The 72,089-nt window shown below is 31.2% G+C and overlaps 1 protein-coding gene across 1 annotated transcript; it reads right to left on the bottom strand.

Moving 5' to 3' along the window:
* Positions 1-15,356: 15,356 nt before the first annotated feature.
* Positions 15,357-46,931, bottom strand: LOC143258094 (uncharacterized). Its single transcript, XM_076517113.1, has 4 exons — positions 46,766-46,931; positions 36,486-36,553; positions 16,928-17,020; positions 15,357-15,688 (listed from the first exon to the last, which is right to left on the bottom strand). The coding sequence occupies exons 1-4, from the start codon at positions 46,851-46,853 to the stop codon at positions 15,626-15,628; spliced, it is 312 nt and encodes a 103-aa protein (XP_076373228.1). The 5' UTR covers positions 46,854-46,931; the 3' UTR covers positions 15,357-15,625.
* Positions 46,932-72,089: the final 25,158 nt, after the last annotated feature.

Raw genomic sequence — 72,089 nt, 5'->3', positions numbered from 1 at the left:
CAACGTTTCGACCTTCTTAGGTCATCTTCAGGTTAAGGAAATGCAGTTTTTTCTGTACGATTGTGATACATTGTCCCCTTTCCCAAATGTCCAGTGTTACTCTGTACATTTCTTCCAAGTTGTTTGGTCACCTTCGAACAGTGACAACTTTTATACAAGACTATACAGGCTAAACAACCTTTGTATCAGGACTTGGTGCAGGGCTAAGCCGTCGTTATGAGTGTTCCATCTGCTTTATATTGTCTGAATATTGTACCACCACATTTGTTTTATGATTAAAGGATGTGCCTCTCCTTAATGTATCGTGTTTCTGAGAGAATGGCCCATTATTTATTGTGCCATCAGTTTGATGTAATCCCCCAAACCATTAGCTTAACTGTACCCCCCTTACTTGTGTTGTCCTCACCCCACTGTGATTCATTGTAGATGCTGATATTGTCTTTGGTACCATTTTACTTGTTATTGTGGAACAAACTATATAACTATCATTAATTCTTACTGATCTTGGTTTGATCTATTAAAAGAAAAACTGGTTTTATTACTGCTCATCGGCAGCAGTTTTAAACAGTTACGTGCCATTCTTAGATCACTTCTTGTGTCTTCCGAATTTAAACAACACCCACACCTGTAGCTATAGTTTACGATCACCATCATGTTTGGAGAGTTTAGGTTATTTACTTCTACTACTTACATAGTCACTAGTGACAGTTTCAGGTAAGTTCTGCAAAATATTTTATTCATCTTCTCAGACATATGGAGTATTGATAAAATGTTTTCCGTGAAGTATCCTTGACTTACCCAAACGCCCCCTGCTACTATAGCGGTATGTCTACGAATTTACAACGCTAAAATCAGGGGTTCGATTTCCCTCGGTGGGCTCAGCAGATAGCCCGATGTGACTTTGCTATAAGAAAACACACATTTACCCAAACCTAGGCTTTTAAACGTTTGTCCTGCGATATCCCAGTCGTGGAAATTATGACTGATTTCACTACTACTACTACTGGGCATAGTACGACTGCTTGCATTTTATTTGCTTTAGACAAGTGTGAAATTTTGTGTTTGTTCGGGTGATAACCAATCACAGTTTAAAGTATCATCACGTGTCTGTATTCTGGTGCAGTTCATGTCTACACAGTACAGTAAAACAGTGGTATTTTTCAAAATATTTACCTTTTTAAAAAAAAAAAACAAACTTATACCATAAATATTTTCAACACTATTTATAAAGTTTATTGAACGCCGGATTTTAGTGTTAGAAGTTCGAAGACTTGCTGTCGTCCCATCAGGAGATTACGGAGAGAGGATGGGAGAACGGTTTGGTATTGTCAGCCAGACTTACTTTTGTCTCTTGCAACGAATTCATCATATTTGTTCAGTGAAGCAGCTCAGGAACATTCGTACTTATTACAAGGAGTTTTTGTTTTGGTTTAATTGGAACTCGTTCGATTTGTTGACTGTATTTCAGTACAGTTTTTACCTTTCTATTACAGATTACGAAAAGTCGATTTTACGTTTTTTTTGTTTGTTCTTGATGTCAAAGGTTCGAACTTAGATTGATACGCTACACAATGTTCTAATCAGTATAAGATCACGGATCTATTTTTACGATCTGTTTCTTTTTCAGTGAGTGAAGTTGTTGTTTGTTTGTTTGCTTTCTGAATTTTGTGCAAAGCTACACGAGGACTATCTGCATTATCTGTCTATAGTTTAGCAGTGTAAGACTAGAGGGAAGACAGCTAGTCATCACCACCCAGGTGCCAACTCTTGGGCTACTCTTTTACCAACGAATAGTGGAATTGACCGTCACATTATAACGTCCCCATGGCTGATAGGGCGAACATGTTTGGTGTGACGGGGATTCGAACCCGCGACTGTCAGATTACGAGTTGAGTGCCATGACCAACTGGCCATACCGGACCTTTCTTTTTTTGAAATTCATACCATGTTATATCTCTTTCATTCCATTTGTCCTTTCAAATACTAATTGGTTTGGCTTGAATTTCGCGCAGAGCTACACTAGAGCTATCTGCGCTAATTATCTCTAATTTAACAGTAACAGACTAAAGTGACGTTAACACCAACTCTTGGGTTACTTGTCTACCAACGAATATTGAGATTGATAGCGACATTGTAACGCTTCTACGACTGAAAACAGAGCATGTTCATTAATGGAGATTCGAACCAGTGATCTTCATATTGCGAATCAGGCGTCTTAATCATCTTTGTGGTAAATGTCTGCTGTCCATAATAATTCTTGAACATCACTACACGCATACAATATTTGATGTCTATTATGCTCTCAGCATTTGTTTTTATACCAATTTATTTATTTTTCTCTTAGATATGAAATTATTCCACTAGATTCCCGTTTTTTTCCCAGTCTGTAAACTTAGATAACCTAACCACAGAATAATATGAATAATCACAACTGAGTAATCACATCACCTGAGTTACATATAACATTCTTTTCTCTTGTGCTACGTTTTTTAAAAAGGGTGTTTACTTTGGATGCTACCCCAGTGACACAGCGGCATGTCTGCGGACTCACGATGCTAAAAATCGGGTTTCGATACCCGTGGTGGGCAGAGCACGGTTAGCCCCTTTTGTAGCTTTGTACCCGTGGTGGGCAGAGCACGGATAGCCCCTTGTGTAGCTTTGTACCCGTGGTGGGCAGAGCACGGATAGCCCCTTGTGTAGCTTTGTGCTTAATTTAACAACAGCAACATATTTTGGATAGATAGTTAACGTGAATAAATACGTTTGACATGGGACACCAGAAGTTTAAGAAAATTACACTGTATCCTTTTTATAATATAACTTTCTCCCTGTAAATAACCGACACAAAAATGAAAGCATTCAAATATTATGATTACATAACTCTACTTTTATGTGATACGTTGCTTTCAGAAATCTGCCTATCAGATAGCAAACGAAATCACGGGTCGGATAGTTTTCCAGAAGAGTTTCCAAAACTGGCAAATAAAGAAGAGGAAGTTAATTCTTAAATAGATTGTTTAGGCAAAATATTCATGAAGAAACTTTGTAGAATGGTAAACAGGCAGTTACCGTCCATTCTACAAAGTTTCATCATGAAGTTAATCGTTTGTTATGAGAATGGTTGTCAAATTAAACCTTAACTCCAGTTTCCATCGTTTACAAATAAACTTCTTGCTTTTTCTGTTTGTTTACAATTTTGTTTATGTATCACTGAATTGTTTTCTATACTTATAGAAAATATAAATGTTCGTCGCACTATTAATTATCAAAATTATATCCATGGCCTTAAATAATTCTCTTTTTCTTTATCAAAGTCCACACAATTAGGTTCAATTACCTTAGAAAACAGTTGACAAGACCAAATCTTCTTTTTATACTCTGTTATTACAATACAGTCTGTGATAATTTCACTTTAAAATCGGCACTATACACCATTTATGACTAAACTGAAAATCGTACAATATGGAACTGTTTGTCTCTCAGCCTAAATCTTCAACGCAAGTTTATACTCCTATACAGGTCTAGAATGTTCGACACGCTACTGGATATTGTGATATTCAATTGAAACAATGAGAATAACTCGGAAGGTTCTAATTATATGATGAAATAATATAACAATCACCAGTTTAAAGCTGTTGAACTTCACAATGCATAATTCGTAAAAGAAGTACGGAAACAAATCTGTGATAAACTGTTTCATCTAAAATTAACCAAATTTAGCCATGCTGATATGTAACTATTAAATGATAACTGTCACATTGAACTTAAAAGGAAAGGATTTTTTTTATGTAACAGTGTATTTGTTTTGTATTTAATGAAATATATACTTTACATCTTAAAATATTGTTTAATTTACAATAAGAGCTTCAAAAGAAAACAGTAAAGAATAGTTTTTATTCGAAAATTGTAATCTAAAACTTAAGATATACGTTTTAAAACACATTTCTGGAGAGTGTGAAAAACCGAACCGGAAATCGTCCAGTTCATCACTTATAAATCAGAATATGTAATTGTACATGAAACTTACAATTTTGCATTAATAACATTTTGAATATAACTGATATACTTGCTGGTACTTTAGTGCCATCAAGTGGGTGATGCCACGATTTTAGTTTAGGTACATACATACAAAATTCCATTAATTCAGGAACATGTGAGTAATCTCAGTAAGTTAGTTAAGTCTTAATGAAAGCTATATTACGAAACTAACAAGTGTTTCAAACTCGTCTAAATTCAACATGAAAGCTGAAGTGCACTGGTTGGTGATACGTTATATACGAATAACATGTAAACTTGAGGATATGGAGTTTAGTATTGTTAACAATTCCATAGTTTGGTATCACTTAGTAACAGTGTTCAGTATTTTTGTTATATTCTCAGGTGCTCTTACGTAGTTTAGAGTTAGTTAACAATACCATTATTTGGCATCACTAAGAAACAGTGTTCAGTATTTTTGTTATATTCTCAGGTGCTCTTACGTAGTTTAGAGTTAGTTAACGATATCATTATTTGCCATCACTAAGAAACAGTGTTCAGTATTTTTGTGATAATTTCAGGTGCTCTTACGTAGTTTAGAGTTAGTTAACAATACCATTATTTGGCATCACTAAGAAACAGTGTTCAGTATTTTTGTTATATTCTCAGGTGCGCTTACGTAGCTTAGTGTTCATTAACAATACCATTGTTTGGCATCACTAAGTAACAGTGTTCAGTATTTTTGTGATAATTTCAGGTGCTCTTACGTAGTTTAGAGTTAGTTAACAATACCATTATTTGGCATCACTAAGAAACAGTGTTCAGTATTTTTGTTATATTCTCAGGTGCTCTTCCGTAGTTTAGAGTTAGTTAACAATACCATTATTTGGCATCACTAAGAAACAGTGTTCAGTATTTTTGTTATATTCTCAGGTGCTCTTACGTAGTTTAGAGTTAGTTAACGATTCATTATTTGCCATCACTAAGAAACAGTGTTCAGTATTTTTGTTATATTCTCAGGTGCGCTTACGTAGCTTAGTGTTCATTAACAATACCATTATTTAGAATCACTAAGAAACAGTGTTCAGTATTTTTGTGATAATCTCAGGTGCTCTTACATAGTTTAGTGTTAGTTAACAATACCATTGTTTGGCATCACTTAGTAACAGTGTTCAGTATTTTTGTGATAATTTCAGGTGCTCTTACGTAGTTTAGAGTTAGTTAACAATACCATTATTTGGCATCACTAAGAAACAGTGTTCAGTATTTTTGTGATAATTTCAGGTGCTCTTACGTAGTTTAGAGTTAGTTAACAATACCATTATTTGGCATCACTAAGAAACAGTGTTCAGTATTTTTGTTATATTCTCAGGTGCTCTTACGTAGTTTAGAGTTAGTTAACAATACCATTATTTGGCATCACTAAGAAACAGTGTTCAGTATTTTTGTTATATTCTCAGGTGCTCTTCCGTAGTTTAGAGTTAGTTAACAATACCATTATTTGGCATCACTAAGAAACAGTGTTCAGTATTTTTGTTATATTCTCAGGTGCTCTTACGTAGTTTAGAGTTAGTTAACGATTCATTATTTGCCATCACTAAGAAACAGTGTTCAGTATTTTTGTTATATTCTCAGGTGCGCTTACGTAGCTTAGTGTTCATTAACAATACCATTATTTAGAATCACTAAGAAACAGTGTTCAGTATTTTTGTGATAATCTCAGGTGCTCTTACATAGTTTAGTGTTAGTTAACAATACCATTGTTTGGCATCACTTAGTAACAGTGTTCAGTATTTTTCTGATAATCTCAGGTGTTTTTACGTAGTTTAGTGTTAGTTAACAATACCATTGTTTGGTATCACTTAGTAACTGTGATCAGTATTTTTGTGATAATCTCAGGTGTTCTTACGTAGTTTTGTGTTAGTTAACAATACCATTGTTTGGTATCACTTAGTAACTGTGATCAGTATTTTTGTGATAATCTCAGGTGTTCTTACGTAGTTTTGTGTTAGTTAACAATACTATTGTTTGGTATCACTTAGTAACTGTGATCAGTATTTTTGTGATAATCTCAGGTGTTCTTACGTAGTTTTGTGTTAGTTAACAATACCATTGTTTAGTATCACTTAGTAACTGTGATCAGTATTTTTGTGATAATCTTAGGTGTTCTTATGTAGTTTTGTGTTAGTTAACAATACCATTGTTTGGTATCACTTAGTAACTGTGATCAGTATTTTTGTTATATTCTCAGGTACAATTACGTAGTTTTGTGTTAGTTAACAATACCATTGTTTGGTATCACTTAGTAACTGTGATCAGTATTTTTGTTATATTCTCAGGTACAATTACGTAGTTTTGTATTAGTTAACAATAGGTAACTAAAACACTAACAAGTTATCCAGTACTTAAACCAGTATCCTATTGTAACACTAGGTGTGTTTGTGTGGAATATTTCATCTGTCTTAATTTGAAAATTATATTTATAACAAAACAAACACCACGTGCTTGTTGTGATACTACAATAACATGCTTTTGCCCCTTTGACACAAACACCAAGATAGATAATCACCAACCTCTAAAAAAACAAAACAAAAACCTTTAACAGGTACGTGGATATATCAACACATAGAATTAAATTCTTGACTAGTTGTAAGATAAACATATTTAATTTTATATAGTCATTGCATACTTAGGTAAACGAAAGTACAATGACTTTTAATTTTACTTAAGAAAATTTTTAGAATAAATTATATGTGTGTAATCTATGTAAAACATGTATTTTATAGACTTATAAACATACAATATTTATAAAAACATCTTGTATATAAACACTTATGGTGTAATATAAAACGTACGTTGAAAATAAATGAATAGGAAGAAAAGACGTGCTTTTGTAATTTACGATTAAAACTACAGGACGGAAAATAACTGTAACAAGATATGGTATTCATATGGTAAGACCATTGGAAATCGCTATCTTTATGTTGCATTACAAGTTATGATGTCCATATGATAAGTGTCTGTGTGTTTTTCTTATACCAAAGCCACATCGGGGTATTTGCTGTGTCCACTGAGAGGAATCGAACCCCTGATTGAGGTGTTGTAAATCCCTACACTTACTACTGTCCCAACGGAGAGAACTCAGGTGATAAGACTAAAGGAAATTGATGTTTTTATGGTATATTACAAATTATGATGCTCATATGATATGACTACTTAAGTATATTACGAGTTGTAGTGTTCAGGTGATATGTAGTAGTAATAAATGTCACGAACCAGTTCAATGTAGTAATAATAAACGTCATGAACCAATTAAATGTAGTAATAATAACCATCATGAACAACGTGCTTTGTTTGTTAGCTTGGAATTAAGCAGAAAGATACACAATGATCTATCTTTACTCCGCTACCACAGGTATCGAAACTCGTTTTATAACGGTGTGAGTCCGCTGTGCCACTGAATGGCGGATCACGAGCTAGGGTGTTCTAGATGCATGTCTTGGTTCTAAATGTTGTTCTGTCTCATCTTGGTGTAGTATAAATATCTATGTATGGAACTGATTAGGTAAAGTGAAATGTGGTGATTTTATTAGGACATGAATTTACTTTAGATGCCTCGGAAATTTAAATGTTTTAATCTTGGGTAAAACATAATAATTATTATTTGAAATTTGAATTTACTTCAAATACATAATAATTCTAAATTAAGCACAGTTATTTGGCCAAGAATATTTCACAACAATATTTAAATTATTGGCTAAGTGGAAGAAACTGAATGCCAGAACCTTGAATTTATCTGTTGTGCTTCAGTTAGTACCAATAGATGGCGACAGCAGTATACTTTCAAACAGTTATTATTCATAGTAAACATATCCTTGATGACAAGACACCCACTTGAAATAAAAGTATGTCTCAGAACGGCTGGTATGGGTAATAACACTCTTATGATAAGGAGAGAACAACATTTCGACTTTCTTAGGTTATCTTAAGGGCAAGAAAGAGAGAGTTTGAAAGTGACCGTTGTCGGGCACATGTTTTAGCGACGAGAGTATAATTTACTTATGATAAAAAGTCTAATTCTAAATACACTAGAAACTGATATCTAGATTGTATCGACAGTTGGTGTGTATCTAGGTTGTATCGACAGTTGGTGTGTATCTAGATTGTATTGAAAGTGAGTGTGTATCTAGATTGTATTGAAAGTGGGTGTGTATCTAGATTGTATTGAAAGTGAGTGTGTATCTAGATTGTATTGAAAGTGGGTGTGTATCTAGATTGTATCGACAGCTGGTGTGTATCTAGATTGTATTGAAAGTGGGTGTGTATCTAGATTGTATCGACAGTTGGTGTGTATCTAGATTGCATCGACAGTTGGTGTGTATCTAGATTGTATCGACAGTTGGTGTGTATCTAGATTGTATTGAAAGTGGGTGTGTATCTAGATTGTATCGACAGTTGGTGTGTATCTAGATTGTATCGACAGTTGGTGTGTATCTAGATTGTATCGACAGTTGGTGTGTATCTAGATTGTATTGAAAGTGGGTGTGTATCTAGATTGTATTGAAAGTGGATGTGTATCTAGATTGTATCGACAGTTGGTGTGTATCTAGATTGTATCGACAGTTGGTGTGTATCTAGATTGTATCGACAGTTGTGTGTATCTAGATTGTACTGAAAGTGGGTGTGTATCTAGATTGTATTGAAAGTGGGTGTATCTAGATTGTATCGACAGTTGGTGTGTATCTAGATTGTATCGACAGTTGGTGTGTATCTAGATTGTATCGACAGTTGGTGTGTATCTAGATTGTATTGAAAGTGGGTGTGTATCTAGATTGTATTGAAAGTGGGTGTGTATCTAGATTGTATCGACAGTTGGTGTGTATCTAGATTGTATCGACAGTTGGTGTGTATCTAGATTGTATCGACAGTTGGTGTGTATCTAGATTGTATCGACAGTTGGTGTGTATCTAGATTGTATTGAAAGTGAGTGTGTATCTAGATTGTATTGAAAGTGGGTGTGTATCTAGATTGTATCGACAGTTGGTGTGTATCTAGATTGTATCGACAGTTGGTGTGTATCTAGATTGTATCGACAGTTGGTGTGTATCTAGATTGTATCGACAGTTGGTGTGTATCTAGATTGTATCGACAGTTGGTGTGTATCTAGATTGTATCGACAGTTGGTGTGTATCTAGATTGTATTGAAAGTGGGTGTGTATCTAGATTGTATTGAAAGTGGGTGTGTATCTAGATTGTATCGACAGTTGGTGTGTATTTAGATTGTATCGACAGTTGGTGTGTATCTAGATTGTATTGAAAGTGGGTGTGTATCTAGATTGTATTGAAAGTGGGTGTGTATCTAGATTGTATCGACAGTTGGTGTGTATCTAGATTGTATCGACAGTTGGTGTGTATCTAGATTGTATCGACAGTTGGTGTGTATCTAGATTGTATCGACAGTTGGTGTGTATCTAGATTGTATTGAAAGTGAGTGTGTATCTAGATTGTATTGAAAGTGGGTGTGTATCTAGATTGTATCGACAGTTGGTGTGTATCTAGATTGTATCGACAGTTGGTGTGTATCTAGATTGTATCGACAGTTGGTGTGTATCTAGATTGTATCGACAGTTGGTGTGTATCTAGATTGTATCGACAGTTGGTGTGTATCTAGATTGTATTGAAAGTGAGTGTGTATCTAGATTGTATTGAAAGTGGGTGTGTATCTAGATTGTATCGACAGTTGGTGTGTATCTAGATTGTATCGACAGTTGGTGTGTATCTAGATTGTATCGACAGTTGGTGTGTATCTAGATTGTATCGACAGTTGGTGTGTATCTAGATTGTATTGAAAGTGGGTGTGTATCTAGATTGTATTGAAAGTGGGTGTGTATCTAGATTGTATCGACAGTTGGTGTGTATCTAGATTGTATCGACAGTTGGTGTGTATCTAGATTGTATTGAAAGTGGGTGTGTATCTAGATTGTATTGAAAGTGGGTGTGTATCTAGATTGTATTGACAGTTGGTGTGTATCTAGATTGTATTGAAAGTGGGTGTGTATCTAGATTGTATTGAAAGTGGGTGTGTATCTAGATTGTATCGACAGTTGGTGTGTATCTAGATTGTATTGAAAGTGGGTGTGCATCTAGATTGTATCGACAGTTGGTGTGTATCTAGATTGTATCGACAGTTGGTGTGTATCTAGATTGTATCGACAGTTGGTGTGTATCTAGATTGTATTGAAAGTGGGTGTGTATCTAGATTGTATCGACAGTTGGTGTGTATCTAGATTGTATTGAAAGTGGGTGTGTATCTAGATTGTATTGAAAGTGGGTGTGTATCTAGATTGTATCGACAGTTGGTGTGTATCTATCGGAAGCGTTTTTATGTGTGTGTCATAATTAGAGGCGACAAGTATAAGAAACTTGGGAAAGCTAAACATCCTCACGTAAATCGTTTCTCCTGTCGTAATATTTTCACGGTTTCGAATATATTATACAGTATGTAAATATATTATACAGTATCTAAAAGTTTGGAGACGGATTAGCTGGATAATGAAAAATCTTATTGTAACAATATTGTCCTTTCGTCAATATGGAACAAAGAGGTCACACTACCACAGATTGCCTCACGGTCTAGTGTTGGTATCCTGGTGTTCCGGGTGTTGGTTTAGGGAGAAAATGTTTTGTTCTATTAAGATAGGTTCATTTATTGTGTGTTTGTTGCTTTTTACAATGTTTCGTATAGATATGCTGTTTGTTGTTTTTTGAACTGCTTGTACGTGAAGACAACATCATTATGTGTGCTAGCCGTCCCTAATTTAGCAGTGTAAGACCAGAGGGAAGGCAGCTAGTCATCACCAACCACCGTTAACTCTTGGGCTACTCTTTTACCAACGAATAGCGGGATTGACCGTGACATTATAACGCCCACACGGTTGAAAGGGCAAGCATATTTGGTGCGAACGGGATTCGAACCCGCGACCCTCAGATTACGAGTCGAACGCCTTAACCCCACTTTGCCATGCCGGGCCTTGATTATATTGTAACATCGTACATTTGCAATAATTGTTTTTATTAACCAGTCAAACCGTCTCCAAAGTTTTACTTGTAAAAAGTTAGTTCCTTTTCATTGAATTATATAGTATCTTTGACAAGAAAGAGGAAGATACATGAAAATCAGGTATACATGAGTCACAGAAGAGCTTTAACGGATAATTTCAAGTTGTACAACTCTTGACACACGACAGAATAATGTACATAAACAGAAAATTCATTCTCAAGATGGATGGTATGTGTATTAGCACTTTAATTAAAATAAAGTACAGAACAACGTTTCAACTTTCTCAGGTCATCTTCAGGTTAGCAAAGAGTTTTAATATCCATACCAGCCCTCTTGAGAATACGTTTTACATCATATGGATGTTTTCGTCATCACGAGAAAGCTCATTCGCTCCATATGTGAAACTATATTTTGAGGACATGGTATTATGTATTTTTAATACATGTATGTGTGAGTGTATTAATGTAAACTTCGGATAAATGTTAATATTTCTCTAGATGTAATACAAACCTAAAAAAATTAATAAAGGGACAAAAAACTAGGTTGTTTTGATCTTCCTTATAAAATATCAAAAGATGGTAATGAAATTATAGAACTGTTCGACTCCACAGTACCAACTATCGTTTATAAACAAAGTCAAATGGACCATTCCGTCCCTCTAGCGGAATTTATAACAAAGAGTGAAATTACAGGATCAATAAGTCTTATTTCTCACGAAGAAATAGAGTTAACTTGATAGATTGTAGTCTAAAATCCTTTTGGTGTTGTTGGTTGAGAATTGTAAAGCCTTATCTACGGTGATCATTTGTCTGTTTCAACTGTAATGCCTTATCTACGGTGATCATTTGTTTGTTTCAACTGTAATGCCTTATCTACGGTGATCATTTGTCTATTTCAACTGTAATACCTTATCTACGGTGATCATTTGTCTGTTTCAACTGTAATGCCTTATCTACGGTGAACATTTGTCTATTTCAACTGTAATGTCTTATCTACGGTGATCATTTGTCTGTTTTAACTCTTTAAAACGCACCAATATGTGTGAATTCTCTGAACGCTCATATAATTCTAAATCTTCAATTTTACGCACAGAACACATCAACTTTTGTTTCTACACAGACGTTGCAGAATATTTTTGATATTTCAAATTATCATGTGTTGCTAACAGTTTTCTGCACATACAATGTGCAATATTGTTGGCTTTTAAATTGAATTAGTGTTACTAACGTTTCTTCTACACGGACAATGTCGACTATTGTTGAATTTTTGTTGTTTTTAAGCCACTAATGTTTTTTATAAACAATGTAAAATATTGTTGACATTTTAATTTATTGTATGTTATTGTTAATTTTTTAACTTATTGTATTTTTTATATCATTTATGTGCTGTGGGTTGATTTTCATGTCACTCCATTTGTTCTTGGGTTTTTAGAAATGCTACGTCTGTGAACATGGTAACTATGAAAGCTTGAAACGCTAGAAATAGGGTTTAGATACCTGCCTTGGCCAGAGTTAAGATACACATTGTGTATCGTTGTGGTTAACAAAGGTTAATCTAGGTTAAACTATTTTCCAACAACCTTTTTGAGATCTTCATTTTTCTTGCCGCCATGTTTGGTTATTACTCGAGGATTAACTACGATGGCCGTATCTAAGTTAGAAATGATAAAGTAGAAGAAAGACACCTGGTCAACACCGACCAGTCTCAATTTTTGAGCTGCTTTTTTAACAACGAAGAATGGGATTAACAGTAAGATTATAATGGTCACACAGCTGAAAGGCGAGCGTGCCCTTACCACCAGGCCATGCGAAGTCCCTCAAACTTGAAACTGGGACCTCAAGAAATCTTTTTTTTTTTTTTCTACTTGACAGTACTTTGTAAGTACAATATTTATATTACAGGCTTTTGTCTGGTTGTATGTGAGCGACACCTTGTTGTTGCTATTCTTATTAACTTAAGTTACACATACATTAAATTTGTGGTGTCCAAAGTTCACCTTGTTAAAAATTATACTTGTATTACCTTTCTGCCATATTATATTCTCTACAAACATATAGTCATGTGACTATTCTTGTACAAACATTTTAGACTTTTCTATATGAGCACCTACATTTATATTAGTAATCCGAAGGTCGCGGGTTCGCATCCCCGTCGTACCAAACATGCTCGCCCTTTCAGTTGTGGGGGCGTTATAACGTTGCGATGAATCTCACTATTCGTTGGTTAAAGAGTATCCCAAGAGTTGGCGGTGGGTGGTGATGACTAGTTGCCTTTCCTTTAGCCTTACATTGCTAAATTAGGGACGGATAGCGCAGATAGCCCTCGTGTAACTTTGCACCATATTCAAAAACCAAACCATTTATTTTATTTTTATCTTTTATGGAACTTGACGATTCGATATTTTTCCTGGAAGAATTAGGTTTATATTCATTATTATTAATATTAAGTTTTACGAATTATCGTAAAAATTACAGTAAAATTATGGGAATGTCTTTGTTCTTTTTGTGTAACTGGATAACAGTTTTATTATTTTATTAAGAAAACAAGACACTTATAGAGAATAATAAGTCTTCGTGTAAAAAATATCAAACGTCTACAGTTGGTTGAGTAAGTTATATTACTTAAAACAATTTTGGAATATGTAGTTCAGCAAGTCAGCCAATAGAAAATCGTGATACAACGGAACGTACAAGAAGTGAATTTTTGAAATTGTTTGGCGCTGTGTAGATGGCGTGACGTCATCGAACTTTACTACTTATGGGAAGAGCATGTAACAGTCCTTTTCGACCCATAATATTCATGTATACAGATCGTAAAAATATTTTCAGATTTAATGTTTAGAATATCCGACACTGGAGCATCGCTTGTGCATAATGGCTTTGGAAAACGAAGGAAAATGGATCAACTTGGGATACCAGTACCATGCAGAAAGAGATTTAAAACAAGTCTCACTCCATCTATGATAAGCAAAGTGTAGCATCTTTCTACAGGCGAAAATCCCAGATCACAAAGATCAGTGGCAAAAACTATTTATGTTTCCCAGACAATGGTACGCAACATCATGATGGAAACAAAGTTTTTGTAACAGAGACCATGAAGATGCAAAACTATTGTTAAACGAATAATCTTTAGATAGAGCATGATGGAATAGACTATGACGACGGGTTGTGATTCCAGAATCATTTCAACATAAGGTGTTTAACTTCTTAAAAGGAGTCTCATCAGTAGAACAAATTAAATGGCTTTATAATTATGTTTTGTGTTTTACCATAATCCTTTATAGCGAGAGAGTTACTTTAGTTTTGGAATATGAATTTATAACAGGATATAGAATATTCAACTTAAATGTCACTTTAAACAGAGACTTTACGATAACATTTTGAGACAACATGGAACCTGTTAACCCGTCTTGGATCTTCTAAACTACATTAAAATGATTTAAAAACTCATATACTTATCAAGCTCTTTCTTAAACTTACTTAAATTTACATCCTCCACAACACCCGAAAGCCACCCATTCCAAAGGCCAACCACCCTGTTAGAAAAATAAAACTGTCGTAGCTGAAGATGACATCTACCCTGCCAGAATTTGTATTTGTGTCTTTAGCCCTACTATTTTCAATGTTAAATATGAAAAGTGTTGATACATCAACACTATAAGTTCAGAATTTTTAACACCTCAACCATATCCCCCTGACGTTTTTTTTTTTCCAAGAGGAAACAAACTAACTTCCTTTGAAACAAACTAACTTCCTTCGACTCAAGTACAACCGATCTTATTTTTGAGACCAGAGGGATAATAATTAGCTGCAGTAACCACAGCAACAAGAACGTTGTCTGTCTTTTTAAACTTATAACAGGATTTTCGATTACTTTTCTCATGATTTGAAAGGTGGATTGTGTTTGGCAGAACCACGGCTCGAACCCTATGCTCTACGACTTTAGTACAGTTCACTAACTATTGGGCCAGAGTTGGATTTGACTACCCAAATTATTTTCATAAACTTGGAAATGATTTTAAATCATTTTTATTTACAATTGCTCCCCCAGTGGCACAGCGGTGTGCCTGCGAACTTACAACGCTAGGATCCGGGTTTTGATACTCGTGGTGGACAGAGCACAGATAGCTCACTGTGTTGCTTTGTGCTTAACTTCAAACAGTCCATAAATCTTTATTATTACTTTAATATTGTCATTTGTATATTAAAGTAGCAATTTATGCGTTGTGACATGTTAGCAAGTATAAATTAAATTCCCCGCAATTCGAAGAAGCCTAAAATTGAACTTAAAAAGAAAAACAACCACAAAATGATTACCACTCTGTGCAGAACAATAGTTTATTAAAGATATTTAATTTAATTACAAATAATAATCTTTCAGTTACATGGATAGATGAATCTGTTTACTTCTGTAGTTGTTTACCTCACAGATTACGCATGACTTTCCAACGTTTAATATTGTTTTCAGGGTAACAGTATCGTTTTCATGAAACAAAACAATAAATACAGTTTTATATACGACCTACAGACTTCATTTGGTGGAGTTTGTTACGGATAAACTCGTATTCGATTCCTGGTGATTTACTCTCGTCTAACGCACCATGGAGTTTTGATGGAAGGTAGATGGAGAACGTAGTCCTGATAAATGTGGCACCTGCGGAAATAGGTGATAAAAGAATTTATGGTAATAAACAATGGAAGATTGAAACACCTAATGAGATGTAGGAAGTAAAAACATACACTAGGAGGTCTAATCCAATCAAAACCGATTAAATGTTTACAGAGCACAGTATATTAACATGATTTGGAACATGGAAATCAACAAGTCACGTGACAAATGTAGCCAATATGAAGTGGTGAAAATAATTTTATGATAAATGCATTTTGATATTAGTTTGGTTTTACGTAGGTAGTATTATCCCACTGAAAATGAATCGCGAAATATTGATTGTATATTGTACGTGGATCGTTACAATGTATCCAGATTAGACATTTAAGGCTTAAAAGACGAAAGAGAAAATCTTGCTTAAGGATTTTGTAACTGTAAATCAATTATAATTATTTTCAATTTACTTTGACACATCAAAGTTAAGAATGGTAACCATTTCGTGTCTCATTTTCACAGTAATGTGTATTATGCACTAACTAGTATCACGCTGTGATTACTCAGGCAGATATTTCAAGTAAAAGTCAAAGCTTCGTTAGTTTATACTATTTCGCTAGTCATTCTTTGTTTCTAATCTAAGAAACAATAGTTCATTAATTTTTTATTCTATATTTTTAGTTTTATCGTTTTTTTTTGTTTGGTTTGGTTGTTCGGAATTTCCCGCAAAGCTACATGAGAGCTATCTGCGCTAACAGTCTCTAATTCAGCAGTGAAAGACTAGAGGGAAAACAGCTAATTATTATCACCCACTGCCAACTACTTAGCTAATTTTTTTTTACCAACGAATGGTAGGATTGATCGTAACATTATAACGTATCCATGGTTGAAAGGGCGGACATATTTGGTAGAAAGGGGATTCGAACCCGCAATCCGCAATTGCCATTCTATTTTTGTTTAGTACAAAGTAAATATCAAAACTTGGCCACCATTCAGGTTTGGGGTCAAAAATGCTTTATCGCTTCGTATTAAATGAAACAGTAAAATTTATTTAAATAGGTTTCTCAGATTACTTTCATGTGCAAACGTTTCAAATTGCTAGTTCTAATGAAGAATATATAGGTTTAGTTGAAACTTGAAAATGTATGTGGTATGAAACATCTAAGATCCGAAACTACATACGGATAATAAAGAGAAGATAAAATTATTACTTGAATTAGTCTAAGAGCAGAAAGTTTTTTTTAAAACAATCGCTACAATTATTGGCTATAAAAACGTAAAAATTCTAACCTTTGAGGATCGCAGTGTGATAAGATAATTGTGGAATTTTCTCAACACAGACTTTTTGGTTCGAGCTTCTTCTGATGTCTTGGTCACAAAATTCTAGAATTCAGAAGAAACGACTGTTTTTGTGTGTGTACACACGTTATACATATAAATATATAATAGAATGTGTGCTAAGGGAATTTTACTAAAACAGTTCAGAGTTGTATAGCCAGTATTATTATTTAATATTTTACGGATCCAACGCGAATTTTCAAAGATGTCGAAAATTGTATTTAAGTTGATGCTACTAATGAATATCCCCACACCTCCACACACTCATTCAAATAATAAAATTTAGAAAAATAAATACGTAAAGTTTCGCATATTTAGACACATTCCCTGAGGTAATTTTACGGGTTTGTGACGTCATTCTTTGTGATTGGATTTTCCGTGGTATTTAGTTCGTTAAAATAAACGAGCCTGTCGAGATCAGAGTTGTAGGTTAAGATAAGGGTGTGTAAGTAACTAGTTAATATTCTAGTTAGATAAAGAACAAAAATCAATTTGATATTTTAACAACGTCAAGGAGATAGTCTGATCCATCATGGCCAGGAGGTAGTCTGATCCATCATGGCCAGGAGGTAGTCTGATCCATCATGGCCAGGAGGTAGTTTGACCCATCATGGCCAGGAGATAGTCTGACCCATCATGGCCAGGAAATAGTCTGACCCATTATGGCCAGGCGGTTAGGGCACTCGACCTGTAATCTGAGGGTTGCGGGTTCGAATTCTACCAAACATGCTCGTCCTTTCAGCCTTCAAGGTATTATAATGTGACGCTCAATCCTATTATTTGTTGGTGAAAGAGTGACCCAAGAGTTGGCGGTGGGTGGTGATGACTAGCTACCTTTCCTCTAGTCTTACACTGTTAAATCATGGACGGCTAGCGCAGATAGCCCTAGTGTAGCTTTGCGCGAAATTCAAAACAAACAAACAAAGAACTAGTCTCAAAGCTCATACTTGAAATAGCCTAAAATGTAATTAATATTTGCACTGGTGTGACATAATTGAGACTGTATTATAGGAGGAAACAGTCAAGCTTAACCGTAAGCAAAAAAATAATTTAAAAATATTACGAAGTTACTCGTTTTTATCGGCTTTACTTAACACAGAGTCATAACCGAATTATAATTTTTATCATTAATATAAAGTATCTCATTATTTTTAAATGTTCGTAAGACACTTCGCGGCAGGAATTTATAATTGAGCTAATAATGAATACTCTCTGATTTCAGAAGGAACACGATATGTTGTACGTGTTAACTGTAGATGGAGACATGAATTACATATTAGAAAGAATTACGTTCTTTTTCTTGTACAGAGTAAAGTTTCACTAGGATACGCTCAACTGTAATTTGTTTATTTTTAATTTTCGCGCAAAGCTACACGAGGGCTATCCGCGCTAAGCGTCCCTAATTTAACAGTGTGAGACTGGAGGGAAAGCAGCTAGTCATCAACACCCACTGTCAACTCTCGGACTACTCTTTTACCAAAGAATAGTGGGATTGACCGTCACATTATAACGTCCCCACGGCTATGGGGACGTTTGATATGATGGAGATTCGAACCCGAGCCTAAGATTAGGAATCGAGCACTCTAGCCACAAGGCCAGGCCGGGCCTCTCAAATTTTATGTAGCTTTAAACCAGCTTTTGATAGGCATAAACATTTGTATTTATTTCGCAAATGACTGACTTTTTAACACGTTATTTCATTAGGATATATTAAATTTGTTTATAATACAATGTTTATAAGAAACACTTACCTCGATGCAATTCTGAAAGGATGATAGAAAAGGAAAATAAAAGAAACTTTAGTGATGTTGTTCATATTTTATAAGTCAATGAAACAGAAACAGTTAGAAAAATATATAAAACTAGAAGTAGAGAACTAACAAATATAAATCACTGACTCTGTTATAATATAAAAACATGTTGATTTGTTGTTTATAATAGTAGGTGGAAATGGCCCGATAAACCCTGCATTCCTTGCCAGAGAGCAGATGTGGTCAGACTAGATTAAGAATATTGTAATTACAGATAAACAAGACAGTGGATATTTTAATAAACACTACTAAAATGGTATAATTACCTGATGGTGTTAAACAAAAGTGAGAAAAGCAGATACAATATCGATTAGACCAACTGACTCTTAACATAATGATATATAATTTGACAACGAATGGAAGCATTTATAAATCTTATACACTCCACTGTATTGATTTCAAGATCAGTATAGATAGCTCCATAAAAACTTATTACTACATAACCTGGAAACTATAAAAACTTATTACTACGTAACATATAAAAACTTATTACTACATAACCTGGAAACTATAAAAACGTATTACTACATAACATATAAAAACTTATTACTACATAACCTGGAAACTATAAAAACGTATTACTACGTAACATATAAAAACTTATTACTACAAAACCTGGAAACTATAAAAACTTATTACTACATAACCTGGAAACTATAAAAACTTATTACAACATAACATATAAAAACTTATTACTACATAACATATAAAAACTTATTACTACATAACCTGGAAACTATAAAAACTTATTACTACATAAACTGGGAACTATAAAAATTCATTACTATATAACCTAGGAAAAAATTATAATTTTGAGATTTAACCATTACTTCAATGCATTGTATTTTTAGTATCATTTAGACTGAGGAGTACAATATCAGTTTAATATAAGTACAACATCAGTTTAACTGAGGAGAGATATTAGTACAATAATAATTTAACTGAGGAGAGATATTAGTACAATATTAGTTTAACTAATGAGACATAGTAGTACAATATCAGTTTAACTGAGGAGAGATATTAGTACAATAATAATTTAACTGAGGAGAGATATTAGTACAATATCAGCTCAACTGAAGAGAGATATTAGTACAATATTAGTTTAACTGAGGAGAGATATCAGTACAATATTAGTTTAACTGAAGAGAGATATTAGTAAAATATTAGTTTAACTGAGGAGAGATATTAGTACAAAATAAGTTTAACTGAGGAGAGATATTAGTACAATATAAGTTTAACTGATGAGATATATTAGTACAATATCAGTTTAACTGAAGAGAGATATAAGTACAATATTAATTTAACTGAAGAGAGATATAAGTACAATATTAATTTAACTGAAGAGAGATATAAGTATAATATTAATTTAACTAAAGAGAGAGATATAAGTACAATATCAGTTTAACTGAAGAGAGATAGTACAATATTAATTTAACAGAATAGAGATATAAGTACAATATTAGTTTAACTGAGGAAATATATTAATACAATATTAGTTTAACTGAAGAGAGATATAAATACAATATCAGTTTAACTGGGGAGAGATATTAGTACAATATCAGTATAACTGAAGAGAGATATAAGTACAATATTAGTTTAACTGAAGAGATATATTAGTACAATATTAGTTTAACTGAGGAGAGATATTTTTACAATATTAGTTTAAGTGAGGAGAGATATTAGTACAATATAAGTTTAACTGAGGAGAGATATAAGTACAATATCAGTTTAACTGAAGAGAGATAGTACAATATTAATTTAACAGAATAGAGATATAAGTACAATATTAGTTTAACTGAAGAGAGATATAAATACAATATTAGTTTAACTGAAGAGAGGTTTTGGTACAATATCAGTTTAACTAAAGAGAGATATAAGTACAATATTAGTTTAACTGAGGAGAGATGTTAGTACAATATTAGTTTAACTGAAGAGAGATAGTAGTACAATATCAGTTTAACTGAGGAGAGATATTAGTACAATAATAATTTAACTAAGGAGAGATATTAGTACAATAATAATTTAACTGAGGAGAGATATTAGTACAATAATAATTTAACTGAGGAGAGATATTAGTACAATATCAGCTCAACTGAATAGAGATATTAGTACAATATTAGTTTAACTGAGGAGAGATATCAGTACAATATTAGTTTAACTGAAGAGAGATATTAGTACAATATTAGTTTAACTGAGGAGAGATATTAGTACAATATTAGTTTAACTGAGGAGAGATATTAGTACAATATCAGTTTAACTGAGGAGATATATTAGTACAATATCAGTTTAACTGAAGAGAGATATAAGTACAATATTAGTTTAACTGAGGAGAGATATTAGTACAATATTATTTTAACTGAAGAGCTATATAAGTACAATATTAGTTTAACTGAAGATAGATATAAGTACAATATTAATTTAACTGAAGAGAGATATAAGTACAATATTAATTTAACTGAAGAGAGATATAAGTACAATATTAGTTTAACTGAAGAGAGGTTTTGGTACAATATCAGTTTAACTAAAGAGAGATATAAGTACAATATTAGTTTAACTGAGGAGAGATGTTAGTACAATATTAGTTTAACTGAAGAGAGATAGTAGTACAATATCAGTTTAACTGAGGAGAGATATTAGTACAATAATAATTTAACTAAGGAGAGATATTAGTACAATAATAATTTAACTGAGGAGAGATATTAGTACAATAATAATTTAACTGAGGAGAGATATTAGTACAATATCAGCTCAACTGAATAGAGATATTAGTACAATATTAGTTTAACTGAGGAGAGATATCAGTACAATATTAATTTAACTGAAGAGAGATATAAGTACAATATTAATTTAACTGAAGAGAGATATAAGTATAATATTAATTTAACTAAAGAGAGAGATATAAATACAATATCAGTTTAACTGGGGAGAGATATTAGTACAATATCAGTATAACTGAAGAGAGATATAAGTACAATATTAGTTTAACTGAGGAGATATATTAATACAATATTAGTTTAACTGAGGAGAGATATTTTTACAATATTAGTTTAAGTGAGGAGAGATATTAGTACAATATAAGTTTAACTGAGGAGAGATATAAGTAGAATATCAGTTTAACTGAAGAGAGATAGTACAATATTAATTTAACAGAATAGAGATATAAGTACAATATTAGTTTAACTGAAGAGAGATATAAGTACAATATTAGTTTAACTGAAGAGAGGTTTTGGTACAATATCAGTTTAACTAAAGAGAGATATAAGTACAATATTAGTTTAACTCAGGAAAGATATAAGTACAATATCAGTTTAACTGAAGAGAGATAGTACAATATTAATTTAACAGAATAGAGATATAAGTACAATATTAGTTTAACTGAAGAGAGATATAAGTACAATATTAGTTTAACTGAAGAGAGGTTTTGGTACAATATCAGTTTAACTAAAGAGAGATGTTAGTACAATATTAGTTTAACTGAAGAGAGATAGTAGTACAATATCAGTTTAACTGAGGAGAGATATTAGTACAATAATAATTTAACTAAGGAGAGATATTAGTACAATAATAATTTAACTGAGGAGAGATATTAGTACAATAATAATTTAACTGAGGAGAGATATTAGTACAATATCAGCTCAACTGAATAGAGATATTAGTACAATATTAGTTTAACTGAGGAGAGATATCAGTACAATATTAATTTAACTGAAGAGAGATATAAGTATAATATTAATTTAACTAAAGAGAGAGATATAAATACAATATCAGTTTAACTGGGGAGATATATTAGTACAATATCAGTTTAACTGAAGAGAGATATAAGTACAATATTAGTTTAACTGAGGAGAGATATTAGTACAATATTATTTTAACTGAAGAGCTATATAAGTACAATATTAGTTTAACTGAAGATAGATATAAGTACAATATTAATTTAACTGAAGAGAGATATAAGTACAATATTAATTTAACTGAAGATAGATATAAGTATAATATTAATTTAACTGAAGAGAGATATAAATACAATATCAGTTTAACTGGGGAGAGATATTAGTACAATATCAGTATAACTGAAGAGAGATATAAGTACAATATTAGTTTAACTGAGGAGATATATTAGTACAATATTAGTTTAACTGAGGTGAGATATTTGTACAATATTAGTTTAAGTGAGGAGAGATATTAGTACAATATAAGTTTAACTGAAGAGAGATATAAGTACAATATCAGTTTAACTGAAGAGAGATATAAGTACAATATCAGTTTAACTGAAGAGAGATAGTACAATATTAATTTAACAGAATAGAGATATAAGTACAATAATAGTTTAACTGAAGAGAGATATAAGTACAATATTAGTTTAACTGAAGAGAGATATTAGTACAATATTGGTTTAACTGAGGAGAGATATCAGTACAATATTAGTTTAACTGAAGAGAGATACTAGTACAATATTAGTTTATCTGAGGAGAGATATTAGTACAATATTAGTTTAACTGAGGAGAGATATTGGTACAATATCAGTTTAACTAAAGAGAGATATAAGTACAATATTAGTTTAACTGAGGAGAGATATCAGTACAATATTAGTTTAACTGAAGAGCTATATAAGTACAATATTAGTTTATCTGAAGAGAGATATAAGTACAATATTAATTTAACTGAAGAGAGATATAAGTACAATATTAATTTAACTGAAGAGAGATATAAGTATAATATTAATTTAACTAAAGAGAGAGATATAAATATAATATCAGTTTAACTGGGGAGAGATATTAGTACAATATCAGTATAACTGAAGAGAGATATAAGTACAATATTAGTTAAACTGAGGAGATATATTAGTACAATATTAGTTTAACTGAGGAGAGATATTTGTACAATATTAGTTTAAGTGAGGAGAGATATTAGTACAATATAAGTTTAACTGAAGAGAGATATAAGTACAATATCAGTTTAACTGAAGAGAGATATAAGTACAATATCAGTTTAACTGAAGAGAGATAGTACAATATTAATTTAACAGAATAGAGATGTAAGTACAATATTAGTTTAACTGAAGAGAGATATTAGTACAATATTAGTTTAACTGAGGAGAGATGTTAGTACAATATTAGCTTAACTGAAGAGAGATAGTACAATATTAGTTTAACTGAAGAGAGATATTAGTACAATATTAGTTTAACTGAGGAGAGATATTAGTACAATATTAGTTTAAGTGAGGAGAGATATTAGTACAATATTAGTTTAACTGAAGAGAGATATTAGTACAATATTAGTTTAACTGAGGAGAGATATTAGTACAATATTAGTTTAAGTGAGGAGAGATATTAGTACAATATCAGTTTAACTGAGGAGAGATATTAGTACAATATTATTTTAACTAAAGAGCTATATAAGTACAATATTAGTTTAAATGAAGAGAGATATCAGTACAATATTAATTTAACTGAAGAGAGATATAAATACAATATCAGTTTAACTAAGGAGAGATATTAGTACAATATCAGTTTAACTGAGGAGATATATTAGAAACAATATTAGTTTAACTGAGGAGAGATAGTAGTACAACATTAATTTAACTGAGGAGAGATATTAGTACAATATTAGTTTAAGTGAGGAGAGATATTAGTACAATATCAGTTTAACTGAGGAGATATATTAGTATAATATTAGTTTAACTGAACAGAGATATTGGTACAATATCAGTTTAACTGAGGAGAGATATTAGTACAACATCACCTTAACTAAGGAGAGATATTAGTACAATAATAATTTAACTGAGGAGAGATATTAGTGCAATATTAGATTAACTGAAGAGAGATATTAGTACAATATCAGTTTAAGTGAAGAGAGATATATTAGTACAATATTAGTTTAACTGAACAGAGATATTGGTACAATATCAGTTTAACTGAGGAGAAATATTAGTACAATATTAGTTTAACTGAAGAGAGATATTAGTACAATATTAGATTAACTGAAGAGAGATATTAGTACAATATCAGTTTAAGTGAAGAGAGATATAAGTACAATATTAGTTTAACTGAGGAGAGATATTAGTACAATATTACTTTAACTGAGTAGAGATATTAGTACAATATTAGTTTAACTGTGGAGGGATATTAGTACAATATCAGTTTAACTGAGGAGTGATATTAGTACAATATCAGTTTAATTGAGAAGAGATATTAGTACAATATCAGTTTAACTGAGGAGGTATAAATACACTATCAGTTTAACTGAAGAGTGATATTAGTACAATATTAATTTAATTGAAAAGAGACATAAGTACAATATTAGTTTAACTGAAGAGATGTTAGTACAATATTAGTTTAACTGAAGAGATGTTAGTACAATATTAGTTTAACTGAAGAGAGATATTAGTTCAATATCAGTTTAACTGAAGAGAGATATTAGTACAATATTAATTTAACTGAATTTATATAAGTACAATATAAGTTTAATTGAAAAGAGACATAAGTACAATATTTGTTTAACTGAAGAGAGATATAAGTACAATATTAGTTTAAGTGAAGAGAGATATATGTAGAATATTAATTTTACTGAAGAGAGATATAAGTACAGTATTAGTTTAACTGAAGAGAGATATAAGTACAATATTAGTTTAACTGAGGAGACATATTAGTACAATAATAATTTAACTGAGGAGAGATATTTGTACAATATTAGTTTAACTGAAGAGATGTTAAAACAATTTTAGTTTAACTGAAGATAGATAAGTACAATATTAATTTACGTGAAGAGAGATATAAGTACAATATTAATTTATGTTAAGAGAGATATATGTACAATATCAATTTTACTGAAGAGATATATAAGTACAATATTAGTTTAACTGAAGAGAGATATAAGTACAATATTAGTTTAACTGAAGAGAGATATAAGTACAATATTAGTTTAACTGAAGAGAGATATAAGTATAATATTAGATTAACTAAAGAGAGATATAAGTACAATTTTAGTTTAACTGAAGAGAGATATAAGTACAATATTAATTTACGTTAAGAGAGATATATTTACAATATCAATTTTATTGAAGAGATATATAAGTACAATATTAATTTAACTGAAGAGAGATATTAGTACAATATTTGTTTAACTGAAGAGAGATATAAGTACAATATCAGTTTAACTGAAGAGAGATATAAAACAATATTAATTTAATTGAAAAGAGACATAAGTACAAGATTAGTTTTACTGAAGAGATGTTAATACAATATTAGTTTAACTGAAGAGAGATATTAGTACAATATCAGTTTAACTGAAGAGAGATATTAGTACAATATTAATTTAACTGAAGAGAGATATAAGTACAATATTAGTTTAACTGAAGAGAGACATAAGTACAATATTAGTTTAACTGAAGAGAGATATAAGTACAATGTCAGTTTAACTGAGGAGAGATATTAGTACAATATCAGCTTAACTGAGGAGAGATATTGGTTTCATATCAGTTTAACTGAGGAGAGATAGTAGTACAGTATTAGTTTAACTGAGGAGATATATTAGTACAATATTAGTTTAACTGAAGAGAGATATAAGTACAATATTAGTTTAACTGAAGAGAGATATAAGTACAATATCAGTTTAACTGAGGAGAGATATTAGTACAACATCACCTTAACTAAGGAGAGATATTAGTACAATAATAATTTAACTGAGGAGAGATATTAGTAGAATATCAGCTTAACTGAGGAGAGATATAAGTACAGTATTAGTTTAACTGAAGAGATATATAAGTACAATATTAGTTTAATTGAAGAGAGATATAAGTATAATATTAATTTAACTGAAGATTGACATAAGTACAATATTAGTTTAACTGAAGAGAGATATAAGTAGAATGTCAGTTTTACTGAGGAGAGATATTAGTACAATAATAATTTAACTGAGGAGAGATATTAGGACAATATCAGTTTAACTGAAGAGAGATATTAGTACAATATTAATTTAATTGAAGAGAGATATAAGTACAATATTAGTTTAATTGAAAAGAGACATAAGTACAATATTAGTTTAACTGAAGAGAGATATAAGTACAATATTAATTTAACTGAAGAGAGATTTTAGTACAATATTAATTTAACTGAAGAGAGATATTAGTACAATGTTATTTTAACTGAAGAAAGATATAAGTACAATATTAATTTAACTGAAGAGAGATATTAGTACAATATTAGTTTAACTTTCGAGAGATATAAGTACAATATCAGTTTAACTGAAGAGAGATATAAGTACAATATTAGTTTAACTGAAGAGAGATATAAGTACAATATCAGTTTAATATAAAAGAGATAAATACAATATCAGTTTAACTTAAAAGAGATATAAATACAATATGAGTTTACTTACTCTTGGATTCATCTAGAAGGCGGCATAAAGGAAATGACAAAAAATCAAAACAGTAAAAAGCTAGTGAAAAACTAAATACGATTAGAAACATGAACATTATAATTCATGTTCAGATTATAGTCTACATGACAATATTACATTGTGTTCTATATTGCAAACAATGCAACTGTAGCTTTCTGCCGTAACTATATTTACAGTCGATTAATTAATAATTTTAGAATTAAGTTCTCATAATATACTTTTCCTGTACCTAATAAGAATATAATATAATTACTGACAATGTGAAAGAAATAAAAAAAACAACAGCAAATTAAGATGCGAATATTATGCTTCCATGAAAGCTTTCTTAATGAAAGATTAATTTTTGGCCTTAGGTAATGTCCAACAGATGTCGCTAAACGCGATAACTTCCTACTGGATATGAAAATATCCTTAGGAAAAATGAACAACAAATAATAACAGTAAATTAGATTTTAACACTAAGCGTACATTAAAAAGATATGAGAATATAACACAAATCATCTTAAGAGAAGAGAATAACAATGAAACCCCACTGAAATACTGTTAAAAGTGAAGACGTCTTTAAAATCACGCGTTTATTTCTTCCAATCTCAGTGTGTGTTCATGTACTGAGGTGACACATTTCCCGCCAAGAAAGGAAGATAAATGTTCCAGACAATTCTAGTTACATTGGTATGTTTGAGCCTTTCGTTGTTATATGCACATGCATGTACAAAACTTACTATTACACCGAAAAAACTTATTTAACACAAAAGTGTTTACAATACATAACAATAATAAGCTCCGGGCATGAAAATGTGGCCGAATTTCAATAGTTATGTCTTGTCGATTTTTAGATTTGTAATATTGTTTCTTCGTCTTAATCCATACAAGTCTACACGAATGACGCAAGAAATATAAATAGATGTTTAATGGATAATTTAACAATTTCTTTGAATACGATGCTCTTAACCAATACACATCAAGTTTCTGAAACTACTTTATAATACTATATGATACTTTACAATTGCCCCAACATCACCGTGATACGTCTGTGGATTTATACTAATAGAAACCAGGCTAGATACCCTTGGTGGCCAGAACACCGATGGCCCTGTGAGTAGCTTTGTACTTAACAACAACGTCATATGTAACACAAATTTTCTTTCTTCGATAGCATGCGTTATTTGTTAATTGCTTATGTTGTAAAAGTACAGAAAATGGTCATTATTCCCTTCAAACTTTGGTTCTATGACCTGGGTAATGAAATTTAGAAATTAGACTATTTTCTGTATTAAAACGGGTAATGAAAGGTCTCTTTGTTTGTTTTGAATTTAGAAATTAGACTATTTTCTGTGTTAAAACGGGCAAATTTGCACATTTTCATTTGCATAAGGTCTGAATAAAACAACATATGAATCAAGATTTACATGTGTTTATATTAAAGTTATAAAAAAATGAACAAAATTGTTTAGAAGTGAATAGTTTTTCGAGATTTGCGACTGTAATATAAATCACTGTCGCGTATCAGACCCTGAATATAGTCTCCCATCATGTTTTCGTAAAACGTTCCCAGGTCACAAAAGCAAAGTTTGAAGAGAAAAATAGGTCTTTTCCATTTACTTTAGACATAAGCAATTGAGAAATAACACTTTCTGCCCAGGAACAAGAAAAAGTAAAAGTGTTGTTACATAGTGTTATTTTAAAATGACAGGAAGTTGGTTAGATATATTTACATCATTAAAGCACATACAACATCTGTATATGAAGCATGTATCTTGACCTACAATAAACCTTATTTCACTGGACGTCGAGGAAAAATATAAAAAAAGCAAAACGAAATTTCTGGGCTCGATCCCAGCAGTGGGAAAAACGTAGAAAGTGTTTTGGAATATTGCGCAAAGCTACACGAGGGTTATCTGCGCTATCTGTTCCTAATTTAGCAGTGTAAGAGTAGAGGGAAGGAAGCTAGTTATCACCACCCACTGTCAACTCTTGGTCTACTCTTTTACCAACGAATAGAGGGATCGGTCGTCACATTATAAAGCCCCACGGCTGAAAAAAATGCCTTTGTTGTGGGGTGGTGATTCGAAGACGTGACTCTAATACAGTGAGTTCAACTTTTTAGCTACTTTGTCATGTGGTACCCAAACAGAGACACCTCACACAAACAAAACAAAATATAACTACAGAAATAAGTATTTAACAAAAAAACAACAACAAAACATTTCATGACTTGAAACTTAAATGCAATTTGCAATAAAGAGAAGTGTTAGAGGTTAATATTGTCCAAGGCAAGAATAACAATCAAAGTGGATGTTAGTTTTGCTACATCGCAAACAATTAAAATCGACATCAATTATGTATCATTAAGAGATTGTACAAGTAACCATAGCAACTAACTGCAGAGAGTTCTATCATCTTAAGGTGGTCTTCATACAGTTAGATATCGATTGTCAACCGGTGAAGAGAAAATGTTTAAAATTCATTGGGAATGTAAACAATGTGAATAACAATTCGATGGTAAACAGTAAAGGTGTATTTTAGTGTTTTACTTGTAGCACTGTATTCACATATGTTGTGAAAAATGAAACCATATACCAACCGGAAAGAAAAGACAAATTCCCCTATGGGAAACACTTCAATATAACTCGGTAATTATAACTTCAGAAAACATCATCAAATAAAGACGTCACATGATGAAATAACTTTTCTAATGTTCACTTACAACGATTTATAACTTAGCACCGAATTAAAGTGTGTCTTTGGAAAGATAGATAGATTCTTTCTTATCACTGTGCTTATTTTCTAAGGATAAACAGAAACTGTCGTTACGCCTTATCACGGTCACCGAAGAATGAATAAGTTCAGTAACCATAAAATGGTTAATATTTAACAGTTTGTGTCTCTTAATGGAGAAGGGTAGACAGGAAATGTAATAACGAAATGTTTCGGAAAACAATTTGTTTTAAAAATCAAACAAGAAGAAACTAAAGAATTCTACGTTAGGGTTTAATAATGGTGTTTTGTTGTATTTTAAGCACCTATTGAAACTAATCATTTGAGGTGAGTAATTTTAATATTATATAAAAGTACCTCTTGTCAGTGACTGTAAATCAAATCCCTGAGGCAGAATCTTTGTAGAGTTTTTTAAGCCATTCTAACTCAACATTTAATAACTTAAATTAATTTAGGAATACAAATACAAATAATATGTATCAAATTAGGCCTAGCATGGCCAAGTGGTTAAGGCACTTTACTTGTAATCCGAGGTGTAATCTTTATCGCACCAAACACACCGTGGGAAAGTTATAATGTGACGGTCAATCCTACTATTCGTTGGTGAAAGAGTAGCCTAAGCGGTGGGTGGTGAGGAATAACTTTTTTTCCCTCTACTCTTAAACTGATAAATTAGGGGCGACTAGCGCAAATATCCCTCGTGTAGCTTTGCGCAAAATTCAAAAACAGTAAATAAACAAACAATCAAACCAATTCACCAGATGTGTGCGTGTGTTTGTCTTGCAGCAAAGCCACATCGGGCTGTCTGCTGTGTCCATCGAGAGAAATCGAACCCACTATCTTATTGTATTTCTTTGGTTTGCTGATCAAAGATGGTAAAACCTTTTTATATATCACAACAGTAAACCAACTTCAGATTATTAATATCCCTACACTCATCTACAACGTACACAATATATTGATGTACTTAGAGCCGCATAATATATATTGACATTTAAAACAATAAAATATGTACTGGTTATTGTAACCGCACAACATGCACTGCCATTTAAAATCATACAATGTGTACTAGTGCTTGCAACCATAGAATACATATATATATGTCTTGTTTTTATACGTTTAATAGCTGGGAAACATCAGTAATTGAATAAGCGTTCACAATTTATAAGCGTTCACAATTTGCAACTGAGCAAAAGTTAAACAAAAAGGATATTGAAATATAAATATCCCTAAACAGTCTAAAATATATTTCAGAAAAACAAACACCAATTTTAACTAGGCCATAACTGTTGATATTTGTAAACTGCATGCACTGTGTGTTATTTTTATTAATATTTCAAACATTACTACACACATATATCTTAAACTAAATAGCAAAGTTAATATACAACAAAATATATTCATTGAATGTATTCTAAAGGTGCCATATTTTAATGTAAGTAAATGGATAGAAAATTCGATTAATATAACAAAATATTAAACTTACCTGGCACATCTATTTTAAAGCGTTGCAATTCAAATAAAACAATATCAAAAATTACAAACGTTGTTTTCGTTTGTTTAAAACAATGCAGAAATATAAGAATCGTTGTCTATGTTTCTTTACAACAATATTAGAAACATTAAAATCACTGTCTGTGTTTCTTAAAACAATATCAAAAATTACAAACGTTGTTTTCGTTTGTTTAAAACAATGCAGAAATATAAGAATCGTTGTCTATGTTTCTCTACAACAATATTAGAAACATTAAAATCACTGTCTGTGTTTCTTAAAACAATATCAAAAATTACAAACGTTGTTTTTGTTTGTTTAAAACAATACAGAAATATTAGAATCGTTGTCTATGTTTCTTTACAACAATATTAGAAACATTAAAATCACTGTCTGTGTTTCTTAAAACAATATGAAAAAAGATGAAAATCATTGTCTATGTTTGTTTAAACCAATTCCAAAAAGCTTAGAATCGTTGTCTTCGTTTGTTTAAAACAGTATAAAAATATTAGGATCGTTGTCTATGTTTGTTTAAAATGATATATGAAACGTTGAAATTACTGGCTGTGTTTGTTACAAGAATATCAAAGATATTCACATTGTTGTCTTTGTTTACTATTCAATTAAATATGTTGGCATAAAATACATATTACTGAATCTTACGTCATTAAGAAAATCTCATTTTTAAAACAATATTTTAAGATTAATAACTTTTAAACTTCTACATGGACGTTTAAAAACAATAAGAGAAAACAGACCTGAAACACCTTGCAAATGTGGATTATTTAGTTTCAAATTTTATTTGTTTATAAAATGAAAAACCCCCACTGATGAAATATAAAGAACATATAATATTATATTTTAACGTTTGTATTCCTTACAGATACTTCTACTAAGAACCACTAAATATAAATACTATAGGACTTTCATTATTTCATTACTTGTGATTATTGTAAGATTCCACAAGAAAACACGAACACACTAATGTTTCGTAAAATGGAAATATGATTTATTTTGGTAATTTACAACCATAAAATAAACTGAAGCCTGCTTACCCTCTAAGGTTGTTCCATGACACAAGAGAAATGAGTTGAGAAGGAAAATGAAAGAACAAACAATGAAAAATTACAATATTTTAAGAAAACAATTGTGGAATTATTCTCATGGGTTTCAAGTATTTAATTTGTTAACAGTCGTAACAGAAGTAGCTTCTTTTATTATTATAAAATTTAAATACATTTAATTAATTACATTATTTGATAATTAATTATTCAATCATGGATTTACTGCTAATTCAACTTTTTCGAACTATAAAGTAGTTGGGAGTCTTACATTAGTAATTCACAAATTTACGACATTCACACATTGGCGTTATTTTGTTTTACTTTTTTCACGTAATAAGATTAATTTAAAGTTCAAATGTAATGTTCAAAATGAATTTTCTTATAATAATCAAATTGGGAAAAGAAAGTGAAAACATACAAAAAATACCTACCCTTATGCCCTGATGCATGTGAGAAAAGAATATAAATACATGTTTTTCAATTTCAAAGACACATATTCATTGGCAATATGAAATACATACACGTCTAACTCACAATGTATGGACTTTCATATAATGAATTATAAACTGTCAAATAATACATTAAAATGAAATAAAATTTCAGTAAAATATTGAAAACAAGAAGCATACTATAAAGATATAAACAATATACTATAAAGATATATACAATATATTATAAAGGTATATACGATATACTATAAAGATACAAACAATATACTATAAAGATATATACTATATATTATAAAGGTATATACAATATACTATAAAGATATATACTATATACTATAAAGGTATATACAATATATTATAAAGGTGTATACAATATACTATAAAGATACATACAATATACTATAAAGATATATACAATATATTATATATACAATATACTATAAAGATATATACTATATATTATAAAGGTATATACAATATACTATAAAGATATATACTATATATTATAAAGATATATACAATATACTATAAAGATATATACAATATATTATAAAGGTATATACAATACACTATAAAGATACAAACAATATACTATATATTATAAAGGTATAATGCAATGATAACTTATGAATCATTAAGATAAAAATAACTGAAATCGAACAATTAACAAATTATATATATTATAAATTATACTTAGATTAATAAAAACAACACTGCAGTGACTGTAAGATAATTAAACATTAGCTTAAATTTGAAGTTATTTGTGGTGTTGGATATTAAAAATTACGGAGCTTTATCGATTTTAATTACTGTGGTTAAATGTGAAACATCTGTAAGCAAAACTGAAACGTCTCTCTCTTGTAAGTCTATGGATTTACAATGTTTAAACAGGGGTTCGATTCCCCTCTGTGGACCCAACAACGAGCAGGATATGGCTTTACAATGAGGAAGCACACATACACAAAACAGAAGTTTAAAAATAGCAAGATATCGAAATATTAGTTATCAGGATGCATTTTCTCCTCTATTAGAGATTTTATAAAAAACTAACATAAAAAGGCTTACATTAAAATGATTAAGACATGTTACTAAAACTCATGATCAAAACATGTTACTAAAACCATGATCAAAACATGTTAATAAACTCATGATAAAATATGTTACTAAAACTCATGATAAAATATGTTCCTAAAACTCACGAGCTAAACATATTACTTAAAAGTCATGATCAAAACATATTTCCAAACTCATGATAAAATATGTTACTAAAACTCACGAGTTTAAACATATTACTAAAAACCATGACTCATCATAAAATATGTTACTAAAACTCACGGTTTAAACATATTACTGAAACCATGATCAAAACATATTACCAAACTCATGATAAAATATGTTACTAAAACTCACAATCAAAACATTACTAAAAACTATGATCAAAACATATTATCCGTTAATGTGATATAAAAGAATTATAAAAGTTTATTTCTTTGTTTGGAATTAAGCACAAAACTACACAATGGGTTATCTGTGCTCTCCCTCTAGGTGTATCGAAACCCGGTTTTTAGCGTTGTAAGTCAACAGCACACTTTTGTGCCACCGGGGAAGGGGTAATTATAAAAGACAATGATCAATAATCTTTTATTATTAAAGTCTAATGACATCATTAGATACGAATGACATAACCTGCTTCGAAGAGCATAAGAATTGAGTCATCTGACTGATGAACTGCTTGTATCTTTAACTTCAAAACCAAAAGCTATAACAAAAATTAGCGGAAGTGTGATTTATATATTTCAAGGAATTTTTGGCATCCATTCTCCCCACTTATACAACAAAAATTATAAAATATAAATAGTCTTTGTCGGATAGTGTCCAGCTACCACACCATAAGATAAGTGTGATGTATGTTGTGTTTGCATCCTTTATAGCCTTTATAACAATAGGCTTACTTACACTGTTATACACACATACTCATAATGGATCATCTTTATAACAGATGTTAAGTATGATTTGTTTACGTTTTTCTCTTAATAGTAGTTACGTTAATTCTAAAAGTTCATAAAAATGGGACAACCACTAGAATGTGTTGTTATTACAGATTACTTATACACGTAATTATTTTAGCTTCATGTACTTTGGTGAAAGTTTAGTTTTTCCCATAAATATTTTCTCGGAACTAACTAGTTTGGGTAGTTAAATCCCCTTACTTCGTGTGTAAAATAATTGTAAAGGCTACATCGTATTAGATTCGTAGGTATTATATTGGTAGTTGTTCCTTTGTAGCTAAGTAGTAAGCATGCGAGTTTTTAAACGCTAAAAATCAGGTTTGGATACCCTTGGTGGCATAGCGCAGGTTCTGTAACATTGGAATTAAACAACAAAACAACACCTACAAATCAGCTGAAAATAACAAGCTGGACAATAAATATATTATGTATACTGTTAAAAACAACTGATTTCAATAGCAGAGTAAATAACCATCAGTTAAGTTGAACTACTCTTTCTGATTCATTTTAATGTTTATAAACTGTTTATAGTAATAATAATAAACTGTTTTTATTATTATTATAAACAGTTTTTATTTGTATCATTATAAACAGTTATTATTATTATTATAAACAGTTTTATTTGTATTATTACAAACAGTTTTTATTTGTATTATTATAAACAGTTTTTATTATTATTATAAACAGTTTTATTATTATTATAAACTGTTTTTATTATTATTATAAATAGTTTTTATTTGTATTATTATAAATAGTTTTTATTTGTATTATTATAAATAGTTTTTATTTGTATTATTATAAACAGTTTATTATTATACAAAGTAACTTTCTCCTGGATCACCAGAAAATTCACTGATTGCAAGTTAAACTATCCAACTGCATGCTGTCTGAAAAGTCTGGAATTATAGACACTTGAACCAATTTTATAGAATGTGTTCCACCTGCTGGCATTCTAAATTGAAACAAATTTGGATTAATAGCAAGATTAAATCTACCTTCTTGTACTATAACAGCGGCCAAATCAATCATGTATTTCACATTAAGGACAGCTACAGATGACCTCTGGTTTCAGGTTTGTGAGACACTCTTTACATAGACTAATTTATTAAAATATAAAGTACAACTTACCAGGTTCATCTGCTGCACAAACAAGAAAACCAAAACTGTTATTTTTCTTGCCACCGTTTTACTGTCGTGTTTTTTTAATTCTTGAAATTATTTTTTACATTATATGATAAAAGTATATGTGAGTCTGTTTTTAAGTATCGCCAAATATGGCATGTATCTTGAGAGCCCAAGGTGAACGACGTAAGGGGTAAACATAAGGATTTGACCTTCTATATCATGTATTTAGTTTATGTACTTAACGAGTGCAACAACTAGTTCTTTTAAGACAAAACAGCTACAAATAAGGTTTATTTGACTTTGTATCTAATTTATCTAATCAGTTTGTTTATCAGTATCTAATAAACGTGACCAGAAGTTTCAAGTCAGAGCTTCTATAACAGAAATATATTAAAGTGTATTTTTATTTAGTTATTAAATTTCTCTAGATATTTGTTTTACCTACCGGCCTTTTCCATTTTGGTGACCAGGTCAACAAATAATCTTCGATTGTGTCGGAAGTACTGAGATTAGCTAGAGAATTGTCGAAAGAAAACTGACTAAGAAAACAATTTCTCTTTAGATAATAAACCTCATCAAAATCTTTATTAAAACAATAGTCTCACTTAGTTGGAGTTTATTATAACAACAGTCGTACTTAGATGGAGCTTTATTAAAACAATAGTTGTAGTTAATTGGAGCTTTATTAACACAACAGTCTCACTTAGTTGGAGCTTAACTAAAACAATAATCTTAATTAGTAGCAGCTTTATTAAAACAGTAGTCTTCCTTTCTTGCAGCTTAATTAAAACAACAATCTTACTTATTTGGAATTTTATTAAAACAGTAGTCTTCTTTTCTTGGAGGTTAATTAAAACAACAATCTTACTTATTTGGAGTTTTATTAAAACAATAGCCAAATTTATTTGGAACTTTATTAAAACAATAGTTGTACTTAGATGGAGTTTTATTAAAACAACAGTCTTACTTAGAGGAAGCTTTACTAAAACAACAGTCGTACATAATTGGAGCTTTATTAAAACAACAGTCGTACTTAGTTGGAGTTTTGTTGAAACAACAGTCTTAGTTTGTTGGAATTTTATCAAAACAACAGTCTCACTTAGAAGGAGTTTTATTAAAACAACAGTCGTACTGAATTGGAGCTTTATGAAAACATCAGTCTCACTTAGATGGAGTTTTATTAAAACAACAGTATTAAAAAAACAGTCTCACTTAGTTGGAGTTTTATTAAAACAACCGTCTTTGTTAGATGACGTTTTATTAAAACAACAGTCGTACTGAATTGGAGCTTTATCAAAACAACAGTCTCATTTAGATGGAGTTTTATTAAAACAACAGTATTAAAACAACAGGCTCACTTAGTTGGAGCTTTATTAAAACAACAGTCTTTATTTGTTGGAGTTTTATTAAAACAACAGTCGTACTTAGTGGAAGCTTTATTAAAACAACGGTCGTACTTAATTGGAACTTTATTTTAAACAACAGTCTCACTTAGATGGAGTTTTATTAAAAGAACAGTCTTAGTTAGTTATAGTTTTATTAAAACAACAGTTTTTGTTAGTTGGAGTTTTATTAAAACAATAGTCTTAATTAGTTGGAGTTTTATTAAAACAACAGTCTTAATTAGTAGGAGCTTCATTAAAACAGTAGTCTTCCTTACTTGGAGCTTAATTAAAACAACAGTCTTAATTAGTAGGAGCTTTATTAAAATAGTAGTCTTCTTTTCTTGGAGCTTAATTAAAACAACAATCTTACTTATTTGGAGTTTTATTAAAACAATAGTCTTAATTAGTTGGAGTTTTATTAAAACAACAGTCGTACTTTGTTGAAGTTTTATGAAAACAACAGTCTTAATAAATAGGAGTTTTATTAAAACAACAGTCGTACTTAGTTGGGGTTTTATGAAAACAACAGTCTTAATTAGTAGGAGCTTTATTAAAATAGTAGTCTTCCTTACTTGGAGCTTAATTAAAATAACAGTGTTAATTAAGTGGTGGTTTATTAAAAAAAACTTATTTATTTGGAGCTTTAATAAAACAATAGTTGTACTTAGATGGAGATTTTTTATAAACAACAGTCTCACTTAGAGGAAGCTTTATCAAAACAACAGTCGTGCTTAATTCGAGCTTTATTAAAACAACAGTGTCACTTAGTTGGAGTTTTATTAAAACAACAGTCTTAGTTACTTGGAGTGTTGTTAAAACAACATAATTTTTTAGATAGAGTTTATTAAAACAACCGTCGTACTTAGTTGGAGCTTTATTAGAACAATAGTCTTAGTATGTTGGAGCTTTATTAAAACAATAGTCTTAATTAGTTGGAGTTTTATTAAAACAACAGTCTCACTTAGATGGATTTTTATTAAAACAACAGTCGTACTTAGTTGGAACTTTATTAAAACGATAGTCTTACTTAGTTGGAACTTTATTAAAACAATAGTCTTACTTAGTGGAAGCTTTATTAAAACAACAATGTTACTTATTTGAAGTTTTATTAAAACAACAGTCTTAGTTAGTTGGAACTTTATTAAAACAACAGTGTTTGTTTGTTGGAGTTTCATTAAAACAACAGTCGTACTAAGTTGCAGCTTTTTAAAACAACAGTGTCACTTGGATGGAATTTTATTAAAACTACAGTCGATTTAGTTGGAGCTTTATTAAAACAACAGTCTTACTTAGTTGAAGTTTTTTTAAAACAACAGTCTCACTTAATGGAAGATTTATAAATACAACGGTCGTACTTAATTGGAACTTTATAAAAACAACAGTCACACTTAGATGGAGTTTTATCAAATGAACAGTCTTAGTTAGTTTGAGTTTTATTAAAACAAAAGTCTTTGTTTGTTGGGGTTTTATTAAAACAACAGTCGTACTTAGTTGGAGCTTTATGAAAACAACAATCTCACTTCGTGGAAGCTTTATTAAAACAACAGTCTCACTTAGTTGGAGTTTTCTTAAAACAAAAGTTTTTGTTAGTTGGAGTGTTATTAAAACAAAAGTTTTAATTAGTTGAAGTTTTATTAAATCAACAGTCCCACTTAGTTGGAGTTTTATTAAAACAACAGTATTTGTCAGTTGGAGTTTTGTTAAAACAACAGTCTTTGTTAGATGGAGTTTTATTAAAACAACCGTCGTACTTAGTTGGAACTTTATTAAAACAACAGTGTTTGTTTGTTGGAGTTTTATTAAAACAACAGTCGTACTAAGTTGCAGCTTTTCAAAACAACAGTCTCACTTGGATGGAATTTTATTAAACTACAGTCGTACTTAGTTGGAGCTTTATTAAAACAACAGTCTTACTTAGTTGAAGTTTTTTTAAAACAATAGTTTCACTTAATGGAAGCTTTATTAAAACAACGGTCGTAGTTAATTGGAACTTTATTAAAACAACAGTCTCACTTAGATGCAGTTTTATTTAAAGAACAGTCTTAGTTAGTTGGAGTTTTATTAAAACAACTGTCTCACTTACATGGATTTTTATTAAAACAACAGTCTTTTTTAGTTGGAAATTTATTAAAGCAACAGTCGTACTTAGTCGGAGCTTTATTAAAACAACAGTCTCACTTAGTGGAAGCTTTATTAAAGCAACGTTCGTACTTAATTGGAAACTTATTAAAACAATAGTCTCACTTAGTTGGATCTTTATTAAAATTTCAGTTTTTTTTAGTTGGAATTTTATTAAAACAACAGTCGTACTTAGTTGGAGCTTTATTAAAACAATAGTCTTACTTAGTTGGAACTTTATTAAAACAATAGTCTTACTTAGTGGAAGCTTTATTAAATCAGAAATGTTACTTATTTGAAGTTTTATTAAAAGAACAGTCTTAGTTAGATGGAGTTTCATTCAAACAACCGTCGTACTTAGTTGGAGCTTTATTAAAACAACAGTCTCAGTTAGTTGGAGGTTTTTTAAAACAACAGTCTCACTTAGTGGAAGCTTTATTAAAACAACGGTCGTACTTAATTGGAAATTTATTAAAACAATAGTTTTAATTAGTTGAAGTTTTATTAAATCAACAGTCCCACTTAGTTGGAGTTTTATTAAAACAACAGTGTTTGTTTGTTGGAGTTTTATTAAAACAACATTCGTACTAAGTTGCAGCTTTTTAAAATAACAGTCTCACTTGGATGGAATTTTATTAAAGTACAGTCGTACTTAGTTGGAGCTTTATTAAAACAACAGTCTTAGTTAGTTGGAGGTTTTTTAAAACAACAGTCTCACTTAGTGGAAGCTTTATTAAAACAACGGTCGTACTTAATTGGAAATTTATTAAAACAACAGTCTTTGTTAGTTAGAGTGTTATTAAAACAATAGTTTTAATTAGTTGGAGTTTTATTAAATCAACAGTCCCACTTAGTTGGAGTTTTTTTAAACAACAGTCTTTGTTATATGGAGTTTTACTAAAACAACCGTCGTACTTAGTTGGAGCTTTATTTAAACAACAGTCTTAGTTAGTTAGAGCTTTATTAAAACAACAGTCTTAGTTAGTTAGAGCTTTATTAAAACAACAGTCTTAGTTAGTTAGAGCTTTATTAAAACAACAGTCTTTGTTTCTTTGGGTTTTATTAAAACAACAGTCGTACTTAGTTGGAGTTTTATTAAAACAACAGTCGTACTTAGTTGGAGCTTTATCAAAACAACAATCTCACTTCGATGGAGTTTTATCAAAACAACAATCTCACTTAGATGGAGTTTTATTAAAACAACAGTCTCACTTAGTGGAAGCTTTATTAAAACAACGGTCGTACTTAATTGGAATTTTATTAAAACAACAGTCTCACATAGATGGAGTTTTATTAAAAGAACAGTCTTAGTTAGTTATAGTTTTATTAAAACAACAGTTTTTGTTAGTTGGAGTTTTATTAAAACAACAGAGTTACTTAGTGGGAGTTTTAATAAAACAACAGTTTTAATTAGTTGGAGCTTTAATAAAACAGTAGTCTTCCTTAGTTGTAGCTTAATTAAAACAACAATCTTATTTATTTGAAGTTTTATTAAAATAATAGCCTTATTTATTTGGAGCTTTATTAAAACAGTAGTTGTACTTAGATGGAATTTTATTAAAACAACAGTCTCACTTAGTGGAAGCTTTATTAAAACAACAGTTTCACTTAGTGGAAGCTTTATTAAAAGAACGGTCGTACTTAATTGGAACTTTATAAAAACAGTCTCACTTAGATGGAGTTTTATTAAGAGAACAGTCTTAGTTAGTTTGAGTTTTATTAAAACAACAGTCTTTGTTAGTTTGAGTTTTATTAAAACAACAGTCTTTGTTAGTTGGAGTTTTATTAAAACAATAGTATTAATTAGTTGGAGTTTTATTAAAACAACAGTCTCACTTAGATGGATTTTTATTAAGACAACAGTCTTTTTTAGTTGGAATTTTATTAAAACAACATTTTTTGTCAGTTAAAGTTTAACAAAACATCAGTCGTATTTAGTTGGAGTTTTATTAAAACAATTGTCTGACTTAGTTGGAGCTTTATTAAAACAACAGTGGTACTTATTTGGTGTCTTATGAAAACATCAGTCTGAATTAGTAGGAGCTTTATTAAGACAGTAATCTTCCTTCTTTGGAGCTTGATTAAAGCAACAATATTACTTATTTGGAGTGTTATTAAAGCAATAGCCTTTTTTATTTTGAACTTTATTAAAACAACCGTCGTACTTAGTTGGAATTTTATTAGAACAACAGTCTTAATATGTTGGAGCTTTATTAAAACAATAGTCTTAATTAGTTGGATTTTTATTAAAGCAACAGTCGTACTTAGTTGGAGTTTTATTAAAACGATAGTCTTACTTAGTTGGAAATTTATTAAAACAATGGTCTTACTTAGTGGAAGCTTTATTAAAACAACTGTTACTTATTTGAAGTTTTATTAAAACAACAGTGTTTGTTTGTTGGAGTTTTATTAAAACAACAGTCGTACTATGTTGCAGCTTTTTAAAATAACTGTCTCACTTGGATGGAATTTTATTAAAACTACAGTCGAAGTTAGTTGGAGCTTTATTAAAACAACAGTCTTACTTAGTTGAAGTTTTTTTAAAACAACAGTCTCACTTAGATGGAATTTTATTAAAACAATAGTCTTTGTCAGTTGGAGTTTTGTTAAAAAAACAGTCTTTGTTAGATTGAGTATTATTAAAACAACCGTCGTATTTAGTTGGAGCTTTGTTAGAACAACAGTCTCACTTTGTGGAAGCTTTATTAAAACAACGGTCGTACTTAATTGAAAATTTATTAAAACAACAGTGTTTGTTAGTTTGAGTGTTATTAAAACAATAGTTTTAATTTGTTGGAGTTTTATTAAATCAACAGTCCCACTTAGTTGGAGTTTTATTAAAACAACAGTATTTGTCAGTTGGAGTTTTGTTGAAACAACAGTCTTTGTTAGATGGAGTTTTATTAAAACAACCGTCGTACTTAGTTGGAGCTTTATTAAAACAACAGTCTTTGTTAGTTAGAGCTTTATTAAAACAACAGTCTTCGTTTGTTGGGGTTCTATTAAAACAACAGTCGTACTTAGTTGGAGTTTTATTGAAACAACCGTCTTAGTTAGTTGGAATTTTATCAAAACAACAGTCTCACTTAGAAGGAGTTTTATTAAAACAACAGTCGTACTTAGTTGGGGTTTTATTCAAACAACCGTCTTAGTTAGTTGGAATTTTATCAAGACAACAGTCTCACTTAGTGGAAGCTTTATTAAAAGAACGGTCGTACTTAATTGGAACTTTATTAAAACAACAGTCTCACTTAGATGGAATTTTATTTAAAGAACAGTCTTAGTTAGTTGGAGATTTATTAAAACAACAGTCTTAATTAGTTGTAGTTTTATTAAGACAACAGTCTCATTTACATGGATTTTTATTAAAACAACAGTCTTTTTAGTTGGAAGTTTAATAAAACAACATTTTTTGTCAGTTAAAGTTTTATTAACACATCAGTCGTATTTAGTTGAAGTTTTATTTAAAAATGGTCTCACTTAGTTGGAGCTTTATTAAAACAACAGTGGTATTTATTTGGAGTCTTATGAAAACATCAGTCTGAATTAGTAGGAGCTTTATTAAAACAGTAGTCTTCCTTCTTTGGAGCTTGATTAAAGCAACAATATTACTTATTTGTACTTTTATTAAAACAGTAGTATTCCTTCTTTGGAGCTTGATTAAAGCAACAATATTACTTATTTGTACTTTTATTAAAACAATAGCCTTTTTTATTTTGAGCTTTATTAAAACAATAGTTGTTCTTAGATGGAGTTTTATCGAAACAACAGTCTCACTTAGATGAAGCTTTATCAAAACAACAGTCGTACTTAATTAGAGCTTTATTAAAACAACAGTGTCACTTAGTTGGAGTTTTATTAAAACAACAGTCTTAGTTAGTTGGAGTGTTGTTAAAACAACAGATTTTTTAGATAGAGTTTATTAAAACAACCGTCGTACTTAGTTGCAGCTTTATTAGAACAACGATCTTAGTATGTTGGAGCTTTATCAAAACAACAATCTCACTTAGATGGAGTTTTATTAAAACAACAGTCTCACTTGGTGGAATCTTTATTAAAACAACGGTCGTAGTTAATTGGAACTTTATTAAACAACAGTCTCACTTAGATGGAGTTTTATTTAAAGAACAGTCTTAGTTAGTTGGAGTTTTATTAAAACAACAGTTTTTGATAGTTGGAGTTTTATTAAAACAACAGTCTCATTTAGTTTGAGTTTTATTAAAATAACAGTCTGAGTTAGTTGGAGTTTTATTAAAACAACAGTCTTTGTTAGTTGGAGTTTTATTAAAACAATAGTCTTAATTAGTTGGAGTTTTATTAAAACAACATTCGTACTAAGTTGCAGCTTTTTAAAACAAGTCTCACTTGGATGGAATTTTATTAAAATTACAGTCGTACTTAGTTGGAGCTTTATTAAAACAACAGTCTTTGTTAGTTGGAGTTTTATTAAAACAGTAGTCTTAATTAGTTGAAGTTTTATTAAAACAACAGTCTCACTTACATGGATTTTTATTAAAACAACAGTCTTTTTTAGTTGGAATTTTATTAAAGCAACAGTCGTACTTTGTCGGAGCTTTATTAAAATAACAGTCTCACTTAGTGGAAGCTTTATTAAAACAACGTTCCTACTTAATTGGAAATTTATTAAAACAACAGTCTTAGTTAGTTGGAACTTTATTAAAACAACAGTGTTTGTTTGTTGGAGTTTTATTAAAACAACATTCGTACTAAGTTGCAACTTTTTTAAAACAACAGTCTCACTTGGATGGAAATTTATTAAAACTACAGTCGAATTTAGTTGTCGCTTTATTAAAACAACAGGCTTAGTTAGTTGGAGGTTTTTTAAAACAACAGTCTCACTTAGTTGAATCTTTATTAAAACAACGGTCGTACTTAATTGGAAATTTATTAAATCAACAGTCCCACTTAGTTGGAGTTTTATTAAAACAACAGTATTTTTCAGTTGGAGTTTTATTAAAACAACAGTCTCACTTAGATGGAGTTTTTTTAAAACAACAGTCGAACTTAGTTGGAGCTTTATTAAAACAACAGTCTTAGTTAGTTGAAGTTTCACTAAAACAACAGTCTTAGTTAGTTGGAGTTTTATTAAAACGACAGTCTTACTTAGTTGGAGCTTTATTAAAACGACAGTCTTACCTGGTTGGAGCTTTATTTAAACAATAGCCTTATTAATTGAGTTCTGTTATGCCAGGTATAGAATAATAAATTGTTAATTTAATTTGTATGTTTTTTGTGATTATTTCGTACTTGAATCCTTTTTTGATTAAAACAATTACGTTATATTATTAACACAGTTTTATTAGTATAGATGTTTAGTGCCACTTAGATCAGTATTATGAATGATACATAATTGAAAAGTCCGAAGTTCAGGTGTTATAAAGTTCCAGTAGTCGCTAATGAAACGTTTTGTGTAACAAAGTTAAGACGAGGTGTTCGTAAGATGGTTCAAATACGTCTTAAGTTTACGTTTTGTTTACCGAACAATATTTTTTTAGATCTGTTCAGTTTGTAAATAGATTTCTTCTTTAATAAGCTGATACCTAAGACAGCCCGAAACGTTTCTGATCCGTAGGACTACCGAGAAATTAGGTGTAGGTAAAGAAGTATAATAACCGACATTTACCCTGTAGACTTTTTACTAGTTTGAACTGTTTAGGATAGACACAAATAAAATAGACCAGGGCTACCAGTACTAGACATTTCCAAGTTTTTACTGATAAATAAAATTTAAGGCTGATCAACAATACTTTCAGCCAATTCTTGAGATACGATAGTCGAATACTGGGATTTAACTGTTAATCTTATAACGCACCCACACAGATCCAAAATGTGAAGTGCGACTCTTTTGGGTGTCGATCCTCAGATTCACAGTTCGATATGGTAAGTTATATTCTCTACCTCATCATTCTCTTTTGAACGTGTACAGGTGCAAGATACCAGAGGTGAGATTTCCTTTTTCAATCACGTATTATCATTTCGTACAGATTGCTATCAAATTATTTATTTTGTAAATATCATTCAAGCTCGTGATCCTCTGGTTTTCAAGTGAAGTAACATTATACTGGGGACCAGGATCTAAGTATAGCGTTATTAAAGAAACATGTATTGACTTACAAATGGGGTTTTGCTCTCCCATTTCATAGAATCTGGATAAACAGCTTTTGACTGAAAACAGTAATAACAAACACATAAAATCAATGCCCGGGCTTTAGAAAAGGAAATAAACGTGTTAACTGAGTAGAAAAAAAACCGACTTAAATGGTTTTATTGTGTTTTATCACCTGTGTCGTTAAGTAGACATTTTTTTTTCCACTTCAAAGTGAGGGAAGATAGAGAGGCCTTAAGAATTACAACACAAAACCACTAGAATTTTGTTTTCGTTTTCTCTGATGACGTTTAGTTGGAAAACTGCTTCTAATGATTGTTATATATGTCTTGTTATGAAACATAATACGTGTTTTTCTCCACTGCTATTGTTTCATTTATGGACAAAACTACATAAAAAATGTTTATTAAAACAAGCACATTGAACGTTAACGAATTTCGAAAATATTCAACTGTAAGAACAGCTGGTCTAGTGCAGTTGTAAGTCTCTTCTATCAATTTCACAACTAGAATAGTACAAGTACCAGATGTACGCCCCTACCAATAAAACAAATAGAGTATTACAAGTGTCAGGTATAACCTCTATCATTGAAACAACTAGAATAGTACAGGCTTGTAAAGCATAAGTCCCTACTAATCTTAAAACTAGAGTATTACAGACACAAGGTATATGTCTCTACCAATAAAAGAACCAGAGTAGAGCAAGCGTCACATATAAGTCTCTACAAATTTCACAACTAGAGTATTACAGGCGCCGGTTATACATCACTACTAATCTCACATATGCAGTAATATACTTTAAGTACAAGAAATCTTTATTGGATTGCGTAATAGAATATTAGAAACAAATTAGTGACACGTTATTTATGAGAACTTTATATAAACACCAGAATTTTGTTTAAATGTCTAACATATGTCTTAATTTCGTCATGATAACTTTTAAATGTGTAAAGTTACTCATAAATATAAAGCATTGTTCACTCAAGGAAAATAAAAGCACGACAATAATCCGAAATCAACTTCAGTTGAATATAATTAAGTCCAGAGTTTGGAGACGCGAAGGATAACTCATGTAGGGATAATGTAAATAACCCACCTTGTCTTTGTGTCCCAGATGTTAAATAGAGCTCGAGAAACGCCAAAGCAACACCGAAAAAGAATATGCTGTCCATCAATCGGGTCATATTTACTCTGAATGGTACACCGTTCCTACGACAACTAAATCAGCTCAAGAAAGTTTTAGAGTAACACCGAAAAGTGCGGTTCTGTCCTGAGAGCCAGCTTCAAAGCACGAGCTCATTTAAAGGGCAATCACTGGTTAAGTGGGTTGTCTCGTGGGCGTCTCTCACCGTCTCCTGTGTTACTTGCTAAGAAGATTAAGTTGACGATATGATTTCGAATCACAGCCGAGAGTTGCGTTAAAAATATATTCATCAAATTAGACACGAAATGTTAATGCATGTACGTGTTTAAAATTATGTAAAAATCATACTAAATAAATATAAAATACTCTGCGTCTTCTGAGTTGAGCACGTTCTAATGAGATTTACGTGTTAGAACACGTTATGATCTGAAAGAGATACAATTCCTTTTTCCTTTGTGTAACTTATGATTTTTAGATACTAGACATATATCGTCATAACAGGGCATACCAGTCCTGATCACATTTCTATCTTTCGCAAACATTATTAAAGATTCTTGCTTAATTTTAAGTAAATATGAAAATCGTATTTCTGAAAGACGTGTACATTTTAGATCTGTCAAAACATATCTGAAATACTGGTTTGACTGAGATCGAATTTGATGGAGTTAACGTATTTTGTCGCACAAGTAAAATAATGTTTTTACACAATATACGTTTCGTATATGACCTCCTGATACGATTACTGAAATTATCATGTAAACAGCATCAGAAATGCATTAATGCTTAAAAAACTGAAACTTAATCATATTGGGTTATTTTGTTGGACTTATGGCTTAAGCTAGTGGCGAGAGAATACCAGGAAAGTGATATATGTTAAAATTTCGTAACGATAAAACTATTGAAAGACATTCAAAGCAGTCTTAAACAACATCCATGAATTACAACATTCTGAAAATCCAGGAACCGAAGAAAGAAGTTGTAACCAAGACTCACATTCATTCGTTTCACAACTGGATCTGTATGTAAGTTCTTTGCTGTCGGCCAAGCATGGCCAGGTGGTTAAGGCACTCGACTCGTAATTTGAGGGTCGCAGGATCGAACCCCCGTCACACTAAACATGATTGCTCTTTCAGCCGTGGGGGCGTTATAATGTTACAGTCAATCCCACTATTCATTGGTAAAAGAGTAGCCCAAGAGTTGGCGGTGGTTGGTGATGACTAGCTGCCTTCCCTCTAGTCTTTTACTGCTAAATTAGGGACGACTTGCACAGATAGCCCTCGTGTAGCTTTGCAGGAAATTCAAAACAAATCACATCTTTGCTCTCCTGTTTCTGTGGTTTATTGTTATTTGTTTCTGTGGATTTGCTTCTTAAATTAGATTTTGTTTATCATCAAAGCATTAATACTTTCCTCTTTTTAATGTAAAATTATATATATATATATATATATATGTATATAAACACATGTTTTTGAGTATATATAATATACATATATCGTTCAGAGTTTACTACATTCTCGGGCTTGTTGACTAGGGCACTCCAGTTGCTCGGGTTTGTTGATTAGGACATTCCAGTTGTAATTTATGGATCATGAGCTTGAATCCCACCATAGTTATTTCATTCGTGGGGGGACGTCCAGATGTTACGATCAATCCCATTATTCCTTTCTAAAGAGTAACATGATATAAGACGATGGATGGTATTAACTAGCTATCGTTCTTCTAGTTTACCAATTTTAATCTAGGGATTAATGCAGGTATCTTTCGAGTAGCTTTGAAAAACTTGTTGTTTTACTCATCAATTAGCATCAGTAAATATTATTATTTGAAAACTTACTTTACTGAGGAATGAGGTTGAATGAATAGAAGCTGTTTCATTATAAAAGAAAATTAACCTCTGACATTTTAGATTTTTTTTTAAGTGTGAAAACTCACGTGTTCTCAGTCAATAAAGAAATTAACAGCTACATAAGAAGCGACAAGCCACTTATTAATTCAGGCATGTGTACATCATTAAATATTAAAGAACAAGGGAACTACTCCTGACTTCCATATTATAATCATTTTCTGTTGTACTCTAATTGGCTTTTCGGATTTTTCACTGTCAGCATGGCTTACAAATTGTTTGTTGGTTTTTTTTTAGTAAGATGTTTTGAAAAATATAGGGTAAAGTGGCGTCGACGATTTATTATTTTCAATGTAACTTTTTCTCATTTTTCTTATCTATGCTCTGGCTACCACGGGTATCGAAGACCAGTTTCTAACGATGTAAGTCCGCAGGCATACCGTTGTTGTTCTGAAGATCGTGTTATGATTGTACTTTAGCACGAAATTACACGGTTCCCATCACGAGTATCAAATCCCAATTTATAGAGTTATAAGCCTTCAGAGTTTCCGCTAAGTCACTGGGAGGCAGTCAGAACTGATGAAATTGAAATACATTTTACCAAAGAAACGTTTTACACATTTGATGCTGAAAAAGCAGGAAAAAGATACTTGAGGTAACACGATCGCTGTTCTGTTTATTTGTTGTAAACTACAATGTTACCCACTGAGCTACTTGTGCTGTGCCAGTCACAGGTATCGAAACTCGATATTTATTGTCAAAAGTCCAGAGACTTGCTGTTGTGAGCCACTAGATAGGTTGTTGTTCTATCTTTCTCAAACACTGTTACAAATAAGAACTGTTTAGAAATTACTTAGTGTATTTCAACATATCTTTAAATGCATAAAACATAGTAGCAATGAGATACATTTTACACAAAACATTGCATGTATCTATTTCACTTACATATGTTAACAGTTGGAGTACCGCTTTTCGTTTATTTTTAAACTGGTCGTCAGCAAGTCACAGACACCTACTGTAGAAACACACCCACATATATATATTCACTATATATACAAACTATAAAAGTAAGTTTACTGACACACATCAGAGACAAAGATTTGAGCTCGCGTTGCGAAACGTCGTTCAAAACGCCTGAAAAAGATGTCTTTTCTAAATTAACGATTTTCAAATATATTTTACACTGTTTAAATCTTACTTAATGAAAAATATCTGAGTTATAACAAAGACTGTGAAAAATCTCAAAATTCAAACCTTCTGTTACACACCATATACGACGATATATAATTTCTTATCGTATCTTAATATAAAATACTGATGTTTATCATGGTTCTGCTTTAAACTTTTTTCCTAATTTTATTCATTTTTCAATTAGTATAGTAAAATATTTTATATATGAAAATCAGCGAGTCACATAGCAACCACATCCAATACAAAGATGAAGCAAAATGGTATGTTCCAAAACTAAATTTTGACATTGTTTACCATGATGTAGATAGTGGGATGCCACCAAAAACTGATAGCTTTTGGTAAGGGTATGTAACAACTTTTTCCAATTCGTGTCGAGGACTTAGAATTTATAAAATTTGGCGATATATTTTGTAATTAATGGGACTGGAAAATAAAATAATATGGATCAACCTGGGACACCAGGACCATCTGAAAAAAGATCCGCAATAGTCCAGTGTCTTGCAACGGTCAGAACAAGAACCCACAAACACAAAGGTCAGCAGTAAATGCTGTCAGCATACTTAAAATAATTTCTGTTTAGAAACATGTTAACAGGGTAAGGACTCGAAGATAAGACTTCCAGTCATATCTTCGTTCAACCCTCCCATATTTAGTGTAGTATGATAATAAAAAAGTATTCATTCTACCACATGCTAAAAACACATTCTGGTGAAGTTGGATTTCTGTGCAATAAGACCTTTTATAGATGATGGAAAATATTCGTCTTCGTATATAATAAGGATTATGAAAGAAGCAGAGAAGAATGGTATGCTTTTTAATGAGATATGCACTGCAGGGCTATTGTAAGGGTTACAGTGAGCAACAGCAAGAACACACATGGTAATAACATGAATGGTAACAAAGTGGTGATGTTTCACAATCGTTAAAATACAATTTCTATAGTGATAACTATGGTACCATGGTTTGAACGTGGGCTGCACATGAATCATAACTTCTCGGAATTTCATAAATGTTTAGCATCCATCGAACCCAAATCTTCTGGGAGCATCATAAAAAAACCTTTCAACAAACTCCCGCATTGAAGATTTCGTTTCTTATAGGTGGCAGATTTGTACGCATACAGCCATAGGCGACTAAATTTGTAACTTAATATAAAATACCTGTTGCCTCATTCATTTATTCAGCTCATATTCTGGTGAGAGTTTGTCGTAGGAGTCAGTGTTTTTTTTTATCTTCTTACTCAATTATAATGTGAAATTCAAGGTTTTGTATGATTAGTTATTTACAAAGTTTACTTTCATTTGTTAATCTTTGACTTTTCAACCAGAAAACTGAAAGTATCCAGTATTAACCATGCTGAATAATAATTCACAACGAAGGTTGTTTGATTTAATATTTCCAGTAACAAAAACTTCACGAAAGTATCCAGTATTAACCATGCTGAATAATAATTCACAACGAAGGTTGTTTGATTTAATATTTCCAGTAACAAAAACTTCACGAAAGTATCCAGTATTAACCATGCTGAATAATAATTCACAACGAAGGTTGTTTGATTTAATATTTCCAGTAACAAAACTTCACGAAAGTATCCAGTATTAACCATGCTGAATAATAATTCACAACGAAGGTTGTTTGATTTAATATTTCCAGTAACAAAAACTTCACGAAAGTATCCAGTATTAACCATGCTGAATAATAATTCACAACGAAGGTTGTTTGATTTAATATTTCCAGTAACAAAACTTCACGAAAGTATCCAGTATTAACCATGCTGAATAATAATTCACAACGAAGGTTGTTTGATTTAATATTTCCAGTAACAAAAACTTCACGAAAGTATCCAGTATTAACCATGCTGAATAATAATTCACAACGAAGGTTGTTTGATTTAATATTTCCAGTAACAAAAACTTCACTTGCAGATACACAAATATTCGACTTAGAGCGACACTTGATATTGAAGTTAATGCCGAATTGGAGAGTAATAAAAGAAATTTAAGATTTTCATACCAAAACAACGATACGCGGAAGTAACCAGGCTTATTCTGTGACTTGGATATACCAAAGAATTGGGCCCGGCCTGGCCAGGTGGGTTAAGGCGTGCGACTCGTAATCTGAGGGTAGCGGGTTCGCATCTCCGTCGCACCAAACATGCTCGCCTTTTCAGCCGTGGGGGCATTATAATGTGACGGTCAATCCCACTATTCGTTGGTAAAAGAGTAGCCCAAGAGTTGGCGATGGGTGGTGATTACTAGCTGCCTTCCCTCTAGTCTTACAGTGCTAAATTAGGGACGGCTAGCACAGATAGAATTGGTTGTTACAAGATAAGATAAAATAGGATCATGAAATTCTGCATAGAAACAATAATTAATTTTGGATCATACAATTTTTTAAACTCATAGAATCGAACAATGTTTTTACAATTCTCCCCCTGAATTGTTTTCCTCTGTGAATAATTTAGTAAAAACTGTGTTTGTGCAAGAAAGTAATATTCTTATTTAGGTTTAAACTTTGAAAATAATTCCGAAAACTGTTTATTATTAATTGCTTAAGAAGGAATTAAAATTCGTCCAAATGTCTCATCTCTTGTAACTTATTGATAAATACTGATATTGTGAGTATAATGGTTTGTGTCCCATAATTACTGATATTGTGAGTATAATGGTTTATGTCCCATAATTACTGATATTGTGAGTATAATGGTTTATGTCCCATAATTACTGATATTGTGAGTATAATGGTTTATGTCCCTTAATTACTGATATTGTTAGTATAATGGTTTATGCCCCATAATTACTGATATTGTGAGTATAATGGTTTATGTCCCTTAATTACTGATATTGTTAGTATAATGGTTTATGTCCCATAATTACTGATATTGTTAGTATAATGGTTTATGTCCCATAATTACTGATATTGTGAGTATAATGGTTTATGTCCCTTAATTACTGATATTGTGAGTATAATGGTTTATGTCCCATAATTACTGATATTGTGAGTATAATGGTTTATGTCCCATAATTACTGATATTGTTAGTATAATGGTTTATGTCCCATAATTACTGATATTGTGAGTATAATGGTTTATGTCCCATAATTACTGATATTGTGAGTATAATGGTTTATGTCCCATAATTACTGATATTGTGAGTATAATAGTTTATGTCTCATAATTACTGATATTGTGAGAATAATGGTTTATGCTCCTTAATTACTGATATGGTGAGTATAATGGTTGATGTTCCTTAATTACTGATATTGTGAGTATAATGGTTTATGTCCCATAATTATTGATATTGTGAGAATAATGGTTTATGTCCCATAATTACTGATATTGTTAGTATAATGGTTTATGTCCCATAATTACTGATATTGTGAGTATAATGGTTTATGTCCCATAATTACTGATATTGTGAGTATAATGGTTTATGTCCCATAATTACTGATATTGTGAGTATAATGGTTTATGTCCCATAATTACTGATATTGTGAGTATAATGGTTTATGTCCCTTAATTACTGCTATTGTGAGTATAATGGTTTATGTCCCATAATTACTGATATTGTGAGTATAATGGTTTATGTCCCATAATTACTGATATTGTGAGTATAATGGTTTATGTCCCATAATTACTGATATTGTGAGTATAATGGTTTATGTCTCATAATTACTGATATTGTGAGAATAATGGTTTATGCTCCTTAATTACTGATATGGTGAGTATAATGGTTGATGTTCCTTAATTACTGATATTGTGAGTATAATGGTTTATGTCCCATAATTATTGATATTGTGAGAATAATGGTTTATGTCCCATAATTACTGATATTGTTAGTATAATGGTTTATGTCCCATAATTACTGATATTGTGAGTATAATGGTTTATGTCCCATAATTACTGATATTGTGAGTATAATGGTTTATGTCCCATAATTACTGATATTGTGAGTATAATAGTTTATGTCTCATAATTACTGATATTGTGAGAATAATGGTTTATGCTCCTTAATTACTGCTATTGTGAGTATAATGGTTTATGTCCCATAATTACTGATATTGTGAGTATAATGGTTTATGTCCCATAATTACTGATATTGTGAGTATAATGGTTTATGTCCCATAATTACTGATATTGTGAGTATAATGGTTTATGTCTCATAATTACTGATATTGTGAGAATAATGGTTTATGCTCCTTAATTACTGATATGGTGAGTATAATGGTTGATGTTCCTTAATTACTGATATTGTGAGTATAATGGTTTATGTCCCATAATTATTGATATTGTGAGAATAATGGTTTATGTCCCATAATTACTGATATTGTGAGTATAATGATTAATGTCCCATAATTACTGATATTGTGAGTATAATGGTTTATGTCCCATAATTGTTGATATTGTGACTATAATGGTTTATGTCCCATAATTACTGATATTGTGAGTATAATGGTTTATGTCCCTTAATTACTGATATTGTGAGTATAATGGTTTATGTCTCATAATTAATGATATTGTGAGAATAATGGTTTATGTCCCCTAATTACTGATATTGTGAGTATAATGGTTTATGTCTCATAATTACTGATATTGTGAGAATAATGGTTTATATTACTTGTGAGTATAATGGTTTATGTCCCATAATTACATAATTACTGATATTGTGAGAATAATGGTTTATGCCCATAATTACTGATATTGTTTTATTACTAATGTGGTGAGTATAATGGTTTATGTCCCATAATTACTGATATTGTGAGTATAATGGTTTATGTCCCATAATTACTGATATTGTGAGTATAATGGTTTATGTCCCATAATTACTGATATTGTTAGTATAATGGTTTATGTCCCATAATTACTGATATTGTGAGTATAATAGTTTATGTCCCATAATTACTGATATTGTGAGTATAATGGTTTATGTCCCATAATTACTGATATTGTGAGTATAATAGTTTATGTCCCCTAATTACTGATATTGTGAGTATAATGGTTTATGTCTCATAATTACTGATATTGTGAGAATAATGGTTTATGCCCCTTTATTACTAATGTGGTGAGTATAATGGTTTATGTCCCATAATTACTGATATTGTGAGTATAATGGTTTATGTTCCATAATTACTGATATTGTTAGTATAATGGTGTATGTCCCTTAATTACTGATATTGTGAGTATAATGGTTTATGTCCCATAATTACTGATATTGTGAGTATAATGGTTTATGTCCCATAATTACTGATATTGTGAGTATAATGGTTTATGTCCCATAATTACTGGTATTGTGAGAATAATGGTTTATGTCCCTTAACTACTGATATTGTGAGTATAATGGTTTATGTTTCTTAATTACTGAAATTGTGGGTATAATTGTTTATGAGCCTTAATTACTAATATTGTGAGTATAATGTTTGATGTTCCTTAATTACTGATATTGTGAGTATAATGGTTTATGTCCCATAATTATTGATATTGTGAGAATAATGGTTTATGTCCCATAATTACTGATATTGTCAGTATAATGGTTTATGTCCCATAATTACTGATATTGTTAGAATAATGATTTGTGTCCCATAATTACTGATATTGTGAGTATAATGGTTTATGTCCCATAATGACTGATATTGTGAGAATAATGGTTTATGTCCCTTAATTACTGATATTGTGAGTATAATGGTTTATGTCCCCTAATTACTGATATTGTGAGTATAATGGTTTATGTCTCATAATTACTGATATTGTGAGAATAATGGTTTATGCCCCTTTATTACTAATGTGGTGAGTATAATGGTTTATGTCCCATAATTACTGATATTGTGAGTATAATGGTTTATGTTCCATAATTACTGATATTGTTAGTATAATGGTGTATGTCCCTTAATTACTGATATTGTGAGTATAATGGTTTATGTCCCATAATTACTGATATTGTGAGTATAATGGTTTATGTCCCATAATTACTGATATTGTGAGTATAATGGTTTATGTCCCATAATTACTGGTATTGTGAGAATAATGGTTTATGTCCCTTAACTACTGATATTGTGAGTATAATGGTTTATGTTTCTTAATTACTGAAATTGTGGGTATAATTGTTTATGAGCCTTAATTACTAATATTGTGAGTATAATGATTAATGTCCCATAATTACTGATATTGTGAGTATAATGGTTTATGTCCCATAATTGTTGATATTGTGACTATAATGGTTTATGTCCCATAATTACTGATATTGTGAGTATAATGGTTTATGTCTTCTAATTACTGATATTGTGAGTATAATGGTTTATGTCTCATAATTAATGATATTGTGAGAATAATGGTTTATGTCCCCTAATTACTGATATTGTGAGTATAATGGTTTATGTCTCATAATTACTGATATTGTGAGAATAATGGTTTATGTCCCTTAACTACTGATATTGTGAGTATAATGGTTTATGTCCCATAATTACTGATATTGTGAGTATAATGGTTTATGTCCCCTAATTACTGATATTGTGAGTATAATGGTTTATGTCTCATAATTAATGATATTGTGAGAATAATGGTTTATGTCCCCTAATTACTGAAATTGTGGGTATAATGGTTTATGAGCCTTAATTACTAATATTGTGAGTATAATGATTTATGTCCCATAATTACTGATATTGTGAGTATAATGGTTTATGTCCCATAATTGTTGATATTGTGACTATAATGGTTTATGTCCCATAATTACTGATATTGTGAGTATAATGGTTTATGTCCCATAATTACTGATATTGTGAGTATAATGGTTTATGTCCCATAATTACTGATATTGTGAGTATAATGGTTTATGTCCCATAATTACTGATATTGTGAGTATAATGATTTATGTCCCATAATTACTGATATTGTGAGTATAATGGTTTATGTCCCATAATTGCTGATATTGTGAGTATAGTGGTTTATGTCCCATAATTACTGATATTGTGAGTATAATGGTTTATGTCCCTTAACTACTGATATTGTGAGTATAATGGTTTATGTGCCTTAATTACTGAAATTGTGGGTATAATGGTTTATGTCCCATAATTACTGATATTGTGAGTATAATGGTTTATGTCCCATAATTACTGATATTGTGAGAATAATGATTTATGCCCCTTAATTACTAATATGGTGAGTATAATGGTTGATGTCCCTTAATTACTGATATTGTGAGTATAATGGTTTATGTCCCATAATTACTGATATTGTGAGTATAATGGTTTATGTCCCATAATTACTGATATTGTGAGTATAGTGGTTTATGTCCCATAATTACTGATATTGTGAGAATAATGGTTTACGTCCCTTAACTACTGATATTGTGAGTATAATGGTTTATGTCCCATAATTACTGATATTGTGAGTATAATGGTTTATGTCCCATAATTACTGATATTGTGAGTATAATGGTTTATGTCCCATAATTACTGATATTGTGAGTATAATGGTTTATGTCCCATAATTGCTGATATTGTGAGTATAGTGGTTTATGTCCCATAATTACTGATATTGTGAGCATAATTGTTTATGTCCCCTTAGTTCTGATATTATGAGTATAAATGTTTATGTCTCTTACGGACTGCTACTATGAGTATTACACCATGTCACAAAATTTTTACTTTTTCTTGTTCCCGGTCAGAAAGTTTTATTTCCCAATTACTTATACCCAAAGTAAATGGAAAAGACCTTTTTTTCTCTTCAAACTCTGCAGTTGTGACCTGGGTTATGAAATGTTTAAATTTACCCATTTTTCAGAACATTCCAGGTAGATTTAGGGCTGAGTAGCTGATAGAGAATTTTTCTCGAAATTACAGGAATTTTCAAGAACTTTCTAGTATGTTGTAGAACTCATACGTAATGTTTGTACAGCAGTTTCATGACACGCTCACGTATGTTACCTGTACTCCACTTACATTTATAAACTTATGTGCCATTAAACAAGAGACCAAATAAATCATATGTATTCTGAATCACTGCCTTTGCTAAAATGGCTTAGACTAATATTATCTTTTATTATACACGATTTCTTTTTGTTGTGAAAAATATCTAAACATAACCTTTGATATTTCGAATTAATAAATGTATGTAATTTACCTTAATGAGGCTATTTGCATATTAAGATAATTATACAGTTTGAAACCCGAAAACTGATAGATCATTACGCTATGAATTCATCATGGCAGCAATGACTAAAACATGCACTTAAGAATGTAAGGTATTTTGTAAATAGCAGTATAAATCACTGTGTTTTTTTTATGTGTGTAGTGTTTCCATGCCTAGCGAGCAGCTTTGACATGTAGGTGTTCTAAGCTCGGAACTGCGATGCTCAGCTTAAAGCAAAACAAATGCAACTTTGTCTTTTATGAAATTTGACTTCTACTCTGATATATCTAAACACCATCCCACTAGGTGCGCTCTAGAGAATTTAGAACTTCAGTAAACCAAGTTCGAGACATTCAAACACTTATGTTTTCAAGAGTTGAACTCACAAATATAAGTAAAGACTCCACATGTATTCTCAAGACGGTTGGTACAAATATTAAAACTTTAATTCAAACAAACCAGAGAGTTGGATACTAGAATCATGTGAAAAGTTTACAAAACATAAGGTTTATCAAGCACGTGTTGGATACTAGAATCATGTGAAAAGTTTACAAAACATAAGGTTTATCAAGCACGTGTTGGTTACTAGAATCATGTGAAAAGTTTACAAAACATAAGGTTTATCAAGCACGTGTTGGATACTAGAATCATGTGAAAAGTTTACAAAACATAAGGTTTATCAAGCACGTGTTGGTTACTAGAATCATGTGAAAAGTTTACAAAACATAAGGTTTATCAAGCACGTGTTGAATACTAGAATCATGTGAAAAGTTTACAAAACATAAGGTTTATCAAGCACGTGTTGGATACTAGAATCATGTGAAAAGTTTACAAAACATAAGGTTTATCAAGCACGTGTTGGATACTAGAATCATGTGAAAAGTTTACAAAACATAAGGTTTATCAAGCACGTGTTGGATACTAGAATCATGTGAAAAGTTTACAAAACATTTGTTAGGTACTACAAACAATTGGTAAGTTTACTAAGCATTTGTTAAGTGTTAAGAAGAAATGGAACGCATAACAATCATGTGTTACGTTCTAAGCAGGTGGAGAGCTTATCAAACTTAATTTAGGTGTTAAGATAAAGTGGAACGTATAATAAACATTTCTTAGGTGCTACAATAAAGCGGTAAGTTTACTGAGCATTTGTTAAGTACAAGAATCAAGTGGTAAGTTTACTAAGCATTTGTCAAGTACTAGAATCAAGTGGTAAGTTTACTAAGCATTTGTTAAGTACTAGAATCAAGTGGTAAGTTTACTAAGCATTTGTTAAGTACTAGAATCAAGTGGTAAGTTTACTAAGCATTTGTTAAGTACTAGAATCAAGTGGTAAGTTTACTAAGCATTTGTTAAGTACTAAAATCAAGTGGTAAGTTTACTAAGCATTTGTTAAGTACTAGAATCAAGTGGTAAGTTTACTAAGCATTTGCTAAGTACTAGAATCAAGTGGTAAGTTTACTAAGCATTTGTTAAGTACTAGAATCAAGTGGTAAGTTTACTAAGCATTTGTTAAGTACTAGAATCAAATGGTAAGTTTACTAAGCATTTGTTAAGTACTAGAATCAGGTGGTAAGTTTACTAAGCATTTGTTAAGTACTAGAATCAAGTGGTAAGTTTACTAAGCATTTGTTAAGTACTAGAATCAAGTGGTAAGTTTACTAAGCATTTGTTAAGTACTAGAATAGAGTGGCAAGTTTACTGAGCATTTGTTAAGTACTAGAATAGAGTGGTACGTTTACTGAGCATTTGTTAAGTACTAGAATAGAGTGGTACGTTTACTGAGCATTTGTTAAGTACTAGAATCAACTGGTAAGTTTACTAAGCATTTGTTAAGTACTAGAACAGAGTGGTAAGTTTAGAAAACATTTGTTAGGTACTACAAACAAGTGGTAAGTTTACTAAGCAGTTGTTAAGTACTAGAATCAAGTGGTAAGTTTACTAAGCATTTGTTAAGTAATAGAATCAAGTGGTAAGTTTACTAAGGATTTGTTAAGTACTAGAATCAAGTGGTAAGTTTATTAAAAACGAATTAGGTACTACAATAAAGTGTGTAAGTTTAGAAAACATTTGTTAGGTACTACAATAAAGTGTGTAAGTTTAGAAAACATTTGTTAGGTACTACAAACAAGTGGTAAGCTTATTAAGCATTTGTTAGGTACTAGAATCAAGTGGTAAGTTTACTAAGCATATGTTAAGTACTAGAATCAAGTGGTAAGTTTACTAAACATTTGTTAAGTACTAGAATCAAGTGGTAAGTTTACTAAGCATTTGTTAAGTACTAGAATCAAGTGGTAAGTTTACTAAGCATTTGTTAAGTACTAGAATAGAGTGGTAAGTTTACTAAGCATTTGTTAAGTACTATAATCAGGTGGTAAGTTTACTAAGCATTGGTTAAGTACTAGAATCAAGTGGTAAGTATACTAAGCATTTGTTAAGTACTAGAATAGAGTGGTAAGTTTACTTAGCATTTGTTAAGTACTAGAATAGAGTGGTAAGTTTACTAAGCATTTGTTAAGTACTAGAATAGAGTGGTAAGTTTACTAAGCATTTGTTAAGTACTAGAATCAAGTGGTAAGTTTACTAAGCATTTGTTAAGTACTAGAATAGAGTGGTAAGTTTACTGAGCATTTGTTAAGTACTAGAATAGAGTGGTAAGTTTACTAAGCATTTGTTAAGTACTAGAATAGAGTGGTAAGTTTACTAAGCATTTGTTAAGTACTAGAATCAAGTGGTAAGTTTACTAAGCATTTGTTAAGTACTAGAATCAACTGGTAAGTTTACTAAGCATTTGTTAAGTACTAGAATCAACTGGTAAGTTTACTAAGCATTTGTTAAGTACTAGAATCATGTGGTAAGTTTACTCAGCATTTGTTAAGTACTAGAATAGAGTGGTAAGTTTACTGAGCATTTGTTAAGTACTAAATCAAGTGGTAAGTTTACTAAGCATTTGTTAAGTACTAGAATCAAGTGGTAAGTTTACTAAGCATTTGTTAAGTACTAGAATAGAATGGTAAGTTTACTGAGCATTTGTTAAGTACTAGAATCAAGTGGTAAGTTTACTAAGCATTTGTTAAGTACTAGAATCAAGTGGTAAGTTTACTAAGCATTTGTTAAGTACTAGAATCAAGTGGTAAGTTTACTAAGCATTTGTTAAGTACTAGAATAGAGTGGTAAGTTTACTGAGCATTTGTTAAGTACTAGAATAGAGTGGTAAGTTTACTGAGCATTTGTTAAGTACTAGAATAAAGTGGTAAGTTTACTAAGCATTTGTTAAGTACTAGAATTAAGTGGTAAGTTTACTAAGCATTTGTTAAGTAATAGAATCAAGTGGTAAGTTTACTAAGCATTTGTTAAGTAATAGAATCAAGTGGTAAGTTTACTAAGGATTTGTTAAGTACTAGAATCAAGTGGTAAGTTTATTAAAAACGAATTAGGTACTACAATAAAGTGTGTAAGTTTAGAAAACATTTGTTAGGTACTACAATAAAGTGTGTAAGTTTAGAAAACATTTGTTAGGTACTACAAACAAGTGGTAAGCTTATTAAGCATTTGTTAAGTACTAGAATCAAGTGGTAAGTTTACTAAGCATATGTTAAGTACTAGAATCAAGTGGTAAGTTTACTAAACATTTGTTAAGTACTAGAATCAAGTGGTAAGTTTACTAAGCATTTGTTAAGTACTAGAATAGAGTGGTAAGTTTACTAAGCATTTGTTAAGTACTAGAATCAAGTGGTAAGTTTACTAAGCATTTGTTAAGTACTAGAATAGAGTGGTAAGTTTACTTAGCATTTGTTAAGTACTAGAATCAGGTGGTAAGTTTACTAAGCATTTGTTAAGTACTAGAATCAAGTGGTAAGTTTATCAAACATGAGTTAGGTGATAGAATAAAGTAGTAAGTTTGCCAAACACGAATTAGGTACTACAATAAAGTGGTAAGTTTACCAAACATGAGTTAGTTGCTCGAATAAAGTGGTTAGTTTATCAAACACGAATTACGTACTGCAATAAAGTGGTAAGTTTACTAAGCATATGTTAAGTACTAGAATCAAGTGGGAAGTTTAATAAACAAACATTAGTAGTTAAGATAAGATATATAAACCTGTTCTTCTTCATGTATCACTCCACGTTCTAATGGGTTTTTACTCTCATTAGCCTTAATCTTACATATATATATATGTATAAACCTGTTCTACTTCAGCTCTTAATTAATTTTCTCCGGCCTGAATGTCTAACTTTCCTCCACGAATTTTGATTTGATTTTTTCTATATTCATGACTTACAATTTGTGTCGTAGTTTTTGACGAGACAACCCCTACAAATAAATGATATAATTCATTAATTACTGACATACGCAATGAGAATTTTGCAATAATAAAAACGTAAATAATTTATCCTTTGTTATTCCTATTTATCTACTTGGTATTTATAACACTGTCGCCATTTTGAATAAAAAATATTTAATGGCTCGACAAAAGAAAGAAACTCGATTCTTTCTAGTCTGTGGTTTTAAATATAATGCGCGTGTGTTTGTGTGTTTTACGTATAGCAAAGCCACGAAGAGCTATCTTCTCAGCCCACCGAGAGGTATCGAACCCCTGATTTTAGTGTTGTAAATCCAGAGACATACCGCTGTACTAGCGGAGGGCGTTTTAAATATAAAAAACGTCTATATTATTCAGCTTTCTGAATGTTGTTATTTTAGTGTAATTCAAAATCTAAGTAATGTTATTATTGCTTTTCTTTTTAAACAAAGTTCCAAAAATTGAATAGAATTTAACTGAATGATCACGTTGTTGTTGTTTATACGTAGTTCTAAAAACTGAATGGAATTGAACTGAATGATCACGTTGTTGTTGTTTATACGTAGTTCTAAAAACTGAATGGAATTTAACTGCATGATCACGTTGTTGTTGTTTATACGTAGTTCTAAAAACTGAATGGAATTGAACTGAATGATCACGTTGTTGTTGTTTATACGTAGTTCTAAAAACTGAATGGAATTTAACTGCATGACCATGTTGTTGTTGTTTATACGTAGTTCTAAAAATTGAATGGAATTTAACTGCATGACCATGTTGTTGTTGTTTATACGTAGTTCTAAAAATTGAATGGAATTTAACTGCATGACCATGTTGTTCTTGTTTATACGTAGTTCTAAAATTGAATGGAATTTAACTGCATGATCACGTTGTTGTTGTTTATACGTAGTTCTAAAAATTGAATGGAATTTAACTGCATGACTATGTTGTTGTTGTTTATACGTAGTTCTAAAAATTGAATGGAATTTAACTGCATGACCATGTTGTTGTTGTTTATACGTAGTTCTAAAAATTGAATGGAATTTAACTGAATGACCATGTTTTTCTTGTTTATACGTAGTTCTAAAAATTGAATGGAATTTAACTGCATGATCACGTTGTTGTTGTTTATACGTAGTTCTACAAATTGAATGGAATTTAACTGCATGACCACGTTGTTGTTGTTTATACGTAGTTCTAAAAATTGAATGGAATTTAACTGCATGATCACGTTGTTGTTGTTTATACGTAGTTATAAAAATTGAATGGAATTTAACTGCATGACTATGTTGTTGTTGTTTATACGTAGTTCTAAAAATTGAATGGAATTTAACTGCATGACCACGTTGTTGTTGTTTATACGTAGTTCTAAAAATTGAATGATTTCAGGTTTTACCATTAGTGAGACTTAAGCTAATCTCATAGTATTCACGACTGTACCCAGAACACAATAGTAGCAGTGTCTTCTTTGTTTTATTATAATATGTATAACAAACTATATCCAATGCCATCACGTTTACTGAACGTGCTATCAAAGTGTAATCCAACGCCTCTTCTGGTCAAATGTTAAAACTGAAGTCAATCTCTTTAGTATCAATGAAATGCTTGACATTGCCGAAAGGAGTCCACAGGGATGAAAACATTTGACATGGGACTAAATCCATGGTGATTACAAATGCACTCCACGCTCAAGATTTTTTGATCTCTTCTGTTTTACGTCAGAATCTGGAATCTATTTTTTTATATACAAATGAAGTGGTGTATTCGTTATAGGTTTCTACGTATGAAGCGGTGCTGGAGTAGAAGGCTGGGATATAATATTATTTGAGATTACTAAATATTTTATGACCATTTGTCGAACCTGTTGCTAAGGCTGAAAGCAGTCGGTCTTGATGTTCTAGGTGAAAAAACAATTGCATTATACTCATTGTGTTTGTTTGTTTGTTTGGAATTAAGCAGAAAGCTACACAGTGGGCTTTTTCTGCTTTGCTCAGCGCTGGTATCGAAACTCGTTTTTTTCAGGGGAAGCCGCTGTCATATAGCTGTGCCTCTAGGCGGCTTGAATTTCCTTATAAGAAACGAAAATCCAATGCATTCTTTTCTTCCAGTAGTTGCTCGGGGTAAATCTTCTTTTTAAATTTTTAACAAAAAGAAACTGAGAGCTGCACTCATATTGAATATACACAGTGATGTTCTGCTAACTGAGAGCTGCACTCATATTGAATATACACAATGATGTTCTGCTAACTGAGAGCTGTACTTCATATTGAATATACACAATGATGTTCTGCTAAGTGAGAGCTGTACTTCATATTGAATATACACAATGATGTTCTGCTAACTGAGAGCTGTACTTCATATTGAATATACACAATGATGTTCTGCTAACTGAGAGCTGTACTTCATATTGAATATACACAGTGATGTTCTGCTAACTGAGAGCTGTACTTCATACTGAATATACACAATGATGTTCTGCTAACTGAGAGCTGTACTTCATATTGAATATACACAATGATGTTCTGCTAACTGAGAGCTGTACTTCATATTGAATATACACAATGATGTTCTGCTAACTGAGAGCTGTACTTCATATTGAATATACACAATGATGTTCTGCTAACTGAGAGCTGTACTTCATATTGAATATACACAATGATGTTCTGCTAACTGAGAGCTGTACTTCATATTGAATATACACAATGATGTTCTGCTAACTGAGAGCTGTACTTCATATTGAATATACACAGTGATGTTCTGCTAACTGAGAGCTGTACTTCATACTGAATATACACAATGATGTTCTGCTAACTGAGAGCTGTACTTCATATTGAATATACACAATGATGTTCTGCTAACTGAGAGCTGTACTTCATATTGAATATACACAATGATGTTCTGCTAACTGAGAGCTGTACTTCATATTGAATATACACAATGATGTTCTGCTAACTGAGAGCTGTACTTCATATTGAATATACACAATGATGTTCTGCTAACTGAGAGCTGTACTTCATATTGAATATACACAATGATGTTCTGCTAACTGAGAGCTGTATTTCATATTGAATATACACAATGATGTTCTGCTAACTGAGAGCTGTACTTCATATTGAATATACACAATGATGTTCTGCTAACTGAGAGCTGTACTTCATATTGAATATACACAATGATGTTCTGCTAACTGAGAGCTGTACTTCATATTGAATATACACAATGATGTTCTGCTAACTGAGAGCTGTACTTCATATTGAATATACACAATGATGTTCTGCTAACTGAGAGCTGTACTTCATATTGAATATACACAATGATGTTCTGCTAACTGAGAGCTGTACTTCATATAGAATATACACAATGATGTTCTGCTAACGTCTTGGTTTTCACGCTAAACAAACTAAATGCTTCACAAATAATGGCTTTCGTTTGTTTGTTTGTATGTAGTTAAGCACAAAGCTACACAAATGGCTATCTGTTCACTCCCCACCAGGGGTATTGAAACCCGATTTTAAGCGTTATGATTTCGGATTATGGAAATGAGTTTTACGTTACGAATTCACTTTCTTAACTATTACTCTACGTATTTCAATATAGAGCTACAAAACCAGTTTAAGTTTCTTTTTGAGTTAAAGTAAACAAAAAATCACGGATATATTTATTCGTCCCGACGCCTGAAGCTATATAAGTCTTGATTTTGAGCTATAAGTTGGACTTCTATGAAATGTTAAACCGGAAACATTATGTGCTCTATCCTAATTTATGTTACTTAGATTTGACTATATTGAAATTTAATTTATAGTACAAAATCGGCATTATCTTTAACTGGGGTTTTGTTCTCTAACTCGAAAAATTTCCGTCTTGGGTTTTAAAATTATATATCAATATTTCTTAAGAAAAACGAAATATTTCATTCATCGCGGACGACGACCCGCATGATCAGGCTGTTACGGCGCTCGACTCGTAATCCGAGGGTAGCGACTTCGAATCCCCGTAACACCAAACATGCTCGTTCTTTCAGCCGTGGGGGTGTTATAATATGACAGTCAATTGCAGTATTCGTTGGTAAAAGAGTAGCCCAAGAGTCGGCGGTGGGTGGTGATGTCTAGCTGCCTTCCCTCTAGTCTTACACTGCTAAATTAGGGACGGCTAGCGCAGATAGCTCTTGTGTAGCTTTGCGCGAAATACAAAATAAACAAACACACAATCAATAAATTGTAAGGAGAAAAGTAAAGGTTTTAATTGTTAAAAATGAATTAACGAAGCTTTGTTTGTTTGAGATAACTGTGTAGATAAACGAGTTAGAGATGAATTAACGACTGTTTAAGTTGACTGTGTAAATAAACGAGTTATAGATGAATTAACGACTGTTTAAGTTAAATGTGTAGATAAACGAGTTATAGATGAATTAACGACTGTTTAAGTTAACTGTGTAGATAAACGAGTTATAGATGAATTAACGACTGTTTACGTTAACTGTGTAGATAAACGAGTTATAGATAAATTAACGACTGTTTAAGTTAACTGTGTAGATAAACGAGTTATAGATAAATTAACGACTGTTTAAGTTAACTGTGTAGATAAACAAGTTATAGATGAATTAACGACTGTTTAAGTTAACTGTGTAGATAAACGAGTTATAGATGAATTAACGACTGTTTAAGTTACTGTGTAGATAAACGAGTTATAGATGAATTAACGACTGTTTAAGTTAACTGTGTAGATAAACGAATTAGAGATAAATTAATGAAGCTTTGTTTGTTTATGTTAACTGTGTAGATAAACGAGTTATAGATAAATTAACGACTGTTTAAGTTAACTGTGTAGATAAACGAGTTATAGATGAATTAACGACTGTTTAAGTTAACTGTGCAGATAAACGAGTTATAGATGAATTAACGACTGTTTAAGTTAACTGTGTAGATAAACGAGTTATAGATGAATTAACGACTGTTTAAGTTGACTGTGTAGATAAACGAGTTGTAGATGAATTAACGACTGTTTAAGTTAACTGTGCAGATAAACGAGTTATAGATAAACGAGTTGTAGATGAATTAACGACTGTTTAAGTTAACTGTGCAGATAAACGAGTTATAGATGAATTAACGACTGTTTAAGTTAACTGTGTAGATAAACCAGTTATAGATGAATTAACGACTGTTTAAGTTAACTGTGCAGATAAACCAGTTATAGATGAATTAACGACCGTTTAAGTTAAATGTGTAGATAAGCGAGTTATAAATGAATTAACGACTGTTTAAGTTAACTGTGCAGATAAACGAGTTATAGATAAATTAACAACGCTTTGTTTGTTTGTTCCTTTAAGTTTATTATTATTTTCTTTAAGGAAAAACAGTATTAATAATATTTCAATACACTCAGAATGTGCATAATTTTATCATTAATTGGTCAATTGCATTAAAATGGCAAAATATTGTCATACACCATTTTGGTTCTGTGTATTTAGTTGAGAACGTATATATTATATTAAAAGTATTGGTCGCGTCAGTGGTTCCTTAAAGAAGCAGAAGATATGATATTCATATTGTTAGATTATTGTATCCACATAGTACAAATTTTCACACGTATACATGAATAAATACTGTTTATTTTAAAATACATTAGCATTAGTCCAATTCTAACACGTTTTTCCACCAATTTTTTGTCGACCTTAGCTATTACGGGACTTTCTGATTCACTTATTCAAAATCGTTTTAATATTGGATCCTCTGTACAACAAGCAGAGCAAATAGAAATATTTTACTCTCGGAACCATGTCCGTGTGTGAAGGGGCAGGATCATTTAAAAATGTTTCACTTTTCATTCCAAAATCAAGTGAACCATGTTGTCATTTATTTTATATTGTATGTAAACACATAATGGAAAATGTTTGTTTGTTTTGAATTTCGCGCAAAGCTACTCGAGGGCTATCTGTGCTAGCCGTTCCTAATTTATCAGTGTAAGACTAGAGGGAAGGCAGCTAGTCATCACCACCCACCGCCAACTCTTGAGCTACTCTTTTACCAACGAATAGTAGAATTGACCATAACATTATAATGAGTCCACGCCTGAAAGGGTGAGCATGATCGGTACGACGGGGGACCCTCAGATTAGGAGTCGAACGTCTTAACACACTCGGCCATATCGGGCCCAATAGAAGATGATAAAAGAAACAAAATCTCAGTTATAAGAGGGCGCAGTAGCGACCCCTATGTAGGGATGATCCCGGTTGTAATTGGCTGCCTGTACATTTTTAGCTCGTGGCGTTCACTCTGGGATATCGACAAGGGACAACATAAGCAACTCGTCATTAATTCAGTATCAAAGTGTCTCTGAAGTTCAGCTACTCTTCCTTGATGTCTACGAAACTGACAGGCCCGACATGGCCATGTGGGTAAGACCCTCGACTCGTAATCTGAGGATCGCGGGTTTGAATCCCCGTCACACCAAACATGCTCGCCCTTTTAGCCGTGGAGACGCTATAAAGTCACAGTCAGCCTCACTATTCGTTGGTAAAAGAGTAGCCTAAGAGTTGGCTGTGGATGGTGATGACTAGCTGCCTTTCCTCTAGTCTTACACTGCTAAATTAGAGACGGGTAGCCCAGGTAGCCCTCGTGTAGCTTTGCGCGAAATTCAAAACAAACAAAAGTGGCTGCGGAAATAACTGTTTTCTTCTTCTGCCATCTGTAACTCGTAAACCACAGTGTGCCTTCTTTTATCTCGCTCACCAAAAGACTTCGCTTTTTCCTAGGACGGGCCTTTCTAACTGACAGCATCAAGTGATTCAAGATAAGTTAATTGCAGTCTAAAATATTTGCAATGATACGTATGTAAATCAATAGATGGCGCAACCTATATTACTAATCCTCTCAGATTCGACATGTTTGTAACATCGTGAAACGTGTGATTCATGTATTCATATTAAACACTTTCCGTCGCGTCAGTGAAGATATTTAAGAAAATCGTACTTGTATAGAAAGAATTATTTCACATTCTTCTTAATAGTTAAACTTGAAAACAAATCAAAGATTAGAAGGTCGTTTTGTTGAATCTGTCAGCATACAGTTCTGCTGGTGTATGAACAAAAATTAAGTCATTTTTATAGGTTTAGGCCGTTCCAAAAAACTCATATGTTCCCATCCACATTAAAAACACACGAAGTAATACCCTCGTACCAACTGACCTTTATTAAGCTGATCATATGGATACAGTAGTTTTCATCACACTTGTTTTTTGAATCCAAAGCTACTCAATGGGCTATCTTTTTGTGCCCACCAAGGGTACCAAAACTTGTTTTTTATCGTTATAAGCTTTCAGACTTACCACTGAGTTACTGTGGGGCAACATGATGTGATGTCACCCGTGCGAATTTAGTATTACCTCTCATGAGGTTCAGTTCAACGGGGTGACTGAGTTATGACTATTCATTGTTGACCATGTTTTGACTGTCCAGTGGTGAACAAGTTATAAGTGTCCAGACTAATTGACAAACAAAGAAAGTTACGTCAACTCGTGTATTAGACTTCATGTTTTTAAGACGATGAAATTACAAACCTGAGCCGTAGTGAGAAAACTGTAGTCACTAAGTTGTCATAGGAAAATATATATTTAGAGATTCATCGTTCTAAGAAGTGGTTTAAGCTATCATTGTAACATTATGGTTTGTTTCTTTCTTGGTTATTCAAACGCAAAACGGTACATAGAGACTGTCTGTACTGCGATCTTTGCGAGTATCAAAACCCAATTTTTTTTCTTGCATTATAAAGCCTTGGACTTCCTATTGAAATATCAGGAACGTTCTTACTGTCAGGGGAATATATACCAATGATGAAGTATTATAAGGTAAATGTTTTTTGTGCCTTTTACTTGGCGTTTTTTCATCAAATACTTGTATACTAATGTATTAACCAAGTTTCCACTTTTCATAGGTTCCGTAATTTTCCACCAGATAAAACCAAAACGTTTTATTTTCGTAATCGGGTTCAGGCCCATCTCTACCAGACCATACAACCTGTTTCTCTTGCATTCTGGTGAGCAACTGAAGTATTGTAAACAAATAGATATACTTATTTTGGATTATTAGAAATTGTAAACGTTGTTTGTTAAACACTATCTTATTCATATTATGAAACAATAAAAGTAAACGTTCCAACAAAAGTCATTGTCAGTGAAAAGCCGATAAGTGAAAAGGAGTTTTGGTGTTTTTTGTCATTTAATTCAGTTAAGCTACAGGAAATATTATTTTAATTAGAAATTTTATAATATAAGAAGTTAAAGCAAATATGTACGATTCATTTAAAAAATATTGATAAAAATAGCTCACTGTTTACTAAAATTCCCACTAGATAGCAGCACAGAGCTCTATTTATATCAAACAATGACTTTTTCACAAGCAGTGCGTGCGTATAATTCAATATATTTTTCATAAAATATATTTATTTACATAGACAAGCTGACATAGTGTACTAAAACAGAAAATTACATAAGCTATAAAGTTATTTTAAAATTATATTTGTTGAAACAATCGTGCATAATAAGTGTCATTAAGAAATTAGGTTACTCAAGTAGGTCTCATTACTCGAAAAGACTCATTGAACTTTTTTTAAAATTCTATTTGTGTCTGTCTTTTTATATTATATTACATTTCGTTTTATGTAAATCTAAATAATGTATGTAGGCTATATAGGTACATTAGTATTAAAAGGAATCCAATTTTAAACTCATTAATAGTTAATACTTTTAAATCCGGATTCTAAGTTTATCTCGTATCTAACTTTTCATGACGCTTATTGTAGTGAATAACGCTGTGGTAAAAATAAGTTTTGTTATGTTTTTGTCATGTAGAATTTTTCGTTATTTGTTGCTTGTGGAGGGAAATTTATAACAACGTTTTCCTATTGTTTCTTTGACCTTGAAGAATAAATTAATGCATAATGTTTCACTTACGTTCGTGAACGAAATAAGTTAATAATAACGTAACTTATTATTTAAATAGTCTAAGAATTTTAGAGTAATAAATAAATAATAATGATACAAATTAGAGTTTCTCTAATATAAGAAGTCCATAAAGTACACGAACAGAAAACTTACTCAGCAGTTAATAGCTTTGTTAAAAATTGAAAACAACAACAACAATAATATATATTTGAATTTTATTGAAAAAACTAGACTTCAGGACCATAAATATGGTTCACTTTCCAAAACGTTTGTTCTATTTTCTAACCTTGGATATAAAAATTTGATTAATCTCTCAATTCTTTTATAGGATTTTAATTTTGTGTGTGTGTGTTTTCAGGTCCATGAGACTATCTATAAATAAATAAAAATATTAATAAATGCACATTAATTTATATAAAGAAGTTAATCTATTTTTTAAAATTACATGAAAGACTTTATTTATGTTCAGTACAAAGCTACACAAGAGAATTATCTGTACTGAGGCCACCACGAGTTTTGAAGCTCAATTTGAAGTGGTGGGATCCCCCTGTAGTTATTTGTAGTGGTGGGATCCCCCTGTAGTTACAGCTAAACCACTCAACGAATCCCTGGTACTAGGTCGCTATGGCAACTAAACATTTCATCATGGCGTTTAGTATCGTCTTTTATTTTATTTGTTGTGTTGGGCTGTACTAAGTAAAATTTGAACCTGGAACAATTCTAGATTCTTAGAGTCCAGAACTATTTTCACGTTTTTTGAGTCCTAAAACGAACTTTGTTTCTAGGATTCTAATGGCGGATTCAGAATGTTTTCATGTTTTTCAGGAATACAGTTGTACAACAAGTTAGTAATTTCGTTTTTCTTCTTCCTCTTAATTCAAC

Source organism: Tachypleus tridentatus, chromosome 7, assembly GCF_004210375.1.
Source record: "Tachypleus tridentatus isolate NWPU-2018 chromosome 7, ASM421037v1, whole genome shotgun sequence".
In the NCBI taxonomy this organism is placed as follows: Eukaryota; Metazoa; Arthropoda; class Merostomata; order Xiphosura; family Limulidae; genus Tachypleus; species Tachypleus tridentatus.
This window is presented reverse-complemented; position numbering and strand designations above follow the sequence as displayed.

Bases quoted from the DNA above. Each gene is read 5' to 3' on its own strand.
- LOC143258094 (XM_076517113.1), bottom strand. From the start codon at position 46,853: ATGACCCGATTGATGGACAGCATATTCTTTTTCGGTGTTGCTTTGGCG. The intron at 36,554-46,765 runs GTGGGTTATTTA...ACAATTCTCTAG, and splicing joins ATCTGGGACACAAAGACAAG to CTAATCTCAGTACTTCCGAC. The intron at 17,021-36,485 runs GTAGGTAAAACA...TCTGAATTCTAG, and splicing joins CACCAAAATGGAAAAGGCCG to AATTTTGTGACCAAGACATC.